We start from the raw sequence: 72,089 nt of genomic DNA, 5'->3' as shown, positions 1-72,089 counted from the left end.
AATGCCATCGTAGCCGGGAAGCCAATTCTTACAGGACTAGAGATTTGGCTTTGCTCACTTTCATTTTCATATTGTGAGTAAAATAAGAAGTCAAACATCTCATTGAAGTGCCCATGGATTTACTGTGACCTAGGCTTTTGTGCAAGAAAGAGACAGGCTGGCAGGTAAAGGGTTAAGTCAGTTTTCACCTAAACATAAGTGAAGAAGAGGAAGAGAAAGCGGAGTCAGCCCCTGGAGATTTGGAGGGACTTAAATGTTAGCACTAACATATTGAACCTAATTCTTGGCTTCAGAGGCAGTCAGGGCAATCGCTCCGAGATCAATGCCTGCGCTCCCCTGGGACAGACGCTCTCCTGCCTTTGCCGTTCTGTTCCCCAGACCTCATTTCTGACCAACCGCCCAAGACAGAGAACAGTTGGTGTTGTTTTGCTCTTCTTTTGCCGTGAAAAATTCGTTTAGGACCTAACATCATAATTCTCCACTCCCACTCGTTTTTCTTCCTTTTGTGAAAATCAATAACCTATAGGGCTGGATTTTATGAAGGCTGCAGCACTTAGGAGAAAATAAAGGAATGAATCTTTTGGCTCATCATATGTCACACACCCACCCACTTTCTGCCTTTGAGTCAGCCAAGAAAGACTCGGGGAACACATGGGTATAGCTGCCATGTGTGTGGGCAGTGTGGAGAGAGAGAGAGAGAGAGAGAGAGAGAGAGAGAGAGAGAGAGAGAGAGAGAGAGACCTAAATTCTGGTTACCATGCTATTCCATGAGTAGAGGCCAACTATTAAATACACATGACTAAGTGGCTGATGATCAACTGACTTATTAACTGAATGAATAAAGGAATACAGAAATAGATACTTAGCAGCAAATGAGAGGAGCCTAGTGAGAATATATTAGAAATATACCAAAAGTCTCTCAATTTGATATTAATGGGGTAGGGAGAATTTCTGCCTCTCTGATCATAAGGTGTCAGGATCTAAACAGTATGGAAGGGTGGATTGTGGGAGTCACCTTCCTGTCAGAGGACACGATGCTGGACACCTACAGCTCAAAAGAGGAGAGGTTTATTTTGGTTCACACTTTCAGTCCATGGTCAGTGGCTCCAAGGTCAAAACAGGATAGCAGAGGGGCCTGGCAGGGGAACAGATGCTCAGGCCAAGGAAGCCCGGAAGCCGAGAGGCGGGGGCAGCCACGAGGGGCTCCGCCTGCCTCCTACCAGCAAGTCCTCTGTAACATCTCCATGCTCCGGTCACCTTGCAGATGCATACCGCTGAGCACCCGAGGCTTCGCGGGCAGCATACAGCTCTAAGCCATGACTGTTTGTATGAGACAAAGAAATAGTGCTGGCGTGCAAGCCATTTGCAGCACAGTATTGTGCTAGGCAGGAAGGAAGATGGGGTAGACCCTAAGGGCAGGACAGTGGTAGCAGAGAAAGGGGAACCGTGACAGGGAGGGAGGAAAGGCTTTAAGAAAAGGTTAGACTGCGGGGTGAAAGGCAAAATCGTGTAGGAAGCCACTTTCTTGCAATTCAAGAAGTTATTATCCCTTCTGGGTAAATTTTCCATATGGTTAATTACTACCTTCTCCAGATTTTCACTGTAATCTGTGTATGTTTTGTGTAGAGTTTGCACTGTGGGCCTAATTGCTATTTATTTGCTTTTATCTTTCTTTGTACTGAATTGCTAGCTTTGGAGGAAAATATCTACTTCCAAACCAGCAAGAATCGGTGCACTAGATCCAGCTCTGGGTTCCCGGAGCCCAGGAATGTTGTTGGTGTGAAGGACTTTAATTTTTACCACTGCATTTGTCTTCTTTCTCTCCCCAAGCCCATTAGTGGTACAGTGACAATGTCTGAAACATCAGTTATCACAGGATGAGAAAGTGAGTGAAGGAGAATGTAGCAAAGGCCAAAACTTTCTGTACCATTGTTCAAAGATGGTGAAAGACTGAGGGAATGAGTTCCTACTTAGCTGCATGGAAGAACTTTCCTTGTCAATGGCTTCCTAACCCCAGACAGCCCCATCCTTCCCATCACACTAAGCTGCCATGTGGAACCAGAAGGGGTTCTTTGGGGTGCTGAGACATGGACTCAGACATGTTTCAGTGCGATTCTGCCAACACTATCACAAGGGCCCATGAGCTTGTCTCATTTGATATGTTTCATTTATTTTTTAAAATTTGTGTTAGTTGAGTGTGTACTATGTATATTGTGAACACAGACCTGCATATCTCTGAGGACATTTCCTTTTCATCACGGAGGCAGAAGCCTACCTTCCAAGTTTACCACCCAGAGAGGTGAGTCCCATGGAAAAGAATTTGGGAAGAAGAGTTGTCTGCACCAGACCGGGACAGTCGTGCAGGCCCATGGAGGGTTTGATTCCCAAGGTCACACTGAGGTTGTGAGAGAGCAGACCCAGCCCATGAAGGGAGAACATTTCAGAGACAATAAACAGAGGGCAAATTTGAGATCATGCATCCATTGTCCTGCTTCCAGATTTGGATGGTTCTCCCTCCTCACTGCAGGAAGATCTTCAGCTCTGTAGCAGTCCAGGACTCAGAGCCAGCCAGTTGCCCACGTGACCACAGCTTCGGAATAATTGTTAGGAAGATGGTTGGGCTTCAACCGATCTGCTGATGCCATGAAAAGCAAGTCATTTTATAAACCAAAGGACTGAAGGAACACTCACACATTCAATAACTCATGATCTCTCCGGCAAATAACCACAAAACTGCCACACAACTTTATCTTCACCCCCACGCATTCAGGTGTTCTATGGTGAGTTTTGGTTTTCAGTCCTTCGTGTCATGATATTACTGAAGTAATCTGTAAGGAGCATTCACTAATGTACTAATACCCAAAGCTTTGATCCTTGGGGCATGGTTTTCTTTGAATGATGGGGATACCTTGTCTGAAAAAACAACTCTGATTTGGTTCAGAAGAAAAGGACATGCTTTTCTGCAGTACTGCACTTTGAAACTTTTCTCCCTCACCCTCCTTTTCTGGAGCCCTTGCTGCTTCTGTAATCGCCACTGCAGATCCCACTCCAAATCACTGACATATTCATAATTCAGCAGTGAGTACATGGCTCCAGCATCTTGCAAGTCTGCTGGACTTACGTCTATGGAAATAAATCTTTGTAAGAGATATTAGATATTATTAGAGGTATTAGGGTCATGAGATATTATAAGATTAATATCTTATAAGAGATATTAATAATTACGGTGGAGATATTAGGGTTCACCTGATCATGATTCTGTAGATTTCTGACATGAACTTCAGTCCTTATAAATAAGACAGGAGGATTGACTCTTAGGCTCACCCACTGAGGGAAAGGAAAAGCACTGAGTTACGCTGGCATCCAAAGGAGGTGGAAAATCACAGCGACAATATGAAGGCATAAAAGTGAGTTTGAAAGTTAGCAAATTGAGAGGAAATCTTCTGCATATTCACTTCCGGCAGTCTCAGTGCCCAGTTCCTTAAAACAGAATCATTTTAAATGGTCAGACATTACATCATGATTCCTATTCTGTTTTTGTTCCCAGTAATTGTGTTAGGGTTATTCTTTATAGAAAAAAATCTATCCGACTTTGGAGTTAGTCACAATATATTTTAACAAGGGTAAAATAGAGGTGACTACTGTATCTTCCATCATCCAGTATATCAAGTTTCGCTAACTTCGTATAGTTCATGTTTGTCATTAACATTCAAGTTGTCTGCAGCACGCTGCTTGGAATGTCAAAAGATCATAGTCCTTCCGCCATCCCACGAAGACTGTGTAAGGAAAGAGAGAATTCTCAGGAGAAAAAGTCAAATCTGTCTTGCCTTCACTGAAAACGTTCCCTTTGTCTTCCGCTCCCATTTTAGCATTGTGAGGTGCTTGTAGTCCAGCTTGCTGGAAGCCGTGGTGGTAGATATGAGCAATGAGAAGATGTGGGGAGTTACTGTCAATGCCTCTGGGCCGGGCTACATTAGTTGTGTTCAAAATACAGGGTTTTAAAAGCCAAAAATGAAAAATAGCCCATGAATCATACCTGTTCGTTCTGTAGGAAGCTGCCTGTGTCTCTTGATTTCTCCCTCTCCCCTCATCTGTGAGAAGTCACCACCCGAGGGGCGTAGTTTCTTCTTCCAGTGAGAAATCTCATCCCCACGTGAGGCAGCACCGCGGAGAGGGCTTCTGACTGCATGGCGTCTTGCTTCTGCCCTCTTGTCACAGGGTTTATTCGCCTTGTTAAGTGCCTGCTGAGTGCCAGGTCCTTCCTTTAGCGTGAGAATCTTTACATCATGAGTTCTAGCTAACTGGCAATGCAGTGATAGCTTCCACACTGGCACTTCTTCCTGTCAAATGTACCTCTTCTGTTCCATGCAAGGGTCCTGATAGATTTTAGGTCTGCAGAACCTTCTGGCTAATGAGACCTCTAAGCTTAGAAGACTCCCCTATCGATGAGACTGAAGCCATCCCCACATAATGCATATGCATGTCAAGATGTGTTCATTGAACAGGTACAGAAGCCGGGCACAGGAAGGCAAGTGCTGCATGATCTCAATTTACCTGAACTCAAAGAAGCAGAGCAGAGTGGTGTGAGTATAGGTGGAAGGTAGGAAGGAAGGAGATGGGAGTAGTTGATCAAAAGGCACAAAGCATCAAATAGAGAGGAGGAATAAATTTAAGATCTATCACCCAGCAGGGTAACTAGAGTCAATAATGATATTTCATATTTCAAAGTAACTAAGTACACTTGAAATGTACCATCACAGAAATTGGTAAGGAATCAAAGTGTTGCTATGTAAATTAGATTGATTTAATCATTCAGCATTATTTACATATATCAAAACATCACTTTGTAGCCCATAAATGTATACAATTGTGACCCCATATTAATTAAAACCCCTAGAGACCACTAAAATAGGCAGAGTGAGTTACTGAGCCTGACTTACAGATGGTCCCTGGCTTTTGGAAGTTAACTATACAGGAAAATTCACGGTGAGAGCACCACTTACACGCAATATGCAATGGGCCCATTAAGACTAATCTACTGCTGCAGCCTAGGGGTCTTCAAAGGAGAGATGGCACTTGAAAGTCACACTTGTTAATGAGAGCTGAAACTTCTGTGAGCCTGAATCCTCAGACATCATTCTACTTCTCCATCTCCAAATCCTCTTTCCATCCCTATACTTTTAAAATGGAAACTAATCCACCTTCTTTTCTTACCTTGAACAAAGTGAAGGTAAGGTGTGGTCACTCACCAGCCTTAAGGGATGTGTGGATGCTAATAAATAGAATGTAAATGGTATGAAGTACATAAAGATATGATAAAGACTTTAAAATATAAATCATCTAGAGGATGCTCTTAGAAATCCTCGGTTCTTTAACTAGTGAAAAACAACATTTGGTTTCAAATAATCCTCCTGATAGGTTATGTGGCTTCTCCATAGATGGGTTATCAAAGCCAGAGCACGGGCAGGTCTGACCCATAGCGAAACTTCTGCAACCACAGCCTTTTTGGATGTTGATGTACATCTCAAAGTTCAGATTTACTGTATCCATGGGAGCAAAAGCATTTTACCCCAGGTGAGCAAGCATCCCACTTTTCCTGGAATAATCCTGGTTAAAGCATGACCTTTCATTCTCAGAAATGTCCCTGTTTAGGTGACTCATACAGTCACCTTAATTGTACACCGCTTTTTATAGCACATGCAGAGATGGGTCACAGACACCCACTTTTCTTTCAGGGCAGCCCCAAGAAGTCATCAGGAAAGACTGAGCCACAGCTATAGCCATAGAAACCCCCTAGAAGTCATGGCAGCAGCAAAAGGCTGCCCTACGATGTGGAAAAGTACGCTGTTATTCATTCAGTTTATTATAATTCTGCAAATTATATTGGTCCCTGAACATATTTCTGTTTGTTTTCTTAACAGCTTATCGGCTGCCTGAAATTTAGAACTTCTGGGAAGGCAGCAGTCCAGGTGGGATAATCCAGATGATGCTAAGTGATGAGGAGATGGTGTACACATCTCTATACGTCACAGAAAATCCATGGCAATTATTCAACTGATTTTAAAATCTCTGTGAATTTCCCAATTCTACAGGAAAAGAAACTGAACCCCACGTGCTGGCGAACCCCTCATGTTAGGACTTAATCCGGTGCTCTGAATGCCATCTCTGATCTCTGCCCACCAGAGCGCACTTCATCATTTTTGTCCATACAGACAAGGCCCCGCAGGAGCACAGCAGGAGCCCGAAGGCACTTCGGAAGCATTGTGAGTCATCCTGGTTCCTTCCCCTGCCACCCCAATGCTCATGGATTCTCTCCCCTGCAGTCACCTGACTGAGCCTTTACGGGCCCCATGCCTCCCACTTGCTACGAAGTCTTCCCCTCCTGCAAGAAGTCCTCGCTGATCCACCAGGATCTCTCAAGAGTCTCACACCATTGATTTATGGACTGATACGTTTAGAAAGTCAGTTGTGGATTTTTTTATTTGGCTGCTTCTTATGGTGCTAGCGTGGTTAGAATTCACTGTGGCCAGAGGCTGCCCCTGTCCCTTACCCACTGTTGCCAAGGACTCAGATGTGGCATGTGGAGCCCACCCAGGCAGAAAGATGTGACAATGATGGAACTCTCTTGAGAAACCTTGGCACTATTGTCTCCTGCTGTAAAACGCACTCCTTCTGCCCAAGGTCAGGCTCCCTGATGAGCCAGGAAGGGAAAAGCCAAGCTCAGGGCCACCTACACAGGCACCAGGTCCCTTCCCCATCTAAGGCCCAAAAGGCTTCAGGGGGGCAGATGGAGGCAGGCAGGCCTGAACGGGTCCCTACACCGAAGCCTCTACCCTGAGGCAGAGATGTGCTAATAACTGTGGCAGTGTCTGAGCTCCGGTACGTCCCGTCTGTAACCATCTTTGGATAAGGCTCATTCTCGCCACCGGCTGTGGGTCCAGCCTCATGGGATTTAATATCAATGTGACAGACTGTACCATTTCAATCCTGTTAATTTAACTCATCTTTCAGAGTGTTAGAGAAATCTCAGAGGGAGAGTCGGGCAGAGCACACAGTTTTAAGAATCTGTTGCATCATTTTAAAACTATGCATATGAAGCTTCTCCCTGACACTTTCCCCTGCCTGGGATGCTCTTCTCCAGATTTGCACACAGCTAAACGCTTGCGCTTCAAGTCTGGGTTCAGATGTCCTTTCTGCAGGAGTCTAATCCTGACCTCTGGACTTGAACTTGCCATCGCTGCCTTGAACCTTTCCTTCCTCTTTATCCTGGTTCTATTATAGGATCCTTTAAGTATATTCAATCCATGTAAGAATTGCTATTTTGCCCCTCAGTAAAATTCAGGGACGGGAATTTTTGGTGTCTTTTTTTAAACGGATGCATTGCAAGTGCCTTAGACAGTTTTAATCATTAATTAGTAGCTACTCTGTAAATCATTTTCATGTGAATAAAAAATTAATAACTATTGTATCTGTACAAAATCTTGGGTGTTTCAGGAATGAATGCCCTAGAGATAGTAAAGTCAGAGCAGGTGTTGGAGACCTCAGGGTGTGAAGGACACCCGAAGATTTGCAAATCAGCAGAGAAGTGTGCACTTGGAGAGCAAATGTCAAAATCTGAGCCATAGGATGGACCCCCACTGGGATTTTTGCTGTTACAAGCTGTGAGCCAAACTGCAAGCATGCAGTACAGCCACTTTTAAAGACCCAAGAGCTTGAGAAGGTAAACATGAAACATACACACACACACACACACACACACACACACACATCTTCATCCATGCCTCATGGACAGGCATGTGTGTCTACTTCCCAGAACTGGCCTCAGTACTGGTTATGGCTTAGATCTAGAATGTCCCCCAAAACGCTCATGAGCTCTGAAAGGGTAGATAGGAACTTGCCAAAAGATAACAATGGACATTTTGGCAAGAAGAAAAAAGACACAGACATCAGGAAGGCTGAGTTTGGAAGCATGAAGACCTGACTTCCAGAGGAGCATGCTCCACTCATGGTGTCAGAGTGTGCCTGTGCCTCTCGGTTGCTGCCAGGACCCTGGGCAGTGGCTACCTGATAAGACTCAGTAGCATAAACTGAGTGAATGCATGAAAGAATGAAAGCAATCAGAGTCTAGCCAGCTCATTGACAAAGGCTCTCAGCCTATGTCCTTATTTTTAATAGAAGAACTGATGTTTCTGAAGACCCATTCCCATAATCTATGGGTTCATGAGCCTCTACTCCGACTTTGAAGGTGATGATTCCACCCTGTGACCAGGTGTCCCCTGGCGGCCTCTGGCCCTGGTACAAGTCTGGGCATGGGGTACTTTTTCAAGAATGATGTGGAAGGAAGACTGGAGGAGGAGGTTTAAGAGAGTCAGGCATTCTGCTCAAGGCCTTCCTCTGTCATCTACTACAGTACTGTGTAGTCTTGGACTACTTCTAAGTATCATCATGACTCAATTGTAAAACAAGAATAAAAGCATCTAGGTTCTAGGCTCCAATGACTAATACTATGTGAAAGACTTGACCATCACTAACACAAAACAGGCAGCTGTTAGTGAGATGTTGCTATGACAGTGATGCTTGTGATTTCTTGCCTACAACACGGCTGTCAGAGACAGACCAGCAGAAGGAAGAGGTTGTGTACCAGATGCAGGTGGCCTTGACACAGCTCTGGTCTTTGCCCCGAAGTAGCTTCTCATCTAAAACAAATCATTATGGTCTCTGAGTCTCAGTTAGCTGCAAGATTTGTAGTTGTGCTTATAAGACTGTGCTTCCTGTTTCTCTTGGACCTAGTGATGGATGCCAGAGTATTAAGAAGAGTTTTCCAATAGAGTGGAGCTCTTCACAGCTGGGTGAAAAATAGGGTACAGAGAGAACATCTAATCTCTGAGAGGAGAACCTGACCCTGTGCCCAGCAGACTATCTGGAGGTTTCACAGCCACCTGGCCAATACAGGTCACCTGCATGGTGGGCTGACAGAGGCAGGGAAATGCTATCCCTTCCTGCTCCTGCCATGATGCTAAGTGGAGGGAAAACGTCCTTCCTGCAGTGGGCACTGACAGGAATGGCACAGTTAAAGTATCTACCTTCCTTGCACTGGGACCCTTCACTTATTGAGCTATAATTGCAGGATTCAGTGACTTGTGTTTCTTGCTAGACAATGCACTCACTAGGGGCAGGGGCTGCATGTCATTTGTGTCCATATTCACAGCATCTTGCAAGGTGCCTGGGGCAATAAATATTTCTGGAGCTCAAAAGGTGATAGGTAAACAGGTAATAGTAGTAGTATCAATAAAAAATGGCTATTATATTTACAGTGTTTCATTCTGTGCCAATTTACGCTGCATTATGTGTGCTAAGTGGCACACCTCCATTGCTCCAGTGAACCTAGACCAGGGCTGTGGGGCAGATACGGCACTCCTCGCTCTGTTTAGGGAGAAAGGCTCAAAATGAATTCGAGGGGAAAACATGTTTACAAATCTATCAGTCAGTAGGACAAAGATTCACACTGTGTTCTGCTGAATCCAAAGCCCTAAACAATCAGAGGGGAGGTGTTCAGCATGTGAATGGATTAATAGGAAGCCCCAAACCTGGAGCAAATCACAAACTCTGATAGCCACAACTTCCTTCTTTCTTTAAAAGTAGAAACCATGTCACTAAAATCTTGGACCTTCTGTTTTTCCCATGCCAGTGTTTCCCTGGTGTGGTAAGTCCGTGAAACAAGCCTCCTAGTCAAACCATCCTGGGCAGCACCTTCTGTGTGCCAGGCAGGGGTATTTGGGAGGACAGGAAGGGAGACTCTCCATGCAGAAAAGACACCCAGGTTGCTTGGCTATATCAAAGATCCCTCTTCAGAAAATTCAGGTTGACCAGATCTTAATTCACCACCACAGTGCAAATCAGCATTTGGGTGGAATTGAACGCAGTGCTCCGAAGGGTTCTTTGGGTGGGCAGCCTGATTTTCAGTCTGGAGCCGAAGGTGGTTCTTGACCTAATTGTTAGCAGCATGACGAACTGACCATCGTGCAAAGATGAGGCTCCTCAGAGCACAGAGCTATTTCTTGGCAACTGATAATTGCAGACATTGGAAATTCTGGAACAAAATAAAAATTATGGCTTTATGGCCTAATTTAATACAATTTCAATTAACTTGATTAATCTCAAGCGAGGGGCTGGAGGAAGAAAGAAAACAGAACAATCCAGTTTGAAAGACTTTGTTATAAAAAACTGGTTCAGGATTATTTATCTGCATGGTCACATTATAAACTGAAAGGAAATAAATGAAAGAAGAATTGTTATTTCTTGGGGTCATTGTGTCCATTATTGCTTATGTGTGGATTAAATGTGGGGAGAGACTGGCAATCCCAGAGAAGTAAGACCCACGTCAGAGATTCTGCAGGAGAACCAGAAACACCACACACACTCACACACACACACACACACACACACACCCTGGAAGGACTCCCCAGGGAGAGGTGAGAAGATGCTCAGAAATCTGCTGCTCACTCGAAGCCTTAAGAACCTCATCTCTGCCTCTGTGCCCATTTCTGCCCCTGCCTCATGGTCCCAGCTGGCCCACAGAATATTCACCTCCCAGCTCATGCTGATTCACTAAGTAAAATCCATTATTCTGAGAAGTGACGTCCAAAAGTCTCCAAGATCAAGACAGGCAAAGCATCAACAACTCCAATTACTCCAAAAGAGACAGCAAAAGTGAAAGAAATACTGCATGCTCAGGGAGGACTTGCAGATCTGGAAGAAGGTGCCAGCCCAGGGAACACACTGAGGCTTCAAGATGACAGCGACCAGCGTGGCCCCTTTCCAGACCCAAGTCAGGTTCAGGTCGGCAGTATTTGTTGATTTACCAGGGCTTGGTATGGGATAAGGGATGGGAATAAAACCCTAAAGCACACATCAATGTTTCCGTTTCCACCGAAGCTTATGCTGTAGTGAGAGAGACAGCAAATACAAAATATAGGTATCATTGTAGCTTGGTGTAAAGGACCTAATGGCAGCTGATATTAAAAAATATGAAAACAATATTGCCCACCTTAATTTCCCCAGTAAAGGATGAGAATCAAAAGGAAAAGCTTCAGAGAAACATTAACAGTCATGCTCCAATGCGATGTTATTTCATGGTTTAAATGGCCTTGAACAGGATGGTAAAGAATTATGATGATTAACATTATAGAAAATGTAATGTATTTATTGGCTTGGAATGAGGATGGATGTCTACACCTGTTAACAGGAGACAAACAGCGAGACTCCTGGACTCATGCCAGAGAAATCAAGTATCTTTGGCTGGGAAATAACTCAGCTGATACCAGTGGCCAAATCAGTGACACAGCGCATGCTGCCTTCCACAAGGAAGCTGCCATTGGGGGATCTCTGGTCTTGCTGTTCCAGTAGGAAGTGGCTGGAAAGGACGATTTATGAGGTGGCCGACTACCCGAGATGTGGCCCTAGTCTTTTCAGGAAGCAAGCACAGATGGACATCAGGGTATACCTGAGAGCAGAGCAAAGAAAACAAGAAAGCAGGAATGTGTGTGCAGGAGTAAGAATGAGAAGAAGAAAGAGGAACAGATGTTGAAGGAGAACTAGGGACAAAGGACACCTGAGTGGACAGCTTTGAGGGACATGATCATCGAAAACTTCCTTAGAAGATACGGTTAAGAGAAACAGAGACAAAAATGCATTGGCATTGTATAGAAAGTGCTTGGGAGATTAATGGTTGTACTTCTGTGAATTACCTAGCACAATCTCTTGCCCAGATTAAGCACTGATGAAATGTTAGTTTCATTTTATATTTTGTCCCTTTATGACTGTGAACGAACTGCAATTGGGCATTACCTCTCCGTTTCTGCATGTTTCCCAATGCCTTCACGGCTGCCATACAAATTGGTGAAGAAAGTTGCTGCATTTCCAGAACCAAGCTTCCTTGTGAGGTAATGGAAGTTTAAAAGTCCAGGATGTCTTGGGTGAAAAGGACAGGAGCCATTTCAGAGTCCTCAGAAGAGAGCAAATGGTGACATAATGCGTTCATATCCTAAAGAAAGATTAAGAAGCATCCTTGTTGATTACTGAAAGAAAAAGTAGAAGTAAAGCTTACAAAAATGAGGGGATAGTGGTTATATGAGCATGAGCTAGTATTAATATATCTCAAGCTATTTACCTATACTTTTGGTACTTTCATACTTCACTGTTTACAACTGATATATCTAATAAGAAATGAGCACTAGGAGGGATGTATGAAAAGGTCAACACCATTTCTGGATTCCACAAAATATATTGCCGTTGGCCATCCATAGAGGAGCTGGACACACCTCAGGCTGCAGAGGATTGTCCCATGGACAAGGCAGCTTTTGTGGGTGGCGAGGGAGATGTCTAGGAGAAAGCTAATGTCACCCACATAATGTGGGACCCATGCTTGTGCCCTCCTGACACCCAAGATTCTGAGGGAAGAGGAGAGAATACAGCCAGTCTTTGAGGGGTTATTGTGTGCCTGAAGTGTGTCACCTCATGTAGTCCGGATTAGACTTACCAGGTGAAATCATCTTACCCGGAGAGACACACTCAGAAGGTTACCTTTCCCCAGGGAGGGAGGTGCCAGGGGTGGGGGGCGGTGTCAAAGAATGGAGTGGCACGTAATGCCTCTTGCGCCCAAACTACAACTATGTGTTTCACTGCTTCCTCTCATTCTAAACTGAGAGCTTCTCCAGGATTCTGGTGGCAGTTCAAAGATTCCCTCACTGGAAGATTTCTCCTCTGTACTCTTTGCACCAAAGTTACAAAGTAAGGCAAGCTTTTTGTGCTGCATGGGAATTCCTGCATTCCAGTCATTTTTCCAGCATAACTGCCTCCATTACTGAGCAGAAGAAAGGATGTCAGTACTGGATCATGCAGAGTGGAGCTTGGCAGGAGGAGCTACGCTCCCTCCTCAACTCCCATGCACAGTGGCAGTGGGTGATACGGATAAGCTGAGGGATACTCTACTTTATTAAGAGGAAATGATATTTATAGTTACTTATGGAGAAAAATTGAATAGTGTAATTGCTGTGTGTCTACAGGAGCTCTTATTACTGCCATGTAAATGCAAGTAGATGCTGAAAGAGATTGATAACGCCTTGGGCTAGCTATAGACACACTATCTGACTGGCTAAAGGCAAATATTAAAAACAAAGGAGGGCCGGGGATTTAGCTCAGTGGTGCCGCACCTGCCTTGCAAGTGCAAGGTCCTGAGTTCGACCCCTGGTAACAAAAAAACAAAACAAAACAAAAAAAAGGATGGCTTTTCCCCTATATTTTGTAATAAAAATCTCGACGTTCTAGAACCATGCCCCCTGCTTAGTAAACAAAGTAGAGAGCAATTTTTCTAGCTCTTAAACAAATCTGGAAAGCAGGGAACAAAATGTGGTAAGGTCAGCATGTTTTCTCTCACCTCTACCTTTCCTGCTAAGCAAAGTAAGTTAATGAGTCAACGCATTTCCAGCCTGCACCTTATGTGCCAGCTGCTTAAATTAAATGAGAAGTTCTTCCTAGCTCAGGACCTAGAGCTCAAGTGAAAGTTGTCAGATTTGATAAAGTGGATTGTTCTAGAAGGAAACATTGCCTTTCTATTTTTCAGGGTACATCTGTTTTCCAGAATGCATTTCTTAGATAATACCAGTTTGTCGACAGAATTTGCAATGAACTTTAATTGTGTGCTTCACCTGACAGTCTTAATTGTAGCCTGACTTCCTTCAGGTAGCAATCAGCCGTGCCACGTAATCATATCTCCCTGAAGGGCATGGTCCCAACCACCTGCACCTCTGTATTCCTCCTTTAGACTCCAGCATTGCAGGGAGAGGGGACAAGGAGCTGAAAAGGTAAAGCAGTCTCAAAATAGCTGCTATTTGCCTATCTTTCCAGTGGTGTGTAATTAAATCTGGACATGGTAACTGAGGACAAAAATAATCCCAGAGTTTTAAATGGTAATAATAAAGCTGCTATATAAGCAGAGATAGGCTTTTTTCAGGAGGGATGTGTTAGTTCGGATCCAGGCTCCTGTCTGCCTCTGACGGCCCCTCTCCCTGTGGTTCTCTGTGGATGTCAGCGGTCTTTCTGTCGCCCACCTGCTCCGGAAGCTATGCTCGGTTTCTGCTCCTCCGTTCCCTGGGCTCCCCTCCCTCAGGCCTCCTATTTCTCTCAGAGATTACTGAAATGATTGCACCTGGTCACCAGTGGCCCAGCCATCCCACCATGGTCCTTCAGTAGCATCGTTCCAAGATGAAGCTCCAGTCACATCATAGAGCCTGGCAGAAACTTCACCGAGTTGAGCTGACCAGAAAGATGACTCTAATGATTGGCTTGGGACTTACCTCTGCTCCCTTCCCTCCACCCACAAAAATAAACAAGAAACAGAAGGTCAGGAAAAACTTCAGTAGGATTGAAGCTAACGAGTAGAGCCCCCAAACAATGCAGAGATCATGTCAATTTTGTTTCCGCAACACACGTGCATGTATGTGTCAAAGAGACACATGAGATTGTTTGTGAGAGAACTCTGCCACACCAACGTGATGAATTCATGTGCATCATAGTTTTCAAATTCATCTACAATTAATGATATTTTACTGGCTGGATATAATTTAATCGCCTTTCCTAGCAACTTATGTATCCAGTTTTCTTTTTTCAACATTTACTTTTTCCCAACATCCAGAATTAGTAGAGCTAGCAATATGTAATTAAAAGTTTTCAAGCATAATCACTTATTTCCTTGGGGTAAAAATTCCTTAAGGCAAATGAAAGGATAGATGTGTTGTTGAAAACAATTGTGTCTTCTACAAATTATTCTATAGGAAAAAGCTGCCTGCAGTGATTTCAACCCATGTGTTAGTTTTACTTTCTTTGATTAGGATTGGGTTTAATTATCTCATGTAATTAGTGTTATTGGCCACCTACTGTATATCTTATGTGTGCTCATAGTGTGGACATAGGTTCTGTCATATTTCTAATAGAAAATGAAATGGAGATAGAGAAATATAGATATAGATATAGATATAAAACTGGCACGCACATCTATTTCTTGCTCACCTGTAAGAGTTCTTAATGTGTAAACAGTAACCACAATACAGTAGCTCTTCTCACCTGTGGTTTTACTTGCTGTGATTCTAGCAATCTACAAGTTAACCAACCCTGATCTGAAAATAAACAGAAAGTTTCGGGAATAAACAATTCATAAATTTGGAGTTACGAACCATCTTGAATAGTGAATGAAATCTTACACCACACCACTCTGCCACTGAGACCTGCCTCAGATGCGAGTCATCCTTTTGTCTAGTACCTCCTTGCCATATAGTCTACCTGCCTGCGAGTCACCTGGTACCTGTCTCGGTTATCTGATCAAGTGTTATAGCTTCACAGTGCTTGTGTTCAGGTAGCCGGGCACTGTATCATTTCATGTTATAACAAGAAAGCACATACAATAAGATACAGTAAAACAAGAAGGTCTAACGCAAAAAAACACAAAAGGATGTGATACAATCGAAGGTACAGTACAATAAGGAAATTCGAGAGACTGTATTTGCATATCTTTATTATATAATTATAATTTTACTAATTTAGTATTATTGTTAATTTCTTACTAGTTTATAAATTAAACTTTATCCTAAATATGTATTTATAGGAAAATATAATTAGCTATATAAAACCATTTTTATGTTACCTATGTTTGGGTTTGGTACTATTCACAGCTTCAGACATCCATGGGGATCTTAGCACATGTCCTCTGTGAATGGATGGGAGGGACAACTATATTTCCCTGTGCCAGCATCTCCAAGTGTCAGAGTTAGGAATTTCAGTAGCTTTCCTTTTTGGCAAATCTGCAATTTCCCCTCTACACTTGCTCTTTCACTCCTTTATTTTACTCCCTGTTGCTTTGCAGCAATTAGAAGGGAAGGTTTTTAGTTCCACACATGCAGACACCCGTATCTGCACCACACATTCTACCGTGTCTCCTGGGCAGCACAGATAAGGGTTTCAGGTTTCTAGCTAAGTCCTCAGGGGAACTACCTCTCAATTCCTAGAGAAATAATCAAGGACAGCACATTAGCAATGTTATCCAAGTTCTCAAGTTCTGTGCACTTGGATAACTTAATACTGTATTATTTCTATCAGCAATATATTTCCTACACACACACACACACACACACACACACACACCACCAGCACCAGAAGGCTCACTACTGTCTTCATTTCTGCCAGCAGCTCCAGTTCATGCCCATTCTGCCCTTTACAGCCAGTCTCCTGGGAACCATTGTCTATATTTACTGTCAGCAGATCCTGCTGCCATTCTCCTTAAACCAATGGTGCCTAGGTCTTCATTCCCCATCACTCAGCGCTTAGTTCTTTTTTCCCTTAGTGCATGTTTGCAGCACGTAATTGCCACACTCATCATGGCGGGTTTGTTCCTGTGCATAGCATATCTTAGTTCTCTTTTTTGTTCCCTGCTCCTCTCTTCAACCCTTCTTCCTCTCCATATTTGCAAAATCTTACCTCCATTTTTTTCAACTTTTTTTCTTTAAATCCCCTTCCTCTTCCTTCCCTTCCCCTCCATCCATCTGTTGTTCCCCTTCTTATTTGGACAAGTTCTTCCTACTTCCCAGTATCTATCCTCTATTTTGGCTCCTTTTCTTTCTACCTTGGGTTTCTCACACAAAAGAAGTAACACAATATTTAAACAATGTATCTGCTTTATTTCACTTAATATTATGGTCTCGAGATGCAACCATTTCCCTAAAATTGCCTGATAGATTAGTAAACATTCAGGTTTTCCTTTGGAACACTTCCAGTTGGCTTCTCAAACACCACAAGCTTCTGATGGTTCCCTCTTATGGACTCGACCTTTTCTTTTGCTGAAAGACACAAAATTTTCACCTCTTTGTATTAGAGCACCACAGGACTCCACCCTGGACTTTCAAAAACTTTCTCCCTCTTCTCTCTTCCTGCCCACAATCTCTCTTAGAGGTTTGATCAGTTATTTGGGTCTAAATACTGTGGTGTCAGCTGAACAGCCTCATGATTTTATCTGCAGCTCAGGCTTACCTCTTAACTCCAGACTCCAATTTCCAAGTGTCTTTTCTCCTTGAAGATCCGGTAAGCATCTCCAATGCAGCAGGCTAGGACGTGAGCCCTCGCTGTTCCTCTTGTCCTGGCTTCTCCTGAAGTAGCCCCTTGTCCTGCTGTTGAATTTCCACCGTTCTACTCGCTGAAGCCAAAATTGCCCTTGTCTTCCTTTTTCCCCTTTAACCAATGTCTGACCCGTTTGGAAATCACCTTAGCTCTGTCCTCAAAGCACATCAAGATCAGAGGACTTAGGCCCACTCCACCACCAGCACCATCCCATGCCTTTCTACCTTTAGCATAAAATAATGCAATTGTGCTGTAACTGGTCTTCCTGCTGCTTTTTGCTATTTTACTATTTACAATAGAAAAATCAGAATGATCCCATGAAACATAAATCAGATCACAAAAGTTTGCTGCCAGTGCCCAAGGGCTGACCAACCACCTCAGTGTCCTCTACAGAGCTCATTATATAACTCAGAAAAGCTCTGTGCCATTAGGCCTGTGCTGTCTCTCTGACTGCATTGCCTACTTCTGTGCCAGGAGTTCACTTCTCTGCAGCTGTGGCAGTCTCTTGGTTTTAGTTAAATATGCCAGGTGCACTCTTACAACACAGCTTTTGCATTTGCTGTATTTCTGCCCAAACTCTCTTCCTTACATGTACACATTGCTGACTGATACTACTGGATTCCACAGCTTTCACTTTGCAGGAAGAAAATAGCCAATGCCCACAACTTTAAGGAGGAAGGGTTTATTTCTCATGGTTTCAGAGGGTTCATCCCATGTTGTCCTCGAGGCAGAAATGGCATGGTGGAAGGGCCTAGCAGAGCACAGTTCCTCAACTCATAGCCACCTGGAAGCAGACGGAGAAGGAAGAGAGGGCACAGGAAGACAACACCCTTGTACATCATGACCTCTTCCTGCCAGGCCCCACCTCCTACAGGCACATTCAGCTCTGAGTTCATCAGTGGATTAATTCACCAATTAACACAGCAGCCTCCAGATCCAATCACCTTCCAGAACCCCAGCTCTGAACACAGAGATCTAGCCATAGCAATTACTCTCCTATGAAGATTTCCTGACTATGTTTCCATTCAATTTCTGTACACAACACAAGTTTCCATCTCACTCTTGTTTTATTTTTCCCCACACGCTATCACACGGAAACATGCATGTGATTTATCCATTAATTTTGTCATTTGTTCAACTCTATAAACTAGAACATAACCTCCATGAAGACAAGGACTTTCCTGTGAATTAGTAACTTATTTAGAGCCCACACCAAGAATAAAGCTTGGGACATAGACACTTCAATAAATATTTGTTAAATGAAGAAATAGGTGAATGAAACACATGAATAATCCAATTCAAACACCCCAGTGTGTACCTCAGCCCACACACAGCCTATTTTATTACATGGCAAACAATATCACTGATAAGCAGAAGCAGTTGGAAGCTACAGGAAAGAGAAAATATATCTCACGGGGTAACAGTCAGATCGACACAGTTTTTCAATGCCCAATAGATGCCAGTGCTTCAAGGGATAAAATTCTCAAAGTGCCAAACAAAAAGCTGTCAAATGTAAATTCCTTAATCAGCTAAACCACCATTTTAAAGCCTGAGATGGAAATAAAGACCTAAAAAATAAAAACGCTAAAGGAGAAAATATAATCGAAAGTCTATGTAAATGTTGATTCCTTTAGGAAACACAATTAGCAAAATTGTCTCAAAATAGTTAGAAAAACTTCACAGGCCAAAAATCATAGAAACAACTGGAAAGGCAGTTGTAGATTTACCTATAAAATGATATTAGTTCCAGTTAATTTATAGCAAATAGTTCATTTAAATTACTAAAGAAACATAGTTGGAGTTAAGAATGAAGACTCCGAAATTGTCTCATTTTCTAATTGTGTAACACTTTCCAAATTACTTAACATCCTGGCTGTTGTCTTTTAGTAAGTGAATAATTAGATTACTGTTTCATAGGGTTGCTTGTGAGAGCTCAGTAAGGTTACATATGCAAAGCTTTTCAGGTATATTCACGATTACAGCAATATTTTATGATTAATATTATTTTATTATTGGAAAAAATTTAAATCTCTCCACTCCTCTTTAAAAGCTTAGCATAATCCTAATAAAGTTGGTGAATAAAATGAAATAAAAATACATTAATTTCACATGTAACTCTGGATGATATAGCACAGATAAAAATAATAAAAAATTAAATACCGCAGTGTGTTATTACCAAGTAGGTTATACCCCTGTGTGCAGAACATGAATGGATTAACATCAGGAAGTCTATTAGGGTAATTCAGGTTATTAAAATATTACAGGTGAACAACCGTACGATTATCTCCATAGGTGTTGATGAAACTCAAGTTATTTCAACAAAACCCTTAGCATACTTAAAGAAGAAAGGTTTCTTAACCTGAAAAGGTTTCCTACCAGATACATGCACTCTGGAGTTATAATCCCTACATTCTGCATTTCACCATTAAATGTATAGAAGTCACACAAGTTACTTCTTTGTTCTGTGCCCTTCTGTGTCCTTGTCAAAAAGTGGGAACACTCCGAATACAGACTTTTTAGGCTGTTATGAAGATTAAATCAGAAAATCAGTAAGCATTCTCTCAGGTGATGGCTGAACGTGCATTTAATTGTAGAACATGGCTCCCGTAAATTACTCAAGATAGCAACTTAATGTCAGTCTTCTTTTAACATATTTTGTGAGTCATAGATAATGCATTAAATAAGAAAATAAATAGGAGGTGAAAATATTGGAAAAGAAAACTCAAATAGTCACTAATTGAAGATAATATATTTACATTAAAAATTCTAAGGAATCAAGCAACAAGCTATTAGAACTAATATGAAAATTGAATCAAGTATCTGAATATAAAATGAGCAAAAATACTGCACCACTAAACTATTAATAGCTTTAAGAACCTAATTTTTTAAATCCACGCAGCAATTTTACAAAAAGCTGTTTACTTCTGTGAACAATATTAACAAGGAGGACGTAGACCTCTGTCAGCAGTGTTACACACGTTTATAAGAGGCCTGAACAAAGAGTCCTTATTAGGACAAAATATTGTAGAAGTCATTTCCTTCCATATTTATTGATAAATAAATCCCAACCCATTTAAAAATTATGCTGATTTTATGAATGATAAAGAAGAGAAAATACACAGTTATAATGAAATATGCAGCAGAGAACAATGAGGTGAAACATGACCCAATTCAAACTGTGGAGAAAATAGAATAGTCCTACATAGAAAAAGAAATGGGGCTGTGAGTCCACAGAATGAAGTTCAGAGCTAATGAGCTATACTTCCTTAACTCAGAGAAAAACCTAAGTGACTACCTGTACAGCGCTATTGAGAGACTTGTCACTCGGGGGGCGGGGGGCGGTGAACAAAGCCCCCTTTCTTTGCACTGGTACCTGGCCCTGCCCCAAGCAGCCATCCCTTCTTTCCTCCCGATGGACCATTCTCGAGACCATGCTCCCCAGCTCCTAGCACAGCGGGATCCATTATACACTCACTGGATGGTGGCCTGCTCCCCTGGCCCTGTGCTGCCCACTGCTGTATCTTACAGTACAGAGCAGTGCCCGACACTCAGGACTTCTTAGTGAAGAACTTTTGAAAAATTCAATTGGTTAGGTTGCTTCATGTCATATATTTAAAACAGCTCTGTTCAAATGGATTAAAGACTTCAACGCAGAAAAACCTACAAAAATATCAGCATAACAAAAGAGACAGCTCTATCTTACATTGGAGAAGAACTTCCAAAATAAGATACGAAATTCAGAATTCACAGAGATGAAGAGAAACAGTTCTTTTATTTTTGTACTGGGGATCGAACTCAGGGCTCTGCACTTGCCAGGCAGGCGTGGTGCCACTGAGCTAAATCCCTGGCCCCAAGAGAAATAAATTTTATCTAAGGAAAATGAGCAACCAGCTAAATACAAAAAGACTCCAAGCCTTTAAATAACAAGGTTTATATTAAAGGAAGAAAGCAAAGTACAGACTGCTAAGGTATTGCTAACATTACCTACACTGAAAACTGATTCCCTGAAGAAAGCTACTTAGGGGATCTTACATCTCAGAAAGAAAAATACAGACAACCAGTAGAAAAAATGAGTGAACATTGAATTCAGAGAAAAAGATATTGAAATGACCTTTGGATGTGTTCAAACACTAATAAAGTGGAAAATTTAAATTGCCCATCAGCAATGAAAAAAGTCAAAAGATCAGTAATTTCAAATATTGGTCGGAAGGATACAGTGAAATGAACAATCACATAATTGGAAAAGGGATACATTTGTGTAACAATTTTGAGAAGAAAATTTGGCCCTATTACTCAAAAGGGAACACTTAATCCCTCAAATACAGAGAAAATGTGATTATAATATATTCATGCAATAGTACCCTATGTAGTTATTTAAAATATAATGAATATTAAAATGATAGCATTAGAAGAAAAGCAACACAGAAACATAAATTATATGACATGATTATCGATGATAATACCACAGATATGCATATGTTACATATCTAAGCACAAAAATGAAAATCAGTAAATATTACTCGCTTTATACACAATAAGTCTGCAATGGTTATCTCTTGGTGTGAGGAGAGAGTCAAGATTACAAAGAGGGCTATCATGTTATTCCACATTTACAAAGTTTGTGAGACATATTACACTCAGAAAATGTTTTTTTGTTTTACTCATTATAAAATCATTTTCTAAATCAAACGATACAACCAGGAAAAATTAGAGGACATTAGCACGTATTTATCTCCTTTTACAAACTACTGCATTCTAAGTACCATGGGGCATTCTTTACCAAAATGAAAATCCTACTCCTACCTCAGATTTCTGAGTTAAACATTTTTACTGCTGGTTCACAATTGAATATCATAAAGTTTAGAGAGATCTAATGACTTCTATTTTCTGGTTCAAAATTTTACTTTGAATGACAAAAACATCAGCAAGCATTTACAAAGATGGTGGTTCAGTCAGGAGGGACAGGAGGAGGACAGAGACACACGTTCCTGGAATGTTTGAAGACCAAGCAAGGTCTTGCCCTGGTTGTCCAAGCTGGGTCACAGGCAGGGTTCTGACAAACACGATGCACTGGTTCCACACAGCCAGCCAATTCAGACCAAGACGTTCTCATAAATTGGTGTGGAGCTGGGCTCCCGAAAGCACATGCTCACTGAACTGTCCCAGGGGAAACCCTTTCTCCTCCTCTACTGGGTCATACAGCCTTGGAATTACATGGCCTGGAAAAGGTGAGCAACTTTTTCATTTTTATTCCCTGTTGCTCAACATAGTACTGTCCACAGGCTATTGCCATTTGCAGAGAATTGAAACAATTGCTATCTATAAGAGCTTCTTAGAAACCAATGGACTTCTCAGTATCAAATTTTACTTCTGAACAGATTATTTCATTCTTTTCATTTCTGAAACCAAACAAACAGCCAGGAATAATGTACCTGATTAATTTCTCTTCAATTATTGCTTTGTAAACAATAACAACAACAGGAACATTTAAAAGAGGTTTGGTAGTTACAAGTCATAAAGAATTTAGTGTGATATCCTAGGATAAGATAGCTTTGACAATTACTTTGCCAGTGAAGGAATTAGGAAAGCAAAGGCTGAAGAGAATTAAGGATTTTAAAAAGCTTAGTTCAAGCAGAATCTAAGTGGCAAAGAGCAGACTGCAGTATTTATTCCCCAAATATTTATTGAAACTCTGCAATGTCTCAGCCGCTGTGCTAAGTATAAATATTAGATGTTAAGCAAATGAGAAATAAAATAAACCTGATTCCTGCCTTCTTTGAACTTTCAGTGAATTGAGGATGATAGTGGACTTTTTCAAGATAAAATAGTTCTGAGAGACACTGAAAAATAACATTATCACTTAAAAACAAAGACCCAATAATCTTTAGTAAAATATGAACCAAAATAATATAATGATACTCTCTAATAATTATCCAACTAGGGTTTAATCTAAAAATTGCAAGGTTACTTAATAACGAGAAATTGTTGATAATACTCTTGGCAATAGGACACAAAATAAAATGATTATCTCTCTATTTGGAAAATATTCTTTTCTTCTAGTACTACGAATGAAGCCCAGGATTCCACATTTACTAGGCTATTGAGCTGTATCCCTAGCCCTATCTTTTTAGATATGATATATTTTAATGAAATTCTGCATTTTTCTAAAAAAAATGTATATAAACTAAGAATTAAAGAACTTAAATTTTGCATGATAAAATTATTAATGTCATACTAATGAATAATATTGTAGGCAATAGTAAAACTCCCAAGAAATTTCCACTGAGCTCGAGAACAAAACTAATCTACCAACTTTCACCATATGATTTAGCATTTCTCTAGAATTCTAGCCAATGCAATATGATAAAATAAACTTTTCTCCATTTACTAGAAAGAGGATTATGTGCAAGTATATATGAAATATATGATTAGCAATGTTTTTGAGACTGTAAATGGTTCCAAAATAAATACCCTAAAGGAATTGTATTCATATGTGATGAAAAACAGAACAGGAAAATATACAGTAATAATTACAATTAAATTGAAATATCAATTCCCTATTGAACACATTTCTGGTTTTTAAAAATATTTTGTTATTTCAATCAGTAATATCATGAGCATACCTGCAATGTCTAATAGTATGCATGTCCTTTTTTTCCTTCTATAATCTTTCCAAGTTACCTTTATAATATGCTTAGCTCCTTTGAATAGGGTGTGTCTGAAATTATTTCATTTTCCCTTGTCTCTATTTTTCATTTCGATAAAGCAAATAGTTTAGTAAGTAATCCTATGATTACTGTTAAATTAAGGCTATTTTCATAATCTAATTTTATGTTTTCCTAACTGTTTAACGAGTATTTCTTATTTTCTGCCCTTTATGCAATTGGCCAAGTTTTGTTCTGTTTTTCCTCTTCTTTTTTGAAGAAAATACATTCTTTCTTTTATCTTAGTAACTACACTTGAAATATTTAGCATAAGTGTTCAAAACAGTAAAAAGTTGTTTTACCTCTCTGGCCTCTGTTTATAAGAACATTTGAATTTTTAGAATAATTTCCTCTAATTCTTACTTTCTCTACTATTTTGATATTTCAGTCCTACTGGTTCTATACTTTCCAACCTGATCAGTACTGTTATTTACAATCAAGTGTTTATTTAAAGTTATCCACATTTGCTGTTTCTTTCAGCTATTTCCTTTTGCATTTAATCTTTCTTGATGAAAAATAGTCTTAATACTTCTTACAGTAAAAACTGCAAGAAATAAATTTCCTCAATTTTTGCTAGACAATTAGTTTATTTTCCTCATTTTAAATAAAGTTTAGTCTGCTTTGAAACTCTGAGTAACAATCTGCAGGAAGTAGATTACTTCGATTTTTGCTAGAAAATTCCTTCATTTCACCCCATTCTTAGATGAAGTTCAGTCCGGTTTGAAACACCTGATTCGCTGTATTTCTCTACTAGCTGAATCTATTTCCTAGTGTCTTGGGTGTGTTACTGTTGTGTGATATTTACTATTGGCCTCCTCATTATTTCTTTTTAAATAATCCCAATTTTATTTCAGTATGAATACTTATTTTGTCTTTAATGTTATGTTTGATTATCATATTTCCCTGTTTAAGACTTAGAGGGTTCAGCCAATCTAAAAGGCAGCCTTTCATCAGGACCGAAGTTTCTGAGCTCTGTACTGCCCCTCCCCTGGTCTCTTTCTTCAGAAGTGTTTGTCTCTAAAGGTCTTCTCCCAGGGCCACTTGCTGTGGGTTGGACTGTGGACTGTGACCTCACAGAACAGAGGAGGCCTGAGAATGTGATTCCTTTTGAGCCAAGTTTTCCAGCCCTGACTTTAGGCAGGCTGTAAGATTTTGTTATTTTCCTGGATTGTTAAGTTCACATAGCTGTTGCTTATGGTCTTGACTTGTGAACCCGATTGATTGTCTGCAGTATTCTATTTCTAATTCTCACACCAAAGATTCTCTTCCACTTCTGGTGGTACAGTATTTGGGGCTCACCACGTAATCCTGCCCAGCTGCTCCCACTCTTGGCTCCAACTTCCAGCTCTCTTTTTACTTGGAGATTTTTATTTATTTATTTATTTATTTATTTATTTATAATTTGAACTAAGTGTATGTTTACATTTGTGGCTGTTCTATTTTAAATTCCATGTCTATTCGTTTGAAGTGAGAAAAAGAAAAACATTTCCTGGGTCAGTTGAGCTAAACGATTCAATGGAAATCCCCTTTGTATTTACTTGATGCGTTCTTCCATTTTCCATGCAGAATGCTTTCCTTGAGGGAAAGGATCACATTCTATCGATGCTGGTTTCAGATGAACTTACCCCCAAAGTCCTCATCTTACGTTTGCCATTTTCTGATGTTTCTGAATTTTGCTGGCAGCTGATAAGCATTTTCGCAACATTTGGTTGCTACAGTACAAACAAATGAAAACCAAAATGACCTTTAGTGTTTGTTGGAGTTTAATGAAGCTTTGTCTAAATGATGGTTTATAATCCATATGTAGGAAAGCAGACTTTCCCATTCTCCGTTATTAGTAGGAAATGAAAACAGAAGCATAATTATAATGTATGTCTTTAGTAAAGCTGCCCCCTGGGATTGGAGGTAGGCTTCTTTTTATTGAAAATGTTAAATAGTTGCCTCAAAAGTTCAACGAATCAATTAACATTTCTTCTTCTATTTAAGTCTACATTAAGGGGAAAAGGAATTTGAACATGCAAATCTTACCAAAAAGCAGATTTTGATTCTTAGAACAAAATTGAGCAATATAATTTTGTTAAATGTTTTCAGCAAGTCTCAATCCAACAGAATGATGTTGTTTTAATTTGTCAGATACATTAGATGTTTGCATTTCTATAGTTACCTGTAAGAATTTGTACAAAGGTGCAAAAGCCATAGACATGAATGTGGCCACCTTTTGTCTATAACAGTTGAATGGGTCATGATTATGTCTATTTAGATGACAGTGGTAGGTAATGTCGTAATGCACCTTTACCAAGAAGATGTCAAATGAGTGTATTTCCAAGTAACTATTCCCTTTAATTCTAGGATTTAAATGATGACTCCTCACTCTTTTCTTAATTCAGATTCCTTACGACGCTTGCTCAGTTGCCTTGCCTGGTCCCACCAGCCAAGGGATTTAATGGAGCTTTTCTTTCTATAGCCTGTTTAAGAAAGCAAGTACATTGAAAATGATATTGCAATTGATACATCTGTATCTCAAGATATTTTTCACAGAACCAACAACTATTAAAGTAAATATGGCTTGTCTTGTACTAGAGCAGAACTAAACAAAATTTCCATTTTATCCACTATAGAGATGTCTTTCAACAAGAACAGTTCAAACTGCAGATCTCCACAGGCTGTCTAAAGTTCCACTCTAACCAGATAAGAACTAACCTACTGTGGGAGTAGCAGTCAGCAAAATCAATCTAAATGTGTATTATATATAGTATCTAATATATATTTATATCTCATATATAATTATCTAATATATTACATATGTATACGGACACAGACATGTACATTCCTTTCTTTAATAACTAGGGCCATTTTCTGGCTACCCTGGCAGAACTGAGAAATCTAAAGTGTTGCAGCAAACATGCACAGCCAGCAAAGTAGGCTTTGTTTACTGTCTGCCACTTCGCAGAAACTTTTCATGTTCCTGCTTTAAAAGACTTAGGGCTGCATTGTGGTCAAATTTCTTCAGCTAATTAATGCATAAAAAATGTTACCACCTGCGTGGCTTTGTAACTCTAAAGCCAAATATTAATAAAGTCCTTGAACAGAGAAGAGGAACAGCATGTTTGTTCAGAATATTGGCTGTACCCCTCGAGGGGGAGAATTACACTTTCTCTGTCTTTTAACATCAAGCCTTGCCACGTAACTTCTGTGTCCACTGAGCTATGCTTTGAATAAAGTATGTCGCCTTCAGGAAGAACCTTTAAAATCCAAGGCTGTGCCCTTGTTTCTGCCTGCCAGGAGGCTGCAGGTGGCTTGCAAGTCGCTCTGTGCCGGAAGCTGAGGGAAGGTAGAATGGAGCAGAACCGCAGCTAAGCCACAGGGAGAATCAAGCGCGGGCGGCAAGAAACCTTCCCTCGGTAAAAGCCATGGAGACCTCGGTGTCGCTTCTCACTACTCACGAACTAAATTTAAAGTGACTATTAAAAATTCTTAGAAAAAAAAGATGCTTTAATTGGCTCTCTGAGTGATCGTATGTCGAGAGAGAATGTCAAATAAGAACAGCACCAAATAAATGAATGGATTTTTTTTTTTTTTTTTTTTGGAACCGGGGTTCGAACTCGGGTCCTTGCACTTGCGCAGCAGGCGGCGAAACCACTGAGCTAAATACCCGGCCCATAATGAATGGATTTTTGACAGTCATCACCAAAATGAAAAGTAATTACAAGCATAAATGATATAGAACATGTTTTCTGTCATGTTTTCACAACATAAAATGGGTCTATTTTGCTCATTTTAATGATTGCAAGGTTATATAAATTGGGGTTGTAGGATTATCGTATTTAATGCAACCCACCTGCACTGCTAAGCAGTGAATTTTTAGTTTCCCCTACATCTTCTCCAGTATTTTCATTTGTGCAAGCTCATATTTAAATGGAGCTGATGAAACCGAGAGTGAATATTTGCTGGGACTTGGCAAGCTTTGTCCACCGAAGTTGTTCAAATGAAAGAGAAGAACATTCAAGAAGCTGGCGCGGTGGAGCCTGCGGGGAATCCCAGTCTTCTGGGAGGGAGCAGGAGGGTGACGCCTGTCAGCCCAGCCCGAACAGTCTGGCCTCTCAGCGAGAACACGCCTCAAAATAAGAATTAAATGAAAAGAGATGGAAAATTTTAGAACAGTGCAAACGCTCTGGGTTCAATCCCCAGGACCGCAGGAAAAAATAAAGGAAGAAACGAAGCTGAATGTTGAGATATCCACTGGAAGACCTCACAGGACTCAACATCCTGTGACTCTGAAGCGCAGTTTATTGCGTGGACGCAGGAAGAGCATGCAGCTGGGCGCTGAGGACAAAGCAGCAGGCCGGTCTGGGAGCCCCCACGCGGATCCTCCACGCAGCCAGGTGGCCTGCAGGGTGCGCATGGCTGAGTTGCTGGTGTTGTGTTTTTGTTAAATGTGTGTGTGTGTGTGTGTGTGTGTGTGTGTGTATTCCTGAACATTGAAAAAATAACTTGTTTCTTCCTTTGTATTCCACTTCTTAGAAATTGGATATTTCCACAATTTTAATTACATTTACATTCTCCTACATTATTTTTATCAGTTTGAGTAATTCCTGCCAAGAGCATGCTCATTTTCTACATTCTAGAACCTGCTCTTAATTTAAATACAGCTTGTTAATCTGTAACAACCATGTTAAATGTTTACACAGATTCTGAAACATACCCCAGTTTCTGATACTTCAAATATTTATTTTAAAATTAAGGGTTTGTAGTCATTCATATGGTATAAACAGTGATATTCTCAAAGATATTTATGACCGAATTGTTTAAACAGCAAATTGACATTTAAAAAAATGTCTAAAATTAGAGAAGGTATACTCAGGTATATTGAGTCTAAATCTTATATAGCAATATACAATAATTAGGGGTATATAATTATAAGGAAGATATTTATAAAAGAACTATAAATGAACAAGAATAATAAAATTTATACCTGATCTACAGATAAAATTCTCTAAACTCATGCTTGCGTATGGATGTACAGGAAAAAATTGGAAGAGGACTTTGAATACTGTTCATAATGCAACTGGTAAGGATTCTTTGTTTTCATACCCTTCAAACAAATTTTGTTTTAAGAGTATTCATGCAATAAAGAAAAATGAAGAGAAATGTAGCAACTTTGGCGATACAAGGTAAGCAGCGTAAGCCAGTCTTGAACGGTCGCTTCCCTGTGGGCAGAGGACAGACAGGTGCAGGGTGAGCTCCACTCCTCCTACCTGAGCTGCCTGCAGCAGGGCCCGCGAGATCTGAGCGTGAACACAGGGCTGTGACCTCGCGAGAACAAAGGGGCTTTGTAGACTCAGTTTGACTTCAGTTCACCTGAAGCACTGTTCATCTACTCATTGGGTTACCTTCTCTGTCTTAAGAATTTTTAAGCTAATGAGTGAAGGAAAATCTCAAGAAGTTTAGATGAAAATGGCCGTAGTCCTCTTCCTTAACCAAGAAACCGTGGTTTCCTAGAGTTAGCTTTCCCTGGATCACTGCGGACATGACTTTCTCCATCCTCCTGATGTTTCCCTTTCTTCCTGTGGTTTATATTGCTAAGCCTTGCACTCCTAAAAGAAAAAAAGAAAAATAATTACATTGAGAAAAGTGCTCACATTTTGTTTTTGAAAAATCTGCTATGTGCTTTATAAAAGTTAGGTATATAGTCCAAATATGGACTAAACCAAATTTAATTATCTCTGCAGTAGCATTACTGTTTTTGAACTGCCCCCAAGTGAGCCATTTTAAGAGGGAGCTTGATCCAAATCTTTCAGGGAAAAAGCCCTCTTGAATTACATCATCTGTTAGTGTTATAATTATTTTCCAAGATGTGGGAAGTAGAAATCTCAACAACGCCAGTTCCCCATCCAATACCTCAGCATGTGCCTAGTCTTCCCTATGTCATATTTCCTGGCCTGCTGGTATTTTGGTTTCATGTACTGCATGTTGACAAGTACATCCCCTGCTTCTGACTCCCTCATTGTCAAAGTTTTATTTGCCCTATATTATTTTTTCTAAAACAAGCATACACACACACACACACACACACACACACACACGCGCGTATTTAGTTATTCACATAAATTTCAAATAATCAAATATAAAATATATTTGAGAAAACCAGATTATTTCTAAATATTTAAGTTTTTAAAACACAACCATATAAACTAAATATGCATGAACTCTAAGTATAATTTTCAAAAAGCTAAAACAACAAATCATATGCAAACATAAAGTAAGTACATATCAAAGATTTTTAAAATTCTTTAAAGATGAAGTCACCCATATCCTGAAGCTGATTCAAAATGTACTGGAGGAGGTCTGTGCACGCCCTACCGATGTCCCGAGTCATGAGGAAGACTCCAAATCACCCCGCTGCAGATAGGCAGCCACCTGGTTCCACACTACAAAGACGCAAAGGACACCAGACCACCAGACCAAGGTACTGAGTCCTGCTGCTCCCGGCCCAGAGGTAGGGGCTTCTGAGCCGCCGTCCCACTGCTCCTGGTCCAGGGGAAGGGGCTTCCTGGTCACCATCCCTCCTGCTGCTCCCAGCCCAGAGGAAAGGGATTTGGGGCCACCTTCTGTCCCACTGCTCCTGGCCCAGAGGAAGGGGCTTCCAGGCCACCATCCCTCCCACTGCTCCCGGCCTAGAGGGAGGGGCTTCGGAGCCACCATCTCACTGCTCCTGGTCCAGAGGAAGGGGCTTCCCAGCCACCATCCCTCCTGCTGCTCCCAGCCCACAGGAAAGGGCTTTTGAGTCACCATACCTACAGCTGTTCCTGGCCCCTGTCCTACCTCACCCAGATCAGAGGAGGTAATCCATGCAGGCGCTAACAGCCCCCCACCCCAGTTGAAATGAGGAAACACGTAAATAAGTGTCAAAACCAGACTTCCAGATCACCTACACCAACCCCGAAGGGAAATGAGATGGAACACTCTGATACTCAACCAGCTGGACCCACTGAACTGGCAACAAAAGGGGATCTGGAAAAAATGAAATCAGAAATAATTTCTCAGATAACAGGAGAAATTGTGCCCCTAGTGCAAGACATGATTAATAAATCTAGAGAGGAGCTCAGGAACATGATGGAATCCCAACATAAGAAACAAGTGGAATCCATAAAACAGATGCAAATAGATTTCCAGGAGATGAAAAACTCCATTGAAAGTCTACACAGCAGAATGAGCCAATGTGAGGACAGAATTTCAGATATAGAAGATAAGATTGCAATTAGTGACCAGGAAAAGAAAAATTGCTTCAAAATTATAAGGGAACATGAGAAATCAATCCAGCAGCTGCTAGACAATGCAAAGAAGAATAACATAAGACTGATTGGGCTCAATGAAGAAACAGGACAGAGTGGAGATGACATAAAAAATCTCTTCACAGAAATAATGGCAGAAAACTTCCCAAGCAGGGGAAAAGAGCTTGATATACAGATAAGTGAGGCATATAGGACTCCAAATAGCCTTGATCAAAAAAAATCTACACATAGGCATATAATTGTTAAGATTCCAGAAACACAACAGAAGAACAAAGTTCTCCAAGCAGTCAGAGAAAAGAAACAAATCACATACAAAGGAAAGCCCATCAGAATCACAGCAGACTTCTCAACACAAACCATCAAGGCAACAAAAGCTTGCAGTGACATATTCCAAGCCCTAAAAGAAAACAGCCTCCAACCCAGATTGATGTACCCTGCAAAACTATCTTTCAACATTGATGGAGAAATAAGATACTTTCATGACAAAGAGCACCTTAGGAACTTCGTGAATACCAAACCAGCACTCCAAAGAATTTTACACAATAGCCTAGGAACAGACATTGAGGATCACAACCCCAGGAAGCAAAGCAGAATGAACCCATCTGGAATGACAAGCAATTAAAGGTAAAGGGGGAGAACCCAACAAAAAGAAAAAGTCATGGCAATGACAAGTCAATACATTTCAGTTATAACCATCAATGTTAATGGTCTCAATTCACCAATCAAAAGAAATAGACTGGCAGAATGGGTCAAGAAGCAAAATCCAACAATATTCTGCATACAAGAAACACACTTCATTCAAAAGGAAACTCATAGACTGAAAGTTAAAGGGTGGAAAACAATACTCCATGTGACAGGAACCCAAAAAAAAGCAGGAGTAGCTATCCTCTTTGCAGATCAAGTAGATTCCAAACCAACACTGATTAAGAGAGACAAAGAAGGACACTACGTTCTTGTAAAGGGAAGAGTCCAAGAGGAAGAGATGACAATCATAAATATCTATGCACCAAACACTAGTGCACCTAACTATATAAAACAAATACTAACGGACATGAAAAGTCATATATGCACTAATACAATTGTAGTGGGGGACCTCAACACCCCACTGTCACAAATAGATAGATCAACTAGACAAAAAATAAGTAATGAAATACTAGAACTCAATCAAACTCTTGAACAAATGAATTTAACAGAGGTTTACAGAGTCTTCCACCCCACAAAATCAGAATACACATTCTTCTCAGCTGCACATGGGCCATTCTCCAAAATAGACCACATACTCACACATAGAACATGTTTAAGTAAGTGCAAAGGAATTGAAGTTATCCCCTGTATATTATCAGACCATAGTGCGATGAAATTGGAGATCTATAGCAAAAGAAACTCAAAAAATTTCATAAACACATGGAAATTGAACAACACACTTCTGAATAACCAATGGGTCACAGAGGAAATTAAAGAAGAAATCAGATAATTCCTTCAATTAAATGACAATGACAATACAACATATCGGAATCTATGGGACACGATGAAAGCTGTCTTACGAGGGAAATTCATAGCAGTGAATACGCATATTAGGAAAACAGAATGAGCCCAATTAAACAACTTGATGCTGAACCTCAAGCTTCTAGAAAAAGAAGAGCAGGGCAACCCCAAGGCTCATACAAGGGAGGAAATTATAAAGATCAGAGGAGAAATCAGTGGAGACTAAGAGAACGATACAAAAAATCAATGAAGCCAAGAGTTGGTTCTTTGAAAGAATCAACAAAATTGACAAACCTTTAGCCAACCTTCTCAGAAAAAGGAAAGGCCCAAATCCATGTAATTAGGAATGAAAAGGGTGAAATTACAACAGACCCAGCAGAAATCCAGAGGATCGTCAATACCTACTTCCAGAACCTATATGCCAATAAGATGGACAACACAGAAGAAATGGACAGATTCCTAGATACGTATGAATCACCAAAGTTGAACGAAGAAGACCTCAAAATTCTGAACAACCCAATACCAAGCAATGAAATTGAAAATGTAATTAAAAACTTATCAACTAAGAAAAGCCCAGGCCCTGATGGCTTCACTGCTGAATTCTACAAGACATTTAGAGAGGAACTGCTGCCACTACTGTTTAAACTCTTCAATGACATTGAAAGGGAAGCAATACTCCCAAATTCATTCCTGGAAGCAAGCATCACTCTGATCCCCGAAGCAGAGAAAGACCCAACCAAAAAAGAGAACTATAGGCCAATCTCACTAATGAACATAGATGCAAAAATCCTTAATAAGATAATGGCAAACAGAATGCAGAAGATCATCAAGAAGATCATATACCCTGATCAAGTGGGATTCATCCCAGGGATGCAGGGATGGTTCAATATATGAAAACCAATCAATGTAATACACTGTATCAATAGAGCCAAGGACAAAAACCATATGATTATCTCCATAAATGCAGAAAAAGCATTGGACAAAATCCAACATGCATTTATGATAAAAACCCTACAAAAAATTGGAATAGATGGTCTCTACCTCAAACTGATAGAAGCCATCTATGAAAAACCAACAGCCAATATCATACTAAATGGTCAAAAACTGAAATCCTTCACACTAAAATCAGGAACAAGACAAGGATGTCCACTATCACCACTCTTGTTCAATATAGTTCTGGAAACATTAGCCACGGCAATTAGACAAGAGAAAGAAATAAAAGGAATAAAGATAGGAAATGAAGAAGTAAAATTGTCATTATTTGCAGATGACATGATACTCTATATAGAAGACCCCAAGAACTCTACCAAAAGTCTTCTAGACTTAATAACCAAATTCAGTCAAGTAGCTGGTTACAAGGTCAACACACAAAAATCAATAGCTTTCCTCTACACCAATGACAGACTCACTGAGAGAGAAATAGGGCAAACAATTCCTTTCACAATAGCATCCAAAAAACTGAAATACCTAGGAATCATCCTAACGAAAGAAATCAAAGACCTCTTCTCTGAAAACTATGGCACTCTGAAAAGAGAGATTGAAGATGATATCAGAAAATGGACAGACATCCCCTGCTCCTGGGTAGGAAGGATTAATATAGTGAAAATGGCCATACTTCCAAAACTGCTATATAGATTTAATGCAATTCCAATTGAGATCCCAGCAGCATACTTCATAGACCTTGAGAAAACAATCCAAAAATTCATTTGGAGCAAGAAGAGACCCAGAATAGCAAAAGCAATTCTAGGTAACAGAGACATGGCCGGGGGTATCACAATCCCCAACCTGCAACTCTACTACAAAGCTACTGTGATAAAAACAGCATGGTACTGGCAAAGAAGCAGACCTGAGGACCAGTGGAACAGATTAGAAGATGCAGAAACAACACCAGATACACTCAGCCCCCTCATCTTCAATAAAGGAGTCAAACACCCTCACTGGAGGAAAGATAGCCTCTTTAATAAATGGTGCTGGAAAAATTGGGCTTCAACTTGCCAAAGATTAAAACTAGACCTGTATCTCTCACCATGCACTAAACTAAACTCAAAATGGATTAAAGATCTAAATATTAAAATAGAAACTCTGAACCAGTTGGAGCAGAGGTTAGGTAGAACCCTTGAAGACATCGGTGTAGGAAAAGATTTTATGAACAAAACCTCAGTTGCCCGTGAACTAGCACAAACAATCAACAAGTGGGATCTCTTCTTATTAAAAGGCTTCTGCACAGCAAGAAAAACCACCAGCAGTGTGAAGAGACAACCCACAATGTGGGAAAAAATCTTCACCTGCTTTTCCTCAGACAAAGGTCTACTAGCTCGAATCTATAAAGAATTTTAAAAGATCAGACCTCCCAAATTTAAAGACCCAATCCAAAAATGGGCATCTGAAATGAACAAACATTTCTCAGACAAAGAAGTAGAAATAGCAAATAAATACATGAAAAAAAGTTCAACATCATTGGTCATTCGAGAGATGCAAATGAAAACAATGCTGAGATTCCACTTCACTCCAGAAAGAATGGCTGCTATCATGAAATCAACCAATAACAAATGCTGGTAGGGCTGTGGGGAAAGAGGAACCCTGCTCCACTGCTGGTGGGAGTGTAGACTGGTGCAACCACTGTGGAAATCAGTATGGAGATACCTCAAAGAAGTAGGACTGGAAGTCCCATTTGACCCCACTATTCCACTGCTGGGGATCTTCCCCAAAGAATTAAAAGAATCATACCACAGTGATATATGTGCACCCATGTTCATAGCAGCACAGTTCGTAATAGCTAAAACTTGGAAACAGCCCAAATGCCCATCAACTGGAGACTGGATTAAGAAAATGTGGTTTTTTTATAAAATGGAGTACTACTCAGCCATAAAAAATGAGAAATTAGAGACATTTATAGCTAAGTGGATGCACATTGAGGCAATACTCTTAAGTGAAATAAATAGGACACACATGAGTAAATTCCAAATAGTTTCTCTTGGTGTGAGAAACTGAAAGTGTAAATAAGGACTAAATGTATAATAGGTAATGTGAAATAGGAAGAAAAGGGGCAAAGGGGAAGGAAGTGGGAGGGCTAGAGGAAAGCATAGAAGGGAATGGGATTAATATGAGAAAATGGAAAAATAGGAACAAAATCTTTGTAAATAGGGAGGAATGGAGGGGTTGAAGGGAGGGCTGGGCAAGGGTGAAAAATAAGAACCAAGAGAGACTATGTAAAGGTGCAAATTTCCAATGATGAATGTCATTATATTGTATACGTAAAATGTACCAATGATTAGAATGAATAATCAAAAATGTAAAATAGGAAGAAAAGGGCCAAAGGGGTAGGGGTCGTGGGAGGGGCAGGGGAAAGGAAAGAAGGGAAAGGAAAAATGATGAGAAATGGAAATAAAGTCTTTGTAAATAGGGAAGGGTGGAGGGTGTGAAGGGAGGGCTAGGAATGGGGAAAAAAATAGGAACCAAGATGATGCATTATGTAAAGGTACAATTCCCGATGAGAAATGTAGTTGTGTTGTATACCTACAATGTACCAATAAAAGAATTTAAGAAAAAAAAATGTACTGGAGATATGAAGATATGTATAATGGCTTCAAGAAAAAAAATAAAATAAGATTTCTAGTTCAGGACAAAACTGGGTTAGTATACATAAAGAACAATAAAAGTGTAATCTTTATTTAAAAATCATTTTCATCTTGCACATGAAATGTGTTTTCATTGCTACTGAACGAGAATCATCTACATTGCTACCCATTTTTTGCAGGTTAACATATGTTCTTGCAAGGTTGCATGATACCCAAAATAATAGTAAATACGAAACAGGGGAATTTGCACGGTAAGAGAATTGGCCGGTGCCCTGGTAGGGCTGTTAGTACCTAGTACATCCAGAAGATTCTCAAAGTCCTTTCTATATTGTGGATAATCTTGCTTAATACTCTGCATTTCTGAATAATTATCAGTTTCCCACCTCTGCAATGATCCAAATTCAAACATGCCCAGAACTGGGACAGAAAGCATGGAACTTTCATCCACAACCTTTTAATTACCCCAAAGCCCAGGGCCTTTTGGACTTCACCCAGAAAGCCAAGCTGAATGCTGTGGACTGTGTCCTTCCTTAGCACACTGCCGGGTGCTGAGAGGCACAGGAGAAAACTCAGCTTTTCTCTTGGGGACCTGCGCACTGGACGGGAAGGCAGGCGTATAACCCCACCGTGTCCAATCTGACAAGTATTTGCTGGGTGCTGTGGGTCCCCAGGGAAGTGGAATGGGAGTAAGAGATTCCAGACCAAACCAGCCTGAAATCACTGCTCATTGCACGAAGAAGCTGCAATAACTCTTTTACCTCAAGTCCAAGCTTGAAATATTTAAAAAAATGTACGACATGATTCTCTGACTCTAACCTGAGGATATAAAAAGAATGTAAATTGATTAGATGACTCTGCATCATTATGCAAAATACACAGTGCCTTGCAGGGCTGTCACTCAGCCCTGACCCTGAAGCCAGTGAGTCAGAAAGGGTGTATTTTTCCTATAATAAATAAACTCAGCCTGCTATGCTTTTAAATTACTGCATCTAGTTTATATGATTTCATGTCTCTTGCATTGCTGTTCAATATCACTTTGATATACACAGTGAAAATATGCATCGTACATATGTTTTATGTTATATAACAATGATGTTAACATGTAATCATTGGGTTATTTTTTCATAATAAATTATATTGAGTTAACATTGCAAAGCATAAATTGTTCTTTTCTTTTCCCATCTGAAAAGAGGGTGGAATGCAACAATAAATCATGATAGGGTACTGAATAGAGAGCTTCACAAAAGTCAAATGAATCTTCTGTTAAGACAAAGCTTGAGGAGGGCATAGTGCTACACACCTATAATCCAGCACTCTGGGAGGCTGAGGCAGGAGGATCCCTAGTTTGAGCCCAGCCTGGGCAACTTTGAGACTTAGAAAGACACCACCTCAAAAAAAAAAAAAAGGATAGTGTTATAGTTCATTATGAAAGCTTTGCATTTAATCCCCAGTAAAGCCACGGAATAAAAATTTAAAAATTAAAAGCAAAAGAACAGAACAAAAGAGGTTCTGAGCATTATAAAGCAAGTGCGGTGTGGTTCTAGTTTTTTCAGGGCTAATTGAATGGTTAATCCTGTTCTATATTACTTTGAAAAAGCTTTTGACACCTCATTGTGTTCAATTACACTCCTGATTACTCAGATGGAGAACTTTTGAGAATATCTCTAGACAGGTAGCTGCGAATTGCTGATGGAGTGCTTTCTCCTGCCCTTGAGTCTCAAAGGCAGCGTTGCTTTTCTTACGTGCTTTGCAGGCTTCTGTGAATTTCAGTTACTGTATAACCCATGGCGCTAATGGATAGTGGCTGTTGTCAAAGACTCGAGGCCCAGTTTTAATTAAGGAGGAGCGCTGATCAGCCCCAAGCCCTTTCACTCTGGACTGGACTTAGCAGGAGCATGTGGGTTACCTTGGACAGGTGGACGCCTGTACTCCATGAATTTTTTCCTGGACCCATTTTTGTTTGTTCTTTCCCTCAAAAATTATCCCCCAGAAATCTGTAGATTCAATGTTCTTTAAAGAGTATTGCTTTTATATGAAACAGAATTCCATTTTCTGAACCACACTTCTCTTCTGAGTTCTGTGATATTACTGGAGATGAACATATTTGGGATTTTAAAAAGCTATCACAAAAGATGATCTTAAAGATTGCACAGTTCAGTCTGCTATGCAAACACAGTCTTTCGTTTCATAATCAGAATTTCTGCCTGTGAGATAGGTCATAGGCTAAAGATGTTTGTGTTTGCTTCCCTTCTCGGAGAAACAAGGGAAGACTCCAGAGCAGGAGGAAAAAAATCTAGGCCTTTGATTCATTCAGTCCAGTATTTCTTGTCAAACACGTGGGTGGATCAGAGTTCTGGTCCTCGCTGCATTTATACACCATCAAGAACGATCGATCAGCACTGGGCAATGTCAGCTGCGCTTGGTGGGAGCTGAGCCAGGAACTCTGCAGAGCACAGAGCCTGGCAATGAGTGAGCTCCTGACGGAATATCCGTGTGACCATTTCAGGAGACCTGAGGCAGACCTGGCTGTGTGAGAGAGAGTGAGGAGGGTCTCTCAGGGAGGAGACTAAGTCAAGATAAGTCACAGAAGGGCCCACTGTGTAAAGTACAGCCACCTCCTGTCCAGTCAGGCAGCGCAAAGCACAGAGCTGTCCATCAAGAGCGGGGTCAGCAGGAAAATCATTGCTGGCAGCCTGCTCCCTGCCACACGCTCCTTCTGAAGCTGAGAGTTGGGAATCGGGTCTTCTCAAGGCTTCTTGAAATGACAGATGCCTAGGGCAAGCCCTGGGAATGGTGGCTGACATCTATATGCCATGCCGTAGTTACCTGTCACAAAAATGGACGGTTTCTATGGGCAGGATTGGCACTTTGTCTGTCCACAACCACACAGCCAGCGCCTAATAAATATTTAATTCGATCAAGTATTTGCAAGACATGGGTCTTTTTCTATTAGATACATAGGCCATTTTGGATACAAATTCCCACACTTCTATTGACTCATTTTACAGCAACAACTTCCTCAGGCAACTGGACACAAGATCAGTATGCCAAAAAGTTAAAAGATTTGGTTTGTTTCTTTTAGGCTTGGGTGCTTCATCCCCCTTTCTTCGCTTTTTGTCCTGGGCATAAATCTTTTAATTTTTATTCCTGAAGATTATAAAATCTTGCCAAGAATTAGGTCACTATATGCCTTACCCAAAGGGAAACTGAAAAAGTAGAAAGGAAAATTAGTTCACCTTCAGGAAGTAATTTTAACTTGTCTCTAAAATAAAAATGCAGAACTTTATTTTGACAAGACAAGGAGAGCTTCCTCTCATATCAGCTCCAGCTTTGTTCCCCCAGTTTTGGGCCAGGGGCTGCTCAGGCCTGGGCTGTGGCTCTCAGAAGACGCTGCATGTGGTGTGGTGGTTAAGACTCCTACTCACCTCTTGGCACCGGGCACCTTCACTAACTTCAACCGCGGCTGCCTCTGCTTCTCACACATCTAGAAGACTAAATGTCATGCCGTGGCCATGCAATCAACACTGGTTGAATAAGTAATTGAGTGATACATTATACCATGAAAACAACCCAATTGCAGAATTTTAGGAAAAAGTATGTGTTAGCGTGCAATACAACCACCCTGGGACAGCCACTGTGCATGTTTTTGAATAATTCCTTATTAAGGTGATTGAAACTCCCGCAAAGATCACAATAATGAATTCCTGGAGGGAGTAAGTGAGGAAGGCAAGAGGGCAAGGGAAAGGCAATGGGTCGTGAATGGAAAGCGAAGCTGGGAGGGCAAATGAGGAGAAATCTTTACAAAGATGCTCAAGCAGGCCGTGGAATCGTTCACTGGAAGAAACCTCTGAGCTGCCTGCAGGGGCAGAGTTCAGAGCAAGAGAAGATTTCGTTCACTGTCTGAAGAGCAGCGGCAGGGCCTGAAGTTTCTGTTTAGGCCAGATAATGCATAGCACCTGACCTCGCTCACCCTCTAATCTATGAATCAATATGAATTCCCTTGATGTGTCTCAGCCTCAAATTTAATTCCACTGTGACCAGAAGTGAGAGTTGTTCACACTCCAACATTTACAGAAAACATCCATTTCCATAAGCCTGGATATTTACGAATTACATTAGAATTATTCGTGTGATATATGGCAAATGTATTGCTGACCTAGTTAGAATTCTTCAAAAAGTGCTTTGTAGTGCATTTGCGAAGTTTAACGTGCAGGCTGGCCTGCTTAGAACAGGTTCCATTTAATTCATCACGGCCAGCTACAGCGAAAGTTACTTACATTTGGGGCCCAAAACAGGTTTATCCAGACCCAACACTTACATCCTCTGCGCTCAGAATTGACCTCCAAGAAGCACAGCAGTGGCCGCAGCCTCGTGAGTGACGAGACCCTTGTTCGTTTCGATCTCCCTTTGCTCACTGTGTAGTCACTGCTCATACCTGATCATCACAGATCTACTCTACACTACTCCAAAGCCTCCGACCCTTTGTCTCTCCATCACGTTCCCCTCCATTCTCCAAATAGGAGGATCACAAAATCAAAGCCAGTGCACTGATTAACCAACAAAGAAATCTGAAAACCAGAGAAATACATGAGGAAATACATGTGTTTGGATGTGAAGAGCCTATCCACAGAGTCAAAGGCAATAATATTTTAAAACTTTTTAAAAATGGCACTAAAAGATCTACATCAGGAATTCATTCAACAAAGACTTATTGAAGGCCCATGATGTGCCAGAGACTTGGGTCAGGGCTTAAAGTGCAAACAGTGGGCAAATGGGTCGGATCTCTTGCTCAGGGGAATCTTACAGACGAGAAAGGAGGGGGGGAGCAGTTAAGTGGCCACAAGAGAAATGTAACAAGGCAAAGTGTAGGACAGAGGAGCTGTGGGATTACTGTGAGACGTTTGATTAGGGTTTGTGATGAACTCAGGGTTCCTGGAGCATTACTCCAAGAACTGAGCTCTGAAATGCTGCAGCAGAGAAGGCCACGGGGTGGAAACGCACACACGTTTGGGCTAAAGGAAGGGACGAAGGCTGATGTGACTCTAGCAGAAAGGAGTTGGCTTGGAGAAGGGGAGGGCCAGGCAGTAGTGGGTTAAATCACCAGCAGCGGGGAGTCACCGGCTTGATTGCTATAGATCAGTCACGTGATTCACTCGCGTTCTTATTCGTCTTTCCATACAACGTCATAAATCTCTTATGTAAAGATGCTTGTGAAAGGAGAAGCTCAAACTGAACTATTTCAAAGCAAGGTCCTCCGACAGATGGTTCGAATCCCTTGACTTGAATTGCTCTTCTTGACTTCTTTTTAAATGATGTTTTCCCATTGGTCAGTTTTGGATGCAGCTATGCATGGTATTATCTTTCATTTGTGACTTAAACACGACACTGCACATTGTCCTGGGCTGTTGGCTGGAGGGTTACTCCTTGCACTTGTTCCTGTACCTCAGCTGCTAATTGTGGTGAAGAACCTGAGACATTTACTGAGGAGGAGATCAAAATTAAAACTCGTTTTCAAATAGTGCCTGGAACAGAGGGAAAATGGATAAGGTGCTTAACGATATAGAAAGTAAATTCAATGTGGCACCAAATACCTGAGGTAAGGGTGCTCCAGGTGCGGGGAGGGAGGACTAGGAAAAGAAGGTATAAGATCTTGCTGTTTGAAAGTAGAAACTATTGATCCAGCATTCCCCACATCCAGGGGAAATTAGAGTAGGCTTCTTCAGAACTAACATCCCAGTGGGGTTGCAAATTGTGCCGCATTTGGCAACCTCCCTCTGTGCTTGGAGCATATTTACACCACACTGGACACGTATCTGTGCATCCCCACATGGTCAGGGTGATATGAAGGGTAATTTAATGGTTCGATGATCCTTGTCTTGGAAATCTTCTAAAGTTAAGAAGCCGAGTGCTGCATATCACAGGACAGCAAGGTCCCATAGGATGAAAGAATCCTCTTTGAGAATCAAAGTCATATTGGTAGGTCTTCTATTCCCAGATGTACCTCTGAGATACCTTTTGCTAATTTTGATGCGGAACCTAAATGATGGGTCAGGCCTGTGTGAGGGGAGGGAGAGTTTATCCACACACATGCATTTGAACTGTGCGTGCCAAACGGTGTGGCCTGTGGCATGGCACTGGGGGAGTCAGGAGCTTGATTTGGTTCCATTAGGCTCTGTCAGACAAATTTCTTTCTTTTCTCATTTCGTCATCCAAAGCAAAGACGGTCTATGCCTCTAGCACAATAACTAATTATAAAGCTATCACGCGTACTTTATTAATGTTTGCTTGCTTCTCCCAACTGTCTCTTTGAGATCAAGAGCCATGTGTAAGTGTAACTCTATTTAACATCCAGAGAAAAGGCAGATTATGATCTGTGTGATTATAAGCCTTACTAGATCATGTATTTCTGGAAAAAATGAATTTTTATCTTTTAGTTTTTCAGTAAACATTTATATCTTTATAAACTATTAGATAAAATAGTAAATAAAGTCTCCATTATTCATCTTACCTTCTATTTTTAATTTTAGTTTTAATTGACAAATAAAATTGTATATATTTATAGAATATAATATGAAGTTTTATATATATATACCCATTGAGAAATGATTAATTCTAGCTCATTAGCACATCCACCAAATCACATACAATTTCTTTGTAGTGAGATCATTTAAAAATATATTCTTTTAGCAATTTTGAAACAAAAATACAAGATTAGCTATCGTCACCAGCTACACAATAGACTAGAAAAACTTCTTCCTCTTACCTATCTGAAACTTTGTATTCTTTTGATTGTCACTTTCCTTTTCTCTGTCCACTCTCCACCCCCACCTCAGTCTTTATATCCACATTCTACCCTCTGCATCTACAAATTCAACCTCTTTTAGGTTTCACGTATAAGTGAGACCACACAGCATTGGTTTTCTGTGATTTGTTTATTTCACATAGCATGGTGTCCAGGTTTATCCCTGCTGTCAGAAGTGACACAACCTTTTTCTCTTTTCAGACTGAGTGGCGTTCCGTTGTGTGTATTAACTAGATTTTCTTTTACCATTTACCCACTGATGGGAGTTTAGTTGCTTTCGTATATTGGCTATTGTGAACAGCGCTGTAATGACCATGGGAATGCAAGTACACCACCTCACTGACATACCGATTTCAATTCCTTCCGATATACACCCAGGCAGAGACTCTTGCATCTCAGGATTGTCCAATTTTTACTTTTTTGAGGAACCTCCAAGCAGTTTTCCATGGTAGCTGTGCTAATTTACCAACAACCATTCCCATCAACAGTGTACAAGGGTTTCTTTTTCCCTATATTCTCACCAATACTTACCTTTCATTTTGATAATAGCCATTCTAAGAAGTATGAAGTAAAATTGTGGTTTTAATTTGCATTCCCCTGATGACTGACAATGTTGGTCATGTTTTCATATATCCATTGGTCACCTCTATGTCTTCTTTTGAGAAATGTTTATGTATTCAGTTCCTTTACCCATTTTAGTCGGGTTATTTGCTTCCTTCCTGTTGAGTTGAGTTGTTTGGATTTTATTTTGGATATTAATTCCTTATCATGTTGTGGTTTACAAATTACTTCTTCACATTTTGTGGGCTCTCTTTCCTCTATTAACTATTCCTTTGTGGAGCTTTTTGGGTTGATGCAATAAATAAATGCCCATTTCTATTTTTTGTGATCATATCAAAAAAAAATCATTGCTCAGACCAATATGTGGACCTTTTCCCTGTGTTTTCTTCTAGAAATCTTTACAGCTGCAGGGCTTATATTTCAAGTGTTTCTCCAGCACTTCTGTAGAGCTTACTGTGTTCTGAGTACAATTCAGGTCTCTTGACATTAACATTTTTAAGCAACAGCCCTTGGAGGTACTAATTCTGTCTTTCAGGCACTAATTCTGTCTTTCAGGCACTAATTCTGTCTCTCCTAGAGAAGGAGGCTGAAGCAGAGGGAGCTTAATTATGTGTCCAAAGGCACAGAACTATTTGTAGTGTTGCTGGAATTTCTACCTTAGCAGTGTGCCTTCAAATTCCATGGACTTGTTCATTTCACTCTATTATCTCAGTCCCTTTATATTATCCTTTGTATTGTTAGTCCTTAGCACAGCTCCCAGCACAGAGTAAATGAGTGCATGTTGAATAATCCAATGAAACAATGATGGTTATTATGCTAACAGTAATGATAGTCTAAGGACACTGATAATAATTCATATATATAGGGTGGCCTTCCCTACCATCTTTTTTGAATTATAAACATCATATCAAGTAATTCTTTTAATCGCCATAGTGTTGGAGTTCACCATCTTCACTTGACTAATGATAACCTGACAAGCAGAATAACTAACCCAAGTAATGCTACATAGTTGGTAAGCTATTGCACTGAAATTTGAACCCTGAACTTTCTCACTATAATATACATGCTCTTTTGCACTATAGGCAAAAGTTATCTATTCTAGGAATGATCTCATTAAATATTAGTTAAAGTACTTGAAGCTAATTATCTTGCTTCATATAAATCATACCTTTTAAAATAAAATTAAAAGATAGTTTTCCAAGGGCAGAGTATTAGAAACATAAAACTCTTGAATAAAAAAATGAAAATCAGACCCTCTCGCTCTTTCCCTCCCTCCATATACACAAACACACACAGACAGACAGACAGACAGACACACACACACACACACACACATCTACCTTATAGGACAGCAAGTTGAAAGTCACTTAGTATCAACTATAAATCCTGGTGGTCTAATGGAAAGAGTCTACATGAAATTGAGATTAATACAGTATGCATAATGGGTAGAATAAAATTTGTGATTTAAAATCCATAAAACAACTCTAAGGGCACAGTGATTTATTTTATATTAAACCCATTTCCCAATCCTCATATTCATGCCCACATGTTTTTAATATGCTCTTTAACTACACATTTTACAGATATAAACATCACCATATGAGCTTTCAATTAGCATTGATTTTCATCCTGAAGAAGTGCCTTGGAATGAAATGTTAGGAATGGCTGGGAACTGATGTATGTGGAGTTAAAGTGCTGTTAATTCGATTGCTTTATCTGATCCAAAGTCACTTAGATTATATTAAATTAGCCATCTGCTTGGCTTTCACCTTGGAATGTCTGCCAGATGCTGAATGTGTTTACAGAGTTCATTAACAGGCCCAACCTTCTCGTGGTGCAACACAAATGACCAGAAGTTTTCCTGAGGAGACATCATGAGACAGATGTATAACTGTAAACAAAAATAAGTATTTTCAGGATAGAATGTTTCAATTTTCATCATTTTTTATTGAAACCTTTTATTGAGAGGGGATTTAAGTTGAAGATTCCCACTAAATACACAATGGTCTTTCACAATTCCTTTTTGACAAAAATATACTTGTTTTGACAGTTCATCATACTCTAATACTAATAAAAATACCTACTTCCACACACACATGTATTTATTATGTTGGAACCAAAGGGAATCTTCTATTGCTTTACTCTGTAACTTGATTCTGTGGAGTGAATTCCCATGAGTGGATTCTACTCTCACTCGTAGAACATTTATTGATAGAAGTATCTATTCAAAAACTAATTTTATTACCAGAACAAAGACATTATTAGAGATGAGGACTGCTGTACTTTCTTTGAAGAAATTGCAAGCAGTCACATTTGAGGTGGATCTTGAATATTTCAGAATAACCACATATAAGATGCCCTAGATAGAGTTAATATTTGTTAAAAGGGGTTTTTTTTTCAACTAGCACGCTAAGACTAGAATGTGGAAAATGAGGCTGAAAAGACTCGCAGAGAAATAAAAGACCTTTGGTTTCTTTCTAGGAAATGTGGTCTTTAACTTGTACGTTATAGGCAGGAAGCTGATGAATAGTTTAGGGAAAGGCACGTGGAACACCACACCACAAGTCAGAAATGTGAGGAGAGGTGAATTACTTGAATCAGAGGTGTTGAGACTATTGTGAAGGGTCCAAGACATACACAGTGTGGTGAAAACCTTATTCAAAACTCAGAAAGTAGAGGTGCGGAGGGTCTAGCTTTAATAGTTATTTACCGACTCAATGGCATGTACTTGTAAGGAGAAATAAGAATGTTAAGGAAAGTGATGTTTCGTATAACTTCCAGATTTCTGATTATACAGTAGATTATCATGGATTTAATGTTGAGGGGATAGGTATGGAAATTAATTAGAGACACTGTGGCATCGTGACTTTATCTTTGGGTATTCTGAATTCAGTATGTCTATTGGATATTCTGGGAGAAATAGCTGTTGATAGTCAGCTTTATAAGTCTGAAATTCATGATAGTGATCGGGACTAAAGATACAAATTTGAAGTTCATTGGTATATAAACTTGGGGCCATGGAAATTAAATGAAGCTATCCAGGAAACATATGTGTAATGAGAAGATAAGAATGCTAACTAAACATAAAACTTTGAGTGGCATTATTATCTAAGCCACAAAATGAAGAAAAGATTGCAAAGATCTGTTCAAAAAAGTGAAGGAAAGTTAAGAGAAAGGATCATGGCAGACGCTGTAGAAAAGAAATCTCTCTCTTTAAGGAAGTAAAGAAGAGATTTGAACCAGCTCTGAGTCTGAATTTCTAATAAATGGTTTGAAAGTTGTACAAAAATGGTCAGACAATGCAATGCTACAGAGAAACCCTCTGTCCTGTTCTCATGCTATCACTACCAACTCCAATAAATTGAATTAAAGTGCCCTTGAAGCATTAGGAAGAAGAGGGAAAAGGGGAAGGCAGAGAAGGTGAATAGAAATTCACAAAAAATACTCAATCTATGCAAATCTGAATATATGCAAAGCAAGTTTTAAAATTCTATAAGACTAGGATTCATGGCTTAATTACTAATGTATTCATCTAGAAAGAGAAAAATAGATATAGAAGATAGTCGATAAAACTGAATAAAATATTAATGTTTGATGTAGTTTTAAAATGACCTTCTAGTACCTAATGTCATTGAAATCTTAATCAGCATTTTGAACTACTTGAAGAATTATTACATCATCATCATCATTGCCCTTATTTTATAGCAAAAAAAAAAAAAAAGTAGTACTTAGAAGACCAAAGTTGAGGAATCAGAGTCTGAGAGGAGCACACTCAGGACCAACTCCAAATCTCTCGGTTTCAAATGCTAAGCTACAGTCGAAAGACAAAAGGTGTCAAGAGTTCTGTGTCAAGCATTGCTGCAATCTCTTCCAGGGCACTGCTCTCTCTCAGCAACAGAGAAAGGAGACTCTTGAGCCAGCTTAGAGTCTGCATTTCTATTAAATGTTCTGAAAGTTGTACAATTGTAAATGTCCCCCGGTGTCAATGAACAGCTACCCAAACCTACAAAAATACTACTTTAAATTCAATTAATTTTGTAAAGAACTAAAGTTTATGTCTTGGAGCAAAGTATTTCATTTTGATTAATTATCATTCAATATTTATAAAAGTTCATGTTTCTGCTAAGCTGGAGCACTAGCTCCTATCTCAGGCTATAATAAATGATGAAGCATAATTATTATTTCAATTACCTGCCTCTTTCCTTTATTACAGATGTGCACTTGTACTACAAATTGGACAAGGCCTACCCCTTTTGATGCACTGGGTCCAGAGTAACTTGAAGGTTTGGCTTGATAATCCAGGGATTTTGCTGTATTCATCATAAATCATATTGAATGGTAAATATCTGAGTCAATACAAATTTGGAATAGAATAGAAATCAACTTAAAAACAAATCAGTGTTTCATAATTATGTTTGATATGTTTATTTTTGCCATTCATTTGTTATAGATCTGATTTCTAGAACAATTTTAGATTCATAAAAGATTTAGTAGTGAGTATATAGTTACCATACGACCCGGTATCTACAATTGACATATACATACATTACATCTGTCATAACTAATTAGCCAATATTGATATATTATGATTAGTTAAAGTTCATAGTTTATGTAGGGTCCTGGTATTGGCACATTATTATTAGCTCAAATCGATAGTTCATTCAAACCTCCGTAGTTTTTCCCTGGTGCTCTTCTTGTGTTCCAGTTTCTCGTCGGAGATATCACATACATCCAATTGTCGCCTCTCCTTAGGGTACTCGTAATGGTGACCGTTTATCAGACTTTTCTTATTTTTATGATGGCTTTGACAGTTTTGAGGACTGACTACTGGCCGGAAAACTTATAGGTCATTCCTTTCTTGGTATTTGTCTGATGTTTTTCTGATGGTTAGACTGAGATTAGGGCTTGGCGGAGAGGTGTATGGGTAAAATGACCTTTGTCATGTGGTATCCATGGTACACGCTGTGCATGTAGCTGATGTCTTGGTGCTGACCTTGATCACATGTCGGCTGAAGCAGTGTTTGTCAGGTTTTCAACTGCAAAGCTACTTCTATTTCTCTTCACATATTCTACCCTCAGGAAGAAAGTCACTTAAGGAAGTTCACAGAAGAGGGTGGGGAGTGATGTTTCTCCTTGGAAGATTGCCTTGATCTACACAATGTAATTGACATTCTTCAGTATGGAAAATGTGTCTCTTCTCATCACTTAATAATTTATATAATCTCTTATTTATACCAATATAGAATCGTGGACACTTATTTTATACTGTAACAATCCAGAACCATTTAACTAAACACATTGCTCAAATTGTTCCAGCTTTGGCCATTGGAAACTCTTCTATTTGACTCATTTGCTTAATTTGTAAGGAATATGGTTATACATTTGTGTACTATGGGAATAATGGAGACAATGGGAAAAAGTTCATAGGAAGGAAGATTAAGTGTTCCCTTCAATAAATATAAAATAATATTTGACAGTTCAACAAATCTTCTAATTAAATAAATAAACAAAATAAAAATAAGTTGAGTCTTTATGTAGAAGTATTTTACAAATACTTAACTACAAACCAACGTTTAAATCAACACTAAAAAGAGAAAATTATTAGAAAATATAGTCCATTATTACATTATATGAAAAGTTATCAAAACTCAGAAAACTATCAACATCTATAAATAACATAATTGCATCCCCCCTAAAAATCTAAGAAAATAATTTTAGGGTGGGTAAGATAATTGCGTTAAATTTAAGAGATAAACAACCCTCAGTAACACTCTTGTCAATACATAATGGATAAAATAACCAAAAGATTCTATTCTCAAAAATAGCATGGCATAAACCTGTTTTTATGTGCATAACTATTTGGTTAACAAGATAACCAGATTTCTTCCTAGCTGTATCGTAGACAAGAAATCTTTAACAGCCTATGTCATTGTAATTTTAAAAAATAATCATAACACCAATTAAAACAGAAAAACAATCATTGAAAATGTGTTCCTGACCAGGTACAAACAAAATAATCTGCAAAGACAAAAAAAGAATCAGAAGTGGTATTTTATAATAGCATTTATCTTGAGGATCTCTGAGGATTCCTGGAGACCTGAGTTTTTTACTTTCTAACTACACATGAAGACAAGAGCTATCATGAAAGTGTCATGCAAATCTGAATCTATGAAATACACTCAGTGTAAATGTAAACAAAACCTATACCTACTATACATAAGACAACAGCAAAGACATCCTATGCCTAGATTTTGAGGCTAGATACTACAGTGGATGTCCACATTAAGAAATAAATGTGTTTGTAATCCAAACTATCTATGTCCAAAATATTCAAGGGCATATCTGAAATAAATTTCAAGTGATCATGACTTTAAGTGACTGGAAACACAACAAAAAGATTCTCTCTGAAAGAGTACAGTTTGTAATTGATTTTGCAATATTTCCAACAGATAAAAGCTTAGAAAAAATATCAGTTATCTGTCTAAAATCTGGAAAAGAAGCATTATTAGAAGATAGCAGATAAAAAAGATATTCACAGTAGTTTAACACATCCTTCAGATATCAAAATCCTCAGATACCAAATATCCTGTAAAATGTGTTGTTTTAAATGACATTATGAGCTAGCAAATGAAGAACATAAATAATGATCAAATTTGAAATAAGTAAAGGAATATCTAAAAATAGTCTCTAGATATCAAAAGCTCAGTGTAAGTATTAAGAAATAGATTAGATATAGCTAAAGAGAGAATTAGTAAAGTGGAAGACATATTTGATAAAATTATATATGTTGCAGTTGGATGAAACTAATCTATGAAAACATGAAGGACAGAATAAAAAGATAATATCAAGTGTGATAAGAGTTCCCTCAGAAGGTAGTGATAAACAAAAAAATAAAAAGAAATCACATTGTAATTAAGAATTTATATCTATCAATAGAAACCATTAACAATATGAAAAGGCAAGTCAATAAGTGGAAGAGAATATTTACACTCCACATGACCGAGAACTTATATACTAAAAATGTCTTATGCATCAATTAAAAAAAACATTATTTCAATTTTTTAAAATAAAAAGGCCAAAAGACATAATCAAGCACTTTACCAAAAAAAAAAAAAAAGGATATTAAATGGAAATATGCAAAAGTAATTATCTTCATTAGATAGAAGAGAAATACAAATTAAAATGATAATGAGATACAACTATACAATCACCAAAGATAAATAAACAAGTTAAACTAGAGGAAGCTCCCCTGCCACCATCCCAAACTCCTAGGGCACAGAAGCTGAGCTGGTCCCAGCACCTGGAAGGAAGCTCCCCTGCCACCGTCCCATGCTCCTAGGGCAGAGAAGGTGAGTCACGCGGGCACCAGAAGCACACACCCCCACCCCCCGTGGAAATGAGAAGACACGTAAACAAGCCTCAAAAACAGACTTCCAATCACCTACAGCAACCCCAAAGGGAAACAAGATGGAACAATCTGATACTCAACCACCTGGACTCTCTGAACTGGCAACAAAAGAGGATCTGGGAAAAATGAAATCAGAAATAATTTCTCAGATAACAGCAAAGATTGTGCTCATGGTGCAAGACAGATTAATAAATCTAGAGAGGACACAGATAAAAAAAAAATAGAGGATCTGAGGAACATGATGAAATCCCAACATAGGAAACAAATGGAATCCATAAAACAGATGAAAACAGATTTCTAGGAGATTAAAAACTCCATCAAAAGTCTGCACAGCAGAATGAACCAGTGTGAGGATAGAATTTCAGATACAGAAGATAAGATTGCAATTAGCGAGGAGGAAAAGAAAAATTGCTTTAAAATTGTAAGGGAACATGAGAAATCAATCCAGCAGCCGCTAAACGATGCAAAGAAGAATAACATAAGACTGATTGGAGTCAATGAAGAAACAGGAGAGAGCGCAGATGACATTAAAGAAAAAAAACTGTTCACAGAAGTGATGGCAGAAAACTTCCCAAGGAGGGGAAAAGAACTTGACATACACGTAAGTGAGGCATATAGGACTCCAAATAGCCTTGATCAAAAAAAAATCTACACATAGGCATATAATAGTTAAGATTCCAGGAATCCAACAGAAGAACAAAATTCTACAAGCAGTGAGAGAAAAGAAACAAATCACATACAAAGGAAAGCCCACCAGAATCACAGCAGACTGCTCAATGCAAACCCTCAAGGCAAGAAGAGCTTGGAGTGATGTATTTCAAGCCCTAAAGGAAAACAGCCTCCAACCCAGATTGATGTACCCTGAAAAACTATCTTTCAAAATTGATGGAGAAATAAGATACATTCATGATAAAGAGCACCTCAGGAACTTCATGAATCCCAAACCAGCACTCCAAAAATTTTTAGACAATACCCTAGGAAAAGACAATGAGTATCACAACCCCAGGAAACCCAGCAAAATGAATCCATTGGGTATGACAAATTAAACGCAAAGGGGTAGAATCCAACAAAAAGAAAAAGTCATGACAAGGTTTTTAAAACTTTTAACTTTGTCTCCCCATTGAGTGTATATTTCAATCTTACTATTGTACTGATTAGTATTTTTCTGATTCTAGAGTTGCACACCTTTCCTTGTGCTATACTGGCTATTTATCATCTTCTTATGTCTACTTTTTAATTGGGTTGTCTATTAATGAGGTGTAAGAGTTCTTTATATATTCTGGTCAAAAGTTATATGCACTGTAAATATGGTCTGTTTAAGGACACTTTTCATTTTAATGATGTCATTTAAAGTTCTAAATTTTGATGGAACCTCATTTAGCAATTTTCTTCTTTTATTCATCATGTTTTTTGTATCCTAGGTAGTTCTTGCCTACTCTAAATTCATAAACATTTTCCCTTATAATTTCTTCTTTAAGTTTTATACTTTTAGGCTTTCATATTTAGGTTCATAGATCCCTTCAAGTTATTTTCATGTATGGAAATAAAGGGTTGAGGTTAATTTTTTATATACAGATACCAGGTGTTCTAGTGCCATTGGCTGAAAACACTATCTCTTCCTTGGCTCTTGAATCGAGTTTATATTCTATAAAATGCTAATGTTAAATAATTTTTCAAAACTCAGTGGACCATATACGTGTGGTTCTATTTCTAGATTCTCTGTTTTATTCAAATGATCTATATGTCTTTCCTTACACCAACACTGCCTTGATTACTGTAGCTTTAGAAGAAGTCTTAAAATTAGGTACTAAATGTCTTCCAACACTGTTTTTTGTCCTTTTTTGTTTTAACTTTTCTAGGTCCTTTGTACTCCTACATAACTTTTAAATTTCAATATCCAATTCTTCATCTATAGCAAGTATACATAGACCTGAATTTTTATATATATCTTGTGTTTTCTAATCCTGCTAAATCCAAATACAAGTTCTAGGGGCTCCTAGAGATTTCTTAGTATTTTCTCTGTAGATGATCATTTCATCTATATATAAAGATTTTGCTTCTACCTTGCCAATCCTATCCTAATTGTGTCATTTTATTGCCAGACTATTTTGGTGGGGCCTAGGTTTCAAAGTGTAATGGACAGATAAAGAGTAAGCATATCTGCCCTTGTTCCCCACCTTAAGGAGAAAGCATTGTATCTTCTCCATTCATATAAGGCCTTCTCACTGGAAGTATGGAGTACATATCTTTGATCTGTTGAGAAGGTTCTGCTCTATTTCTAGTCTTCTGATAGCTTTTACCATGAACAGCTGTAGAATTTAGTCCAATACTTTTTCTCCAACTAATGACAGGATCATATGGCTTTTGCCTTTCCTCTGTTAAAATGATGACTTTTGGGGGTGGATCTTCCAATGTTGAACCAACACTGCCATCCCTATAACAAAACCACTTTCTACATCCTGCCAGATCTGACTTCTCATAGTTTGTTTTGTTAAACAAATTTCTGTCTATGTTCACACTTTTTCTTCCATTATCTTTATCCAGTTTTAGGATTAGCACAATGTTGAGTCCCTAAAATGAGGGGAGAACTGTTCCTTCCTTTTTCTGCTTTAATTGTTTGATATAATTTATCAGTTAAAATGCATATGAGCCTGCTGTTGCCATATAGGTAGTTTTTCAAGATAGGAATATACTTTCTTTAATAGGAGCTATTCAAATTTTATATTTCCTCCAGAGTTAGTTTCATTAATTTGTCTTCCAAGGTACTTCTTAGAAGTTGTCAAATTTATTTCAAAAAAGATTTTTGTAATATGCTTTCTATATCCTTTTAAATTCTGTAAAATCTGTGGTAATGTCTCCTAGATCTTGATATTGTAATTTAAATATATATAATTGATATTGTGTAATAGGAAGAAAGGTCTAAAGGAGCAGGGGAAGTGGGAAGGGTAGGGGAAAGGAAAAAAGGGAAAAGAAAAAAATATGAGAAAAGGAAAAAAATGGAAACAAAGTCTTTGTAAATAGGGAAGGGTGGAGGAGGTGAAGGGAGGGCAGGGGAATGGGGAAAAAAATATCCAAGATACTCATGTAATGGTACAAGATCCCAATGATGAATGTAACTGTATTTCATACCTAAAATGTACCAATAAACTTAATAGGGGAAAAAACAAGTTAAAATAAAAAGTCTATCCATACTAATAGGGTGAAAAATCAAAAAACAACTGAAACTCTTACAATTACTAAGGCAGAATAAATTCTTTAGCTACATTGGAAAACTGACAAAATCTGAATATCTGGAATTATGTATAGCCTTTCCTACCACATTATATATATATGTATATATATATATAGAGAGAGAGAGAGAGAGAGAGAGAGAAAGAGAGAGAGAGAGAGAGAGAGAGAGAGAGAGAGAGAACAGGAATATAAACATAAATGCACCAGAAATTTTGTGTAAGTATGTTCATAGCATTATGTTTCCTAATAACCAAAACCAGACACAAGCCAGATGTTCATCAATATAGAATAGTATATTACTAAAATGGAGTAATACACAAACTTTATATGTTACTTGAGTATCGACCTCATCCTTATAAATATATTGTAGAATAAAAGCAACCAAACACAATTAAAGGGTACAGCGTGGTTCCAATTATAAAGTTCAAAAGCTGTGGAAACTTACATATATTATCAGAAGTAAACAATGGTTGGCATTTTGAACAGGAGGTGAAGGAGAAACTGCAGAAGGGGATGAGGGCTAAGAGAGGAAATAAGGCTATTTAATAAGAAAAATACAATGAATTTAGAAATAATACTAACAGAAGATAAGCCAAGTTTTTGTTTTTTGTTTTTTATGGTACTGGGGAATCGAACACGGGTCCTTGTGCTTGTGAGGCAGGCGGTGAAACCACTGAGCTAAATCCCCAGCCCGTTAAGCCAATTTTTTAAAAGATTTTTTCTTACTTTTTATTTTTCTTAGTGCATGTCTGCAGTATGTAATGATTACACCCTTGTGGGGAGTTGCTGCATATCTATAACATTTCTTTTTTCAGCTCCTTTCCCACCCCTACTTCCCCCATCTAATGATCTCCTTCCCGTTTAAAAAAGTTCTATCTCTCTGCTTTCTATTACCTATTTTATGTTCTTCTTTATTTATATTTGTAGTTTTTACATAAAAGAAACTGTGTGATATTTAGGCTTAAGTCTCTGATATACTTTACTTAATAGTATGGTTTCAAAGTGTATTCATTTTCCCACAAATGACTCATTTATTCTTCATGGCAGAGTAGTTCTCCATTGTGCATAAATATCATATTTTCTTCATCCATTTATCTGTTGATGAGTATATAGGCTGCTTCCAGGATTAAGCTATTAAGAATTGTGCTGCTAGAAACATGGGTGTGCATGTATCATTCTAATATAATGTCTTTAATTCTCTCAGGAAGTTACTTAGAAGGGGAATATCTAGGTCAAATGGAATTTCTAGTTTTAAATTTTGAGGAATCTCCATACTGATTTCTGTGGTGATTGTACTAGATTACATCCCCACCAACAATATACAAGGGTTCCTTTTACTCTGCAGTCTCCTCAGCATTTGTTATTATCTGATTCCTTGATGACAGTCATTCTTTCTGGAGTGAGATGAAATTTTGATGTCATAACTTTCATTTTTTCCTTGTACTGTACTCAGTTATCTGTACTAGTATCTCAGTTCACAAACTTAATTTGTTCTATGATTTTGGAAAAGATGGCAATGTTTGTGATTGTGTGGGAAAGATGGCTGTGGTTGTGTTTGTCACTCAATGCAGAGCTTGCATACAAAAAGTTTTGCCAAATGCTTCTGTTTGTGAACCAAATTATTTGCAAACAAAACTGTTCATGAACTGAGATACCACTGTATTTAATTGGTCATCTGTTCTTTTGTCAAATATCCATTTTATTTGCTCATTTTTGATTGGGTCTTTTATTTTAAAAGGGTTTTTTTGAGTCGTTTATATTTTCTAAATGTTAATCCTCTGTCCAACGAGTGGCAAACAAAAATGTTTCCCACTCTATAGGTTATCTCTTCACTCGGTTGAATTTTTACTTTGCTGTGCCTTTTAATTTGATATGATCCCATTTGTTGACCCTTGGTACCAATTCTTTAAGGACAAAACTATAAACTATTTTCAAGATACTAACAGAGACCCCAACACAGTTAAAAATATACTACTTTATAGGAAAAGCAAACTGAATATGATGACACTGATTTTTTCCTATTTCATTCTGAGCTACAATAAAATTCCAAATGAAACTCCATAGTTGTGGAAATGACAATGTGAATCTAAAGTTTCCATGAACAAGATGAGGTGATCCATCCTAACAGTAGCACAACTTATTATAAGCTAAAGTATTTAAACTTCATGCACATGTGCAAATATGATTTATAAGTGATCTGGCTTCTAGATCAATGGAGAAGAGACAAGTTATCTAATTTTGCTTGAATAATGTTTTATCCATTGAAAATAGCTAATTTCTATTCTTCTGTCATATCCTATGAATGATACTTTTAAATTAATAAAACCTTAAATTTAAAAGTATTATAGCATCATTGTAAAACATTTAGAAAAGAATGGCAACACTTTCATAGCCTTATGGTAAGAAAGAATTTAACACACAGAAGATGTGAACATTCACAAGCTTATAAAGTTTTGTTATAACCCAGCAAGTCATAGGCAAGCTTTATCCTGAGGTTATTTGTGCATCATATACTAAAGAAATTATTAAACTCAAATATCTTAAAGCAATAACAATTCCAAACTTTCTGAAAGAAAGAAGAGCAAAAGACATGAAGAAGAAAGGAAGGAAAAATTATGCATAAATATGTGAAAAATTTATACCTCAATGACAATGAAAAATATTTAAGTTTAAAACACATTAGGTAGTAAAACTATTTCATATCCAGTTGATAGGTAAACATGAAAAATTCAAACAGTACCAGATGTTGGAGAAACTATGATGGAAAAAAAAAAATTCCTAGTACTCCTGTGCTATCTGCTATGCATTTGCAAACCACTTTTGGAAATCAGCGTTCCTTTCCTCGGTGAGCTGGACCATGTGCCTGTCCATCCAACCCACTTCTGGGAGAAGATGCAGAGGACTCTATTGCCGTTGAGCAGTGTGGAGCATGTACAACAATGTTCATATCTAAATTGATGACAAAGGCAAAAGATTGAAAAGTGCAAACATCTATCAATCACAGAGTGTAAAAGTAAATACAGTACTAGTGTATTTTTTTAGGAATAAAAATGTAAGCCATGCTCCAACTGCACAGAGAGTTATATCCACATGGATGAATGATCGACACATAATTTTGCTGCAAAGAGGCAAATGAAAGAAGCATTCATAACGTATGTTGTTGAAGTATTCATGAATAGATGATAAACTGCCCTTACCAGAGGCAAGGAGCTGATGGAGTACACAGAACCCAGAACAGTTACCTGGGGGAGGGACAGCAGTTGGCAATCAGTGATGGACAGGAAAGGTCTCCAAAGTCCTGGTAATATTCTTACGTTCTTTATATTAAACCAGGTTATGACTACCAGGTTAATCGTTTTATTTTTACATTTTGCATGTGCAAGTTCTAAATTTTCTCTAATATGTAGTACATTTTACTATAATAAGTTTAAATTAGTAGGACAAAAGAAACATGCTGTAATTTGTGAGCTATTAAAGATTTGAATAAAAGAACTTTCAAATCTCCCAGATGATGCAGCAAACAAAAGATTTGTGAGATTTCTACACAAGTGTAAGTGCTAAAAAATTGTTCCTTGGAGTCTGACTACACAAATGAAAAAGTGTGAGCAGCTTCATGAAGCCAGGAATATTCTTGAAAGACTGAAACCTCGGCATATTCCTTTTGTGTCCCCACGGGTCCCCCAGGGGGCGTGGGCGGGCTCAGATAAAACCCAATCCTTGCTGGAACCTCGGCAGCCGGGCCGGCCGCTGGCTGCCTCTTTTCTCTTCCCCAAGCCTGCTTTGCCCAGCTCCTGTCCGGTGCCCGCCTGTCCCACTGCCGAGTTCCTGAGGTCACCGCTTTCCTTCCCGCACACGCTCCTGACAGCACTGCTGCCTCTGCTCTCCTCCGCGCAGGCCGGGGAGTGGAAGGTGCTCCACCTTTGCTTCCCAGGTAACTGCCTCTGTCTTCCCAGGTGGAGATCTTTCCGAGGAGGCTCCCTAAACACAGCAAAGAAGCCGTACTGTCCTTTCTCTCCTAGCTTTCTCCTTTGAAAGAATATACATCCAGGAGTGGAGGCGTCAGGGGATGAGCGTTTATGGCCAAAAGGAGATCAGTCGTCTCCGTAGTTATTTGTACCTGTACCGCGCTCGGCCGGCTCAGAACAACCCGGCGATGCTCTCTCCGGCTGCCTTTGCTTCCCTCCCCACACTGGCTTGCTTTGCCCACCCCGTACCCACGTTGACCAGACCTCTCTGCTTACACCTGTGCCAAAATTCTCAAGGCTCGGAAAAACAAAGGAATGACCATACCATAACAAATGACCCCAAAGTACTAATATGTCACCTAAAAACTTTAGATCTCACTAGAAATGCAGAAAAATTTCAATGACAACAAATGAGATGGGGCCATATGTGTTTAAATGCGTGGATAAAGGTGATGTAACTATCTAATGCAAGCACAGTGGATAAACTAGTCCAATGCCATTTAATTTGGGAAAGAAAATGGCAAGATGTAGTAATCTATGCAGATATTTGGAACAGGAAACTAGGAGACATATTCAGTCTGCATACACGGTATGTGCCAGGGGGTCACTGTAAAGATAGACATTTTACTCTAATCTCTTAAAGCAAAAGAAAACCAAAGTCAGTCCACTGCCACAACAAAAAATTAGTCAACAACCACAGCATAAAATTCACCAAAATTAGAGAACTAAGTTGTGTTCAATATTAAGATATTTTTAGTTTGTATATTTTCTGTCATATCAAAAAATAATATACAATTTTAAGGTCCTAGTGTTTAAGAACAAAAATATTTATCATACAGTTATGTGTGATATATAGAAATCATATCAGTTCCATGAAAATAATGTATTATAAATCTGTAATTATGTATTTTGCACACTGAACCTGGCATTCATATGTGGAAAAGTGCTGTATGATGGAGCATGGCCAGATTACAAATTTTAAGTTATTACAGTAGGTTGCACAATTGGAAAGTGCCACATTACAACTGTTTCTGACCTAGGAGAAAATGCAATCACATGGACCATTTCTAACACGGGAAGAAGCCACCTGGCATAGCATGGGCTCCTTGCTGTGCTGTGTCCAGTGATGGACAGCAGGGTCCGGAAAGGAGGAGTAATGGACCCCGTGGCTTTCTCATGCCTGGTCGTTCAAATCCTAAGCCTTTGGCATTCTCAGGTGCGTTTAAAAAGTTCTTTGAGCCCATGTATTTGTGTGTTTGCTACACTGTGCTAAATAATTTCTACTCTCCCTCACTTCCAGAACTAGAGCAGGTGACAGTGATGGACGCGGAGCGGCTGGTGGCATGCACACCCGTGTTCCTAGCCCAGGTCTAATGTGCCCTGCAACACAGTGCTTCAAGCTTCACCTGCTGTCTTTGAGCTTCTCCCGCCCATGCAAATCCATCTGGCTGAAACAACCCGAGAAAACCAGAATTATTTGCAAAATGTCTGCAAGGGAGTTCAAGCATGGAGGAATCATTATTCATAATTTGCTGCCTATGGTAAAAATCAGTACCAGTCTGTTCATTTTCACTTACTTATTCACTTAATAAATCATCGAGGAGACATGATTTTCAGCCTCCCCCAAGAAAGACGAAATTCTTTCAGAGAATAATCACTCAATGATTTAAGCTGAAAATATAAATGTAGTGCACAGAGCACACCGAAATCTCTGTCAGCTATATAAATCTTACACATTTCCTCCTCCTCTTCTGCGGCACGACAATGCTAAGGGACCAAAGAATGTTTATAAGCAAGACTGTTAAACATTCTCAATGTCAAAAGACTCTCACAGACATTTTCAAAAACAAAACAAGTTGGATACAAACCCCACCTCAGTTGGGTCACCTAGAAAAACACAGGGTTTTTTATGTCTGATGAAACTAGATTCCTGATGGAGACATTTGTAAAAGAAATGGGTTGAGAAGATCACAAGAGAAAACACAAATAAGCAGAAAACTAAAGATTGAAAGAAGGAACAAAATGAGGAGGGAAGAAAGGACAAGGGTTGATGCTTTTGTCTAAACGTTGACAGAAAATACAATGCAAGAGGGGCCATGTGGGTGGCTAGGCTGGATCTGTGTTCTTCCCCAGACGGGGCTCAGCCAGGCTAGCAAACACCATGGGCCTCGGTGGCAGAGGCCGGGAGTCGGCATCTCCCCTGGGGTCCCAGGGCCTGGCCTGGTGTCCTGAGCTGTGGTTCGCATCCTTCCACAGGAGAGAGGGCCTCAGGGAAGGGTACTGGGGGAAGGGAAGGGAACCCTGACTTCCCACAGTGTACGTGTCAGAGTCAGGCCGAGATTCCCAGATATAAAACTCCACATCTCCATGGAAGCTCACTGCGGGATTAAGAAGTTATAGTGGAATGATTTTTGCAACTGCTGCGAAGGGGTCAGAATTATGCATGGAATATAAATGATTATTTCATCTTAAGGAATTGGAATGTACACATATCTCGCCTGGACCTTTCCCCTCTGTGATCTTCTGCCTCCCCCAAGGATTGCCCATCTCCACAGTCACCTCTCTGTTTCCTACTATCTCTCTTTTTATTTTGCTCTTTAAATTACTTATATTTTGAGTTTCTCATGTTAAAAAAAAAAGTCTGATTTATTTCACTTAGCATTGAGATCTCAAGATCCATCCATTTTCCTCCAAATGACTCAAATTTATCCTTCTTTACTGCCAAGTAATACACTGTTGTGTGTACATGACACATTTCACTCATCTGTTGCTGGACATCTACACTGTTTGCCTAATTTAGCTGTTATGTGCTGTTATACACGTGGGTATGCATTTGCCATTGTAATGTAATGACTATAACTCCTGTAGGAAAATACCCAGGAGAGATGTAGCTGGGTCAAACGGAATTTCCTAATTTAGGTGATTTTTTATTTTTTGAGACAGGGACTCACTAGGTATTCTAGACTGGCCTTGAACTCATGTGTACCCCAGGCTGGACTGAAACTCGAGGTGGTCCTCTTACCTCAGCCTCCTGAGGGCTGAGATTGAAATCAGGCACCACTGTGCCCAGCTCTAGAATTGGGAAGACTCCCCCTACTAATTTCCATAATGGTTGTGCTACTTTAAATTCCCAGCAACAGTGTAGCAGGGTTCCTTTGGCCACATTCTCCCAAGACTTTTTGTTATGTATGTTCTTGATGGTGGCCATCCTTACTGGAGTAAGATGGAATCTTGGAGATGTTTTGGTTTGCGTTTCTCTAAAGGCTTAGGCATCGGTGCTTCTTCTTTGGAGAAGTGTCTACTTAGTACAAATGTCCATTATTTGATTGGGTCATTTGTTTCAAGAGTTTTAAAGCTGGCAGTTTTTTCCTCTCACTCTTTTGGTTGTCTCTTTATTGATTATTACCTTGCTGTGCAGAAGCATTTGTTGATTCTTGGTATTGTTTCTTCTGCTATTGGATTTCTCTTCAGAAAGTCCTTGCCTGTGCCTATGGATTCAAGTGTTTCCCCTATGTTATCTTCCAGCTGTTTCAATATTTCTGTTCTTACATGTACATGTTTGATCTATTTTGATTTTATTATAGTACAGTAAGAGAGATAGATCTAGATTCATTCTTCTACATATAGATAACAAATTTTTCTAGTAACATTTTAAAAAGAAGCTATCTTTTCTCCAATGTATGTCATTGATCCTTTTGTCAAAAACAGATGGTTGAAGGTGTTTAAGGTATAGTGGTTGTTTTTGAACCTTCTACTCCATTGGTCAACATGTCTGTTTTTTCCATATCATGCTGTTTTTCTTGCAGTAGCTTTATCGTATAGCTTGAAATTTGAAATTGAGATACTTCCTACTTTTCTCTTGTTGCTCAGGATTGGTTTGGGTATTCTGGGTCTCTTCTGGTTCCATATAAATTTTAGAATTGATTTGTCTAGTTCTGAGGAAATTATTGTTTGATATTGCAACTGGAATTTTATTAAGTCTTACCACTTTTGGTAATGCTATTGAATTTTGTGATTAATTTATATACCCCCACTTTGCTGAATTTGTTCATTAGTTCTGAGAGTCGTCTTGTGGCGACTTACATCTTTGGTGTAAATAATCATGTCATCTGCAAATCAGGATAGCTTGACTTTTTCCCTTTCTATTAGAATCTCTTTTATATCTTTCTTTTGCCTGATAATGCTAGCTAAAGTTTTGAATATTTATAGAGAACATTTTCAGTTTTTCCCCATTTTGCCTGATGTTGGTAGTGAGTTTGACATAAATGGCTCTTGTCAGTTTAAGGTAAGGTTGTTCTACACTTGTATTGTCAAGGTTTTCTTTTTTATATAATGAAGGAATGTTGGTTTTTGTCAAAGGCTCTTTGGGTACCTATTGAGATACCTGTGTGATTTTTATCCTTATTTCTTTTTATGTGATGTATTATATTTATTGATTTGTATATGTTGAACCATTCATGCATACTAGGGATGAAGCAAGTTTAATCATGAAATATGACATTTTTAATGATTTCTTGTATTGTTTTGAAAGCATTTTTTGGAGGGCTTTTACATCTGTGTTGATTAAGGATATTGCCCTGTAGTTTTCCTTTTTTGTTGAGTTTTTTCCAGGTGCGGTATCAGTTTAATAGCAGTTTTCAGGAATGAGTTCGGCAGTGCTCCTTCCTTTTCAGTTTCATGAAACACATTGTGGAATGTTGGCATTGGATCTTCTCTGAAGCTCTGGGAAAGTTCAGTGTGAACCCATCCAGTCCTGGCTTTTCTTCATTGGTAGGGTTTTAATTACTGCCTTTAGTTCACTGCCTGTTATTGTCTGTTCAGGGTTTTTCTGTTTTCTTGGTTTAGTTTTGACAGTGCATATGTGTGTAGGAATTTATCCATTTCTTGCAGATTCTTCAATTTTTTCAAAAAATTTTTGAAGTAGTTTCTTATAATGCTCTGGATTTCAGCAGTGTCCATTGTAATTTTCCATTTTCATTTCTAATTGCATTGATATGGTCTTTTCTTCTTTTGGTCAGTTTGACTAAGTGTTTATCAAGCTTGTTAATCCTTTCAACAAATCAAGTTTTTGATTCATTGAGATTTGTGTTGAAATTTTAGTCTCAATTTCATAATTTCTGCTCTTCTTCTACATGTTTTGGATTTGGATTGCTCTTGTTTTTCTAGTACCTTGAGATGCATCATTAAGTTATTTATGTGGGAATGCTCTAGTTTCAGTATAGGCATTCATGGCTATAAATTTTCCTCTTAGAACTGCTTTCATTATATCTGATAAGTTTTGGTATGTAGTGCTGCCATTGTCATTTCATTCTAGAAACTTAAATTTACTCATTGATTTCTGTGACCTACTCATTATGTAAGAGTGTATTATTTAATCTCCATGCGTTTGTGTAGTTTCTGAAATTTCCTTTGCTGCTGATTTCTTGTTTCATTCTACCATGATCTGATAGTATGCAGTAGATTATTTCAATTATTTTGCATTTATCTAAATACACTTTATTGGTTAATATGTGATCTATTTTGGAGAAGGTTCTGTGTGCTACTGAGGAGAACTTATGTGTTCTGTTGTTGAATGAAAAAACTTTGTAGATGTCTGTTAAGAACATTTATTCAATGGTCTGCTTCAACTCTGATATTTTTAGGTTGATTTTTCATCTGGTTGACCTATTTATGAGAGTGGAGTAATGGGATTATCCACTATGATTATATTGATGTTTAGCTGACCTTTCATATCTACTAATATTTGTTTACGAAATTGAGTGTGCTGACATTTGGTGCATATATATTTACAATTGTCCTCTTCCTGTTGAACTGTTCCCTTTACTGGTATATAGAGACCTTCTTTTCCTCTTCTGATCAGTTTTGGCTAGAAGTCAACTTTGACAATAGGATAGCTGCTCCTGCTTGCTTTCAAACTCTTTTTACATAGTGTATCATTTTAATTCTTCTACCATTCTGTGTGTTTATGTATGAGGTGTTTCTGTTGTAGGCAGCAAATACTTTGTTTTCCAACCCAATCTGTTACTCTGTGTCTTTTAATTAGGGAGTTAAGATGATTTACATTGAGAGTTATCATTGAAAGGTATCGCATTCTTTTTTTATTGCTGATTTTTCTGTTTTTTTTCTCTTGTGCAACTACTCTCCCATTTAGGTGGGTATTTTAATTTAGCCCTTTTGGTGTTGTTGACCTCTTTCTGTCTAGGACTCATTTGAGTATGTTTTCATGGCTGGTTTGGTGGTCATGAATATCTTTAGGTGCTCCTTGTCATGGAGATCTTTTATTTTTCCTTCAATTTTGAAAGACAAATTTGCAGGATGTATTAATGTATTAATTAATTAATATATTAACATTTTAAAAACCTTTCTCACAGCTTTACTATGAACCAGAATTTTTGATAATCTAATAGCAGCCTCTGATTAGCTTATGTTCATACCTGCAGTGAGTACTATAATATGAATTAAAACTTATTATTACATGCCTAACATTGATCTCTTCATCTTCTGGTTTGTGCTTGTGGCTTTGAGAAGCTACCAACTTTCTTTGCTCCCTGAGATTGAAACTAATTATAAAACACAAAAGACAGAAAATGGAGATTAAAAACATAGCTGCATTTACAGTAAAATCAACCGGAAAATATAGCATTTGATCACCCAATAAGTGCTTCATAATACTCAATTCCCTTACATTAAACAAAATTATCCCTTATTTAGAAAACTGGACACATTATAGCCTCTGCTGTAGGGAGAAGTTTCTCACCTATGGATTCCTTTAAACCAAATCTCACTCCTCCATTTGGATGAATCTGAAAAAGATAGGACAAAGGGAGTGAGCTTTAGTAAAGCATTCTCACTATGTCTTCCAAAGTCCATATTTATGTAATTTAGGACTAACAAAATAGGCCAGGAATTTTAGTTCAAATAAAAGCAAAACATGAAAAAAAATATGGGTCAATTTTCACTGAAGTAGGCTGACTTGTGTATTCACCTTTCAACAGTGTCAAAAAGAATTGTGCACATCATTCTCTGGACAACAGGACAAATGCCTGTCTCAGGACACTAGAGAGATCAGCTGTACACAAGATAAGTATAAAGCTGAAAAGAAAAACACATTTCCTAATTCACGTAAGCCAGTAGAGTGTAACACATTGAAACTTGCATTAAAGTGTTCATGAAACTACATACTTCCTCATACAATAAAACTAATATTACCATTTTCCAATTGGATGAAAAGTACCATCACAAAAATACTGCTTTGCAAAAACTACTGGCGCAAAACATTGTAAGCTATCCATCCTATTCTAATAAAATGGTAATAAAATCAATAAATTTTACAAAAAAAGGAAAGCATAAAGAATGCACCATAGCAACCACCATTAATATTGTCTTGCTTTCTGTTCTCTCCACTGTTGATTTTAAACATTAACTGTATGATTAATCAGGGATTGAGCTATCCTATACTTCCACCTCCAGCAAATGTTCCCAGGAATGAGGCATCTTGTTTTGCATAGTTTCTTCTCAACTGGCAAGGAGTTCATATTTTTCCCTAGAAGACTCCAAATTGAGCCACAACAATACATTAACTGATGCTGAACTCTTCTACTATTTAAGGAAAATAACAGTCACTTTCTGTCACATTTTTCTATCCTTTTGTGTTAGTATTCAATTGCTGAAACCTGAGATGTTTTCCATGGGAAAGAATACTGTTCATTCAGGATGACATAGGTTACATTGGCTCAAGCAATATCATCTGTTATAAGCCTCTCACGTTAGAGTCCAAAAGATTTAAGATTGCCACAGCACACATAGAAAACAGGCCAATTCAAGTTCTAAATAATTTATCTGAAACCAAATTATTTTCTCATAATCCTTTCTATGAGATCCTTTTACCAGTATGATAAGAAGCAAATCCCAACATATCACCCTTAGCTGAGAGATTCAGGACAGGAGAAAGGCATGCGCTGAGCTGAGCATGTTCGAGTCTCCTTCTAGAGCTATCATGTAACTCACTTCTCCTCTAGGGATAAGAAGTAGAAAGAAAAAACTGGACTGTTAGTTGAACGGGAGGTCCTACACTTCAATGTGAGAAGTGACAAAGAAATACTTCTGCCTAACACATAGGCCTAATTCCATTGCCATGACCTGCTCTTCATAACAGTAGGTGGAAATGGATTTTCTGGACACAATGAAGACTGTTGAGTTAACAAGGAAAATCTTGGGCCAAGGATTTAGCTCAGTGGTTTCACTGCCTGCTGTGCAAGCACAAGGACCCAAGTTCAATCCCCAGTACCAAAAACAAAAACAAACAAACAAACAAAAAACAAGGGAAATCTTCAAGCAGGAATCAGGGTATGCAAATTAAATGTATACTGTGTATATAAACACAAATTTCTTTAATATATAAATTTCTTCAATGGGTTATATGAGGAATCTATGGTAAATCATTACCTTGTTCGCATGGTCAAAAATAACATTGATTCATGTCACAAGATCTTAGCAAATATGAGAGTCATAATAAAAAAAGAAAGTATCAAGTTCTGGTTACTTTACTAATAATGATTAGTTTTCTTTGTTAATATATTTTAAACATCTGTTTTAATTACTGGTTGCCCAAAAAAGCAATCAAGAGGAAATCTTTCTGGTCTTAGAACATGGAGCTTCTAAGGTTATTAATTCCAGCCCATAAATGGGTATTTAAATTTCATCTATTACTACTCACTCTACTTTCTCTATTAAATCTCCACTAAGGAGTGCTCAAGACCATTCTACTCTTCCATGAGTAAGAGTGGATCCAATGGCTCATACTTCAAATGTTGAAAAAAAAAAATATATATATATATATATTTAAATCTCACCTTGGTTTCAAGATCCATGTGTCTTTCATTTCAAGAACATTGTCTGAAGTCTCAAACATACCTGTCTTGATACTCAGGCAATAAAATTTCATGGCTACAGAACATCTTATATGTCACATGATACATTTTATATGTTACACAATAATCAGATGTGGGCACACTGTGGCAATAATGGGTTCTCTTAAGATGGTTTGAGGTTATTTATAATAAATGTATATTAAAGGTAAAATAATTGAAAATGAGTATTTTATGAAATATTTGGACCCTCAGTAATAATCAGATAAGAGCAGATTAATGTCCTATGCTGGACTGCAGATGTCTATGTGTCTGGACAACTAAGGTCTGGAGATGGCAAAGCTGCCATTCAGGCTCCGAATGCGAGGGACTGACATCTCTCGCAGCTGGACGGGGAGGGGGGTGCCCTGTCATCACAGAAGCAGAGTTGCTCCTGTGTCCCTACATCACAGGCTAAGAAAGGGACAGCAAGGATCCAAGCATATTTTTTTATTCAAGTTAACGCTCTGCCTTATCTCAGAATGGTTTTGTAGAACTTATGAATTGTGATTTCTTCTGTTTTTGCAAAATGACTTATTGTAAAATAAGTGAGTATTTCATGGAGCTCAGTGTTTGCTGATTTCAATGTTGAGTATTAATAGATAAAAATGAATTTTGTCATTTTGGGCTAGCTATTGTTAAAATAATGAAATACTTTTTTGTTCTAACTTTTTTCTTTGTAACAATAACCAGTAGTAAAAGGTAACTTTTAACAACTGTGTAATTAATAATTAATCTATTAAAGAAATATTTGGTACTATTCATAGGCCTTATATAGAGTTGGTTCTACAAAGAGGCAAGTTTTGATTAAGAAAAAGAAAAAGATTTAAATCATAGCATAATGTGTTGAATGTGTTAAAATAATGGTTTGTTTAGGATGATTATATTTTTTAAGGATACATTGTTGTGTTAGGGATTTGGTGGCAAATTCCTAGTACATTGTATAACTATTTGTAAAACCAATGCACTATTTTTTCTCAATCTGATTCTGAAAGTTATATAAGTTTATACTTTTTAAAGTAAAATCATATATTGAGAGTAACATTAAAAGTGTACATTAAATAATTTTCTTTCAATCCTCCTTCAAATTAGGCATGCTATTAATATTTCTTATATAGAAATGTATCTACCCAATATGCAAATAGATAGATAGATAGATAGATTCTTTGTTGAATGACTTTTTTATAGTAATTGGATATTCTTTCCAGTTTTCACTACCTTTGTTTTCAATTCACCTTCAAGTATACACAAGGAGCATTGTGACAGTCAAAAGCTCATTAAGAGATTGAATATGGATTATGTAAATTACGAAGCAGAATTTTAATCAGATTTTTTTCAACAGATTTGCCTTTTTAAAAATTGAATCACTTAGAGGATTCTGCATGATGTCTGTTAACTTTCAAAATGTCCTTTTATGGCAAGGAAAGCAAGGCTTAGAAATTAGCGATGTACAGATTGACACCTTTGTTCTGGCTTGATCCAAAGGTTTGTACCTCATAAAATTACCTTTGGGCTTTAACCCCACCCTCAGCTCAGTCCATAGCTTGTTTATCAGTTGAAGCAAAAACAGATTGTCATGCCATCCATAGCCCTGCTGTCCCCCATGATAGTAAGTAAAGGACGGCAGAAGAGCAAAGCCCAGACTCACACCCTGGCAACAGTCTGTCTGGTACAGGACTGGCCCTGTGCTGCCAAGGGAGGCTGTTGACATATGACACAGGGCTTACTATGATGCGGATTAAGTTCTGCATTCTTCTTTTTTTCACCTTCTAACATTAAGGTAATCATCACAATTCACTGAAGGATGGCCTTAACTCTCTTGCATAAAGAAACTCGATCATTCAAACTATATGGCTTTTCACCATATAATTCACAGAAAATATGTTTAATTAAAATTATTGAGTAATTCTATATGTAAAAAAGTACATGGGCATGCCCATTCCTCTTGCTTTTTCTAATGGATGCTTCCTACCTTGAATACTACAACATTCCAGACACATAATTTACTTGAATACACAAGTAATTATCAAAGAAGAGTAAATGGTTCATATATTTACCAAATTAATATTAGCCTGTGTTGTCCTTCAGCCACAAAATCTTTCTCAGTGAGCGGTTATAAAGCTTTCCCATATCCAAGTGGCGTGCCTACTCTATTAAATGCTTAGAATGGCCCTGTTGTGCAGCAAACAACACTAAACATCACCCACAAGACCTGAGATGCAACACATGATGATGAGCTAAAGTTCTGCTCCATGCCCGCATTCAACTTGGGATCTCTCTGGATACAAAGGCTATGATGTCATCACCATAACACCAGTCAAAGGAAAGTCATCCATTTGTAAGGTGCTTTCCTCCATAACCTTCTAGGCTGGGATTCTAAATTCTGCAAGATCAACTAGAGTTAATCCAATGCATAATATTAGACTGTGCTTCCCTTTTATTTACTTATTTTTAATTATCCTGCCAGAAATAGCCAGGAAGTCCCAGTCTGCTTTTGAGCAGTCCTCTATAAAGAAAACATACCGTGCCTATGATCATCAAATCTTGAAATCCATCATGCAAAACAGGAACATGGCATGGCTTTAGCACAGTGAACTCTAAGTACTGAGAAGAAAGCCACTGGATTCCCCACGAGTTAGGACCAGTGATGAGATGGACAGGAGTGAGTCCTTCCGTCACCATCTCCTGCCACTTTATTCCAATGGGATTCATGGACTCCAGCCTGATTAGCAGATCTTGCTGTGCAGCTGCTGGGTGAGTTGATGACAATCTCAACTCCACCATGGATTAACTTGTTGCGTGCCCAGGTGAAGTTTACAAATCTGAATTCACAATTGAAAACTGAATTTCTGCTGGCCGCATAGAAGACACAGAACCTCAGCAGGAAAAGCCCATGCTATTCATACGCTGCAGGGGAAAGGGAGGTGGAACACCAACAGCATCACTGTCGTCCACTGTTTTATTCTCAGAAAGACACAAATCATTAAAAATATTATGTGAAGAAGGAATAGCAAAGTTTTGAATCAATAACTGTGAAGAAATAAAGTGAAAAACCATATTAAAGATGTGACAGTTGAGAAATTGGAAACAAGTTATTATGGAGTATGTGTACGGTCAAGGTTTGTAAAAGATTCTTAAAATAGAATTAATCCTTCCAAGCCACTAATGTTTCTGTACTAGATTAATGCTACTATTCACAGATGCTGATCCTCCCAAGGAAGCTCATAGTACATCAAACTAACACTCTTCACTAAAGGGCAATTCTATTTGGTGGAAATAATCTCCTTGAAAGAAGAAAAGGAAAAGAAAATCAATCACCTCATGATTTAATGGACTACGCAACATCACTGCTCACCTTCACCCAATATGAACCACTGTGGTAATAATTAAATACATCTCATTGGGGGAAAGGTTCACATTTTGGAATACTTCAAATTAAAACTCATTAAAATTTAATTCATGTCATGTATACAATAAAATGTCAGCAATTTTGAAAATTCTTCACATAGTCTAGATATACACTATAATCCTAGCCTTTTCTTTCACCTCTTTTCTATATAGCCTACTCAGAAGTCTTTGCTAAACATATCCTTTGTGAGGCCTGTCTTCTCTCACTGCTTTCATACATTGTTTATGTGTGGTTTTTTAAAGACCTTTTGCCTATACAATTCAGCATTTTCATCTCTACCTATCAAAGTCTATACTTCCATATAGGCTCTATGTCAAGTCCAAGTAGAGTCAGTAGATATTCTCAGTCAGAGCTGAGGTGTCCTTTGTGTAGTCTTTCTTGTCATTGCATACATAGCTCTACAATAGCACTTTTCACGGTTTTCAATAGCTAGGAACTTAACCGTATTTTTTATTCTAGCCGCTATCTCTGTCTAACTCAAAGCTAGAAAGCAATGTAGAAAATCTGAATTAGAAAAATTAGTGCAGAAAGTTGTTTTGAAAAGGAATCTATAGACCTTCACTAGTAATTTAAAATAGTAGGAATTTATAAGAGAAAAGATAAACAGACCCGATCCCACTATAAAATTTTGATCTGCCTCACATTCATATACCACAACCTTTAGTTCTGTGAAGCTTGCTGCAAGATCATTACTGGATAATCACCATCATGCACGGACATGTGGCTCAGGGCCCAGCTATGCAGCGGAACTGCATGGAGGTGTAGGATTTCTTTAAACTCCATAAGGCTCGGGTTTCTCATGGAGAAATCACAGTGGTAACAATACCATTTCACAGGATTTTGTAAGAATTGGATTATTTCAGTCAGGAAGAGCAAACTGTAAGTGCTAAGTTAAACATTCTCATGACGTGGCACCTGTGAGCATCCAAGTGGAACATCTGAGAACACAAAAACCTTTTAGTGGGGTTTGAGACAATGAGAAAAGATGTCTTTGAGAATTATTTAGACTGTCGAAGGCATTTGCAAAACTCTCCTTACCCATCTGTTATACAGGGGAACGATCCAAAACTGGAGGACCAATTGGCGGTTATGTGTTCCATGGCAGTTTCTGTTGGTTTCTATTTGTTGTCTTCAGTTCTACCTCCAGTAACAGACACTGCAAACCTCTGATAGCTTTAGCTGTAGTTGCAAAACCAAAGGCAGAACTATATTTACGCTTCTAGATAATACACTTACAGTTTTTAGTAGTAACTAAACCTCTCAGCCAGTTCCCAGACATGGGCAGATGTTGCGTTCTCTCTCCCTATCTAGAGACCCTATTTTCTTTCAGTGGTATTGTGAAGATCTAGTCAACAAAAAGAGTATTCATTATTTACAACTATCAATGGAAAGACAGTGATTTTATTGATTTTTATTTCCAAACATAATTCCTAGATCTATTATTGATGTGCACAAACTGTAGGGACACTTCAATAACATGACAGAGGAGGCAGTTCCTATAATCCTGGAATTAGTAGATACAGAAAACAGGAACAATGCTTCAATGTCTAAGCAAATCTTTCTGCTTCAGCGTTAAATTTTGTCT

Source organism: Heterocephalus glaber, unplaced genomic scaffold (assembly GCF_053883595.1).
Source record: "Heterocephalus glaber isolate CG9 unplaced genomic scaffold, H.glaber_assembly_v1.0 deba00001457, whole genome shotgun sequence".
Taxonomy (NCBI): domain Eukaryota; kingdom Metazoa; phylum Chordata; class Mammalia; order Rodentia; family Bathyergidae; genus Heterocephalus; species Heterocephalus glaber.
The sequence above is the reverse complement of the archived record's forward strand: the minus strand, read 5'-3'. Positions refer to the sequence as shown.